Source organism: Halichoeres trimaculatus, unplaced genomic scaffold (assembly GCF_033239565.1).
Source record: "Halichoeres trimaculatus isolate MK-OKI-2021-1 unplaced genomic scaffold, fHalTri1.1 fHalTri1_scaffold_9, whole genome shotgun sequence".
Classification (NCBI taxonomy): Eukaryota; Metazoa; Chordata; class Actinopteri; order Labriformes; family Labridae; genus Halichoeres; species Halichoeres trimaculatus.
Genome location: NW_027437188.1, coordinates 3,844,108 through 3,905,055, shown reverse-complemented (window position 1 = coordinate 3,905,055; position 60,948 = coordinate 3,844,108). Strand labels below are relative to the sequence as shown.

Genomic DNA, 60,948 nt, shown 5'->3' with positions numbered 1-60,948 from the left:
TCCTTAGGTTCCATGTTGAAATTACTACAGATCCAAAAATGATAAGTACATGATGTCACTGAACCCTAAATTTGTTTTTTCTGTAACTGCGTTTGGTCAGTGTGTTGACAGAAGTGGATTTGTTCTGGACAAGCTCTACTGGCTCGCTGAGACATATTGTTTAATAATTTATACACTTTTCATTGCAAACATACCTTGTTTCTTCATGCATTCACCAGTCCTCTTTGCTATTAAATGCATGCCTGCGCTTTGTTTTATACCAATGCACAAAAGGCGCATGGTTGAACAGTTCTTTTATATTTTACTTGAACCAGAAAGCAAAGCACCTAAGGCAGTTCTGCACAACTACCCACAAATCAGTTTTCCTCATGTGTCATGTTTTCAGGAAACATCTCAACAGACACAAAAGCAGGGAAACTCTCAGACACCTGAGTTCCTCAACCGAGTCTTTGTAGTGAGATGTTTACTGTGGGTGGCCCCTGATTCCTTTCTCTTTATTTTTTTTTTCTCTGTGTCCCTGGTAACAATGCAGTTCATTGCTGTGCCATGAGCTCTGACAAGAAGATCAATCAGAGCTAATGAAGCCTGGGAGGAAGTAAGAGAGAGTGAGGAGGGATGGATCCAAAGGAAGAATGAATGAAGAGGAAGGGGTGGGGGGGTTGGAGGGGGCAGGCCATAGTAAAAAGGAACTGGAGCCAGGGGAGTAGAAGCAGGATTAAAAAAATGACACTTCCTTCTCACCTCCTCATTCCATTCAAGGCAGAACTAATTTCTCTCTCCTGTTATGACCTCTGAAATGATGAGTCTTTCCCCTGATGACGATGACCTGACACACACTATTGACTGGGGGCTTCAGGGGGGGTTGCTGATTTGGACCAATGTGTTCTCCCTTTAGGGCCTAATATAGCTCCTTATACACAGGCAGTTAAAGACAGGACTCTTATGCCTGTGTTATACCTCACCAAATGTGAAAAAGTAGAGGGATGGTGGGGAGAGTTTGTACCACTGTGGGTAGTTGAAGCAAAACTGAGGCAAAATCAGTGTTTCTGTAAATGGTAGGGCTAGCAGAGCAGAGCAGGGATGAGTGTGTGTGGGTGGAAAATTAGACACTGAGACAGCAGAAAGATGTTCAGAGTAAAACCAGAATGAATACCTACATTTTCAATAATCTATCACAATCCAACAACACTATTTGTGATATGTGCTACACTGCACCAAATTACTGTAAAAGAAAATTTCAACAATAAAATCTGGTTAGGTTTAAATACAGCCCTGTAAAAACAATTCCCTGTGAAATAATGAGTACTGGCTGCCCTGCCAACAGTATTTTACCGTTATTTCAAAGCATAGTAGCTTTGTAGTGATGGTTTTTATAACCGTGAGTGAGGAGGGAACACAGTGGATACAAGATGAAGCTTTACATGGAGATGTTACACTGGCAGGGGTACCGGCCGCTGTGTTCCACATGGCGCGGACAATGTACCCAATGAGTTTTACAGTGTGTTGGCCAATTTTAAAATGGAGAAAAAAAACTGAGTTGTTTGTTTTTGTTCCGTTAAGTTTGAAATATCACTGCTTAGGCAGTAGTTTAATTGCCTACTGCACAACATCTCAGTGTACAGCAGGTTCTCATATCCACTGTGTTCCCTCCTCACTCACCGTTACCAAACTCCATCACAACAAAAAATACTTTGCTATGAAAAAAAAATTATACTGGCAGCAGGGTTAACAGTTTTTTACTGTCATTTTGCACATATAAACTGCAATCAGATATACAGTATTATACCATAAAAACAGATTACAGTACATGCGCTGTAAAATAACTGGACATTACTCTCCATTTCTGTTGCTAGTATTTTACTGTTTTTTACAGTGAAATTTTTATAGTGCACTTACAAAGTGTGTATCAGTATTTCCGATGTAACCAGGGGTTAGTGTAAACAAACTTTCAGTCTAGTCTTCCTTCACCATGTCATCTCTTGGTCCATTTCACTCCCCAGAGTAGCAGCCGTCCATCTGTTGCCCAAGTAGATGTCAACATAAAACAGTTACACAAAAACTTCACTCTGGCTCACATCTGCTCAAAAGAAAAAATATATATATCTAATTTTCATATGGCATGCTGATAATTTACAAAATTGTCTTGAATTTGTAAAATTTCAACATCATGATAGAGTTGTGATAAAAGCAAAAGTGCAAGTTTTTGATAGAAAGCAACTTATGATAGTTGAACCAATGTTGGTTCCATCATTGATCCACTGATAAGTTTTTACAGCGCAGTGGTTTTGTTATTGTTTTTTTTTTTCAATCTATTTGCAACACTTTAATAAAGATACCTCTTTCCTCTGCCCAGACGTCCATTGATACAAATACCAAATACAACGCAGAAAGTTAATGTCCTTTCCTTTTTATAAGGAGATTTTAAGTTTAAAAATGGTCAAACTATGTTGATAGGGTAAATGCAACTCCAAATATAGGTGTCCTGAAAGTCTGGGTGATGGGGTGTATTTTTGACGCTTTCTTAAGACACATCTGAACAGAGAAAAGTATTTTTTATCTTTGGATAAAGTTGTGCAGTAGACCACAACATCAGCTCTGTGTGAATAAAATGAAGAAGGATGTCTCCATCTGCTCCAAGGTAAGCTGACATCGTATTTGAGGCAGCAGATTGTGACCTTGCTGTAAAAAAATTATGAAATAATGTTTAAAACTAGAACCACCACTGCAGTCTGTCAGACACCATGGGATTTTCTGTAACGTTAAGCTAAAGTTAGCCTAACATTAGCTTCTAGCTGTGTTGTTCATCATGTCTCTCTGTTTGTTGGGAGTTTATTGGCCTGTTTGGTTCCAGTTTTTGTTCTTTGGTGATCATACATCATTGTTAGCTGTTGTCCAAAGGCCTGTGGTTAAACTAATATTAGCTTCTGGAGCTTAGCTTCATTAGCTTATCTGTAATAGCTAAGATAACAAAGGTTGTTAAAAGTTATGCTGAATGATTCAGTGTAAACACTGTAGCTCCAAACTAACAGAGACACACTCTTGGTAAAGATGGTAAAAAGGAGGTTATATTTTTGTCCTGGCCAATGCTGATCATCTGTCTTGTTGTCTGAGATGCTAATGCTAACCAGATGCTGTATCAGCTTTGCTCTGTGACCTGTAAATTTAGTCCGTAACTGAAGTTGTCTATCGACCTTTTCAACAATAAAATAATTCACATATCCCTCCACTGTGGACTTTAGAGCCTTTTGGTGACTTCTACAAAATTTGTGATCTCCAAAAATCAGCGATAGCAGCCAGCAAAATGTCTCCTGTTCTGTGTTCTACAGTAACACCTGCCATAGCATCTGTCAGTGGCTACGTTTACATACAGTCAATATTCAGGCTAAGGTTAATATTCTGGTATCTGAAATATTAGGAATAACCCGTTTACATGTGCGAGCAAACAGGATCATTCCTGTTTAAATGGTATTCCAATGTATCCCACAATGAGCGTCATTTCCGCTTGCTTTTCATGTTAGGAACAGCAGCAGCACGGCGGACTTCCTGCACTCAAAAACCCAGAACACAATGGGGATAGGAGTGTACATAACCAAATATCCTGGTCAGAAGGAGTAACCCAGGGGTGATTTTCAGGTTTTTAAAACCGCAATATGAGCATTTACCGTTTTATAAAAAGGGTTATTGGTGTTTACACGGCCGTGTGCAACCGAGTTACAGCTAATATTCTGAATATGAAAGGATTAATGACTCGTTGTAAACAGAGTGACTGCTAGATAAAATGGAAGATCTGGAGTTTGATCAAATGCTAAAGCACAATGTTGATCTCATTACATAGCAGCCTCTACCACCAGGGTATGAAGGTGATGTTAATGGATGAATGTGGCATCTAATAGACTGGAGATAACAATTTATAAACAGTTAATTTATCATTTACAACCACACACCACTCCCAAACCACTTCCCCTGCTGAATTCCAGATTAATGGATGGTTTTATGACTACAGGGTTAACACCAAGGACAACACGTTCCCACCAAACATGCTTGATAAGGCGTGTTTTACAGTATGAACGCACATTGCATTCATGAGTATGAATCATACTCTGAATAAACAGGCGACTCCCCTTTCAGGCAGCGCTACGCTGCAGCTCACCTTGGCTGGTTTGTCACAGTCTGGTAACACTTATGGATCATCTTTTAGAGTACAAATGAAGAGCCTATTATGTTATGTTAGCCACAGCCTTTAGCGTTATGCTAATGAGTGCAAAGTATACACAAGTTTCCTCCAAGCACTTGTAATAATGAATGTGCCAAGGAGCTTTATTAATGTGTGATGGGTGATTAATGTGAGGAGGTACAGTTAACCAAATGGCCCTCTCCACAGGATGAACAGCAGAGGCAATAAGGTGGAAGGGGCTCAGCTTTGATCAATAACTGAGGAACCTCAGGAGGGGGAATAATTACACATGCTCTGATTCTGTGCAAGTGGGAACCACCAGGGGCTGATCCACACACACCATCCATGTGGCTCTGTCGCCCAAGGACCAAAATTTTTACAATTAAGAACCCCAACACTTCATGATCACTGCTGAGATTAGCACTGCTACCCTGGGAGTGAGAGTGAGAGCGCACGGCCCACATGTCGTATCCCTCTGCCAAATCCCAGGCTTCTCATTATTGCAGCCTCACTCCTTGATGCTCCATAATCCGCTGTCATTGGCTCCCCGACCGGCCGGCTGGGTAAAGAAGAAGTATCTCATAGCCATCTCTCTGTGCCCCTGCAACTCAGCAGGGAGAAGGTAAAGGGAGGGAGGGGGGGGCATGCAGTAACAAAGCGGGGCTGCAGAGTCATAAATCTCCTAAACTCAATGCAGGAAGTACATGAAGGGACTTTGTGGTGATAGCTGCTTCTGTCGCTCCTCCCCCACTTATCATCATCTCCCTATCGCTCTCCCTTGTTGCTCCTGGTCTCATTACTCCTCTTCTGTTATGGCCAGTCCACATTCAGATTTCTCTGTGCGTGATAAGAAGTCAATGCCGAGCATCAGCATCTGTGTGTGCTGCTCTCATGTACAGACACTGTTTCAGACACTGTGAAATGTGTTAAAAAGGGAATAAACGAATCAGGACACTCCATTCTGCTTCTAAGCTACGTGAATTGATTTAACATTTGAAGCGGCTTACCTTCACACAGCTCTTCATTAAAGTTGATTTGATGCTAATAAGGCCAAGCTGAGGTCAGTCCACTTTTAGATCGGCTTTTTTTCACCTCTTTCCTGAAGCATATCAGAATTTATTAGTGGGGTTTAGTAAATGCAGTCTAATTCTGAAATGATATTCATTACCTCTACCAAATTCCTTTGTGCTTGCGCTCTTTCACCTCACCCTTTCCTCTTTTCTCGCTGAAGCTCCTTCTTTGTCGTTCTTTTTTTTTTTTTTTCACTGAGATTCTTTTTCTCCGCTTCCACTTTATATCTCTTTCAAACCCTCAGGGCTTTTTTTCTCAACTGCAGTTTTAGAGCAATTGATTATACCACACTCCTCGTCACTATCGCTCTCTCCCTGTCTGCACCCCACATACACACACAAAACTCATCTTTCGTTTCCACTGCACTTGACTTTCTTTCACACACATTTGGCTTTGCCTTTGCAGTGCAAAAGCGGGAGCCCCTTCTGTGGATGTATACTCACACACGTACACATAAGGATGCTGAGGCTCAGTGTAAAGAGGCATAAACACACACTTTTATAAAAGACAAATCCTGTGAGACAATAGGTCCAATCCAATCACTGTGTGGAAGAAAGAGCGTTCAAGAGAGCACGCGCATATTTACATCCTCTCCATCTCTTCTCTCACCCACTCTGATTGTGCTTCTCTCTCCTCCTCCTCCTCCTCCTCCTCTCCCCTCAGACACACATGCACATACACACATGCACAGACAGACCCCCCTCTCACACAGGAGTAGATAGAGAGCGGTGAAGAGCAGAAGGAGCTGGGTGGCAGGAGAGAGGAAGGAGGGCTGTTGTTGATTTAACAAAGCCAGGGAAGGAGTGCGCAGTCCTGGGGAGCGGAGGAGCTGTGAAATGCCTGGAAGGGAGCCTGCCAGCTACTCCTGCAGAGACCTGAAGGTAAGGCTCGGAAACAGAAAGGGACAGAAAGAGCAAAGAGGGTGTTTAAAGCCGCTGATGCATGGTACGACTGTGGCTCCTCGTACGAGCAGCCTCCTCTCGATCTGTCTGTGGAAGGCATCGCATGCTGTGATTGCATTATGTGTTCAGTTACACATCCTCACATCCCACCTCAGGTGGGATGTGAGGATGTGTAACTGAACACATAATGCTGAATAAAAAGTGTGCATTACTGAAAGTGAAGATCAGATAGTGTGAAACAATGAGATGAGGAGAATACCAGAAGATGTGAGACGATGCAAGAGGAAGAGAACAGCAAAAGGGAAAGTGATGATGGGGAAAGTAGCAGGATTACCCCCTCCTCCTCCTCCTCCTCCTCCTCCAGTAACAGCCTTTATCACCACATCTCGCCCTCTTCGCCTTCTGTCACCGCAGAGATACATAGATCATCACCATGCATCTCCTCATCCTCACGGCGGGGGCAGGGTAATCAAAAAGGCTTCTGATTCCTCTGACGCAAGCAGAGAAAAACCTGTCAACACTCCCGCTGCTCGATACCCATGTGCAGAGCCGTAGTTCTCTTAGTGCAATGCAGGAGTTTTACGAGTGCAGCAGGAGCAACACTGGCGTCAATGTGCATCTGTGCGTGTGGAGGAGGGGGATCTTGTAGCGTTGACACACGGTGCACAGTGCTTCAGCTCCTCGGTGTTCTTCTGTGTTCAATAAAAGCAGGAGATAAAGCAGAGGACATGGGGCAGTGATAGCTGTTTGCAGTCGTTTCATGAATATTGTAGGTTACATCAAAAGCACTGAGAGGAAATCATTTATATTGATTCTCGTGCAGCTCCCGCTCTGAGCTGAGGATTAGGGCTGCTTGCTTTAATGTGTGATGAACATCGCTGTTTTCTCTCTTCTACTGTAGCTCCAGTTCAGTGCACTCTGCTGGACACGCATTTCAAGAGTTGTTGCTGTAAAACTTTGATGACAATGCAGTGGACTAAGCTGCCACATTAATCGAGCCCCGGCTCCCCAGAGCCCCTGCCCTTCATGATACGGCCTCATCAGGGAGAAGAGAGACAGCAAGTGCACTCAGTTATCATTTTTTAATATCTTTTCTCTGGCACACTGGAGGAATAATTAGTGTCAGCCATATCTGCTCTCATTAGAAGCCTTTAAAAGAAAAAAAAAACGTATGGCACATTCTTGGCTTGAAAGAAAGTGAAGTGAAACAAACTCAAACCCTGACACTGATGAACCCATAATACCTGTTATTTAAAAAGCCACCCATTTCAACACTATCATCCATTACGTACCTGCTAATAGCTGGTTGAGCCATCACTGGCTATCTCAGGAGTGAAGGGGGCAGTGCAAACCGCAGAGACTCAATGCGTTTTGATGGATGGCCTTTTGACCTTATTATCTGCGCTATCGTTGTAGATGCAACTCAGCGCTGTGTACCTTGGTTATTATCCATGTCCTCATCTCCCAGACAGGTGGACTAAAGAGGGCAGAGGGCAGATGTAGTTCTCAGCAGGATCCCAGGAGAGTCTCCAAAGAGAAGCCACTGTGAATAATTAATTGGATCTGTTTATTTAGTCAAGACAGCGTGTCTCAGGGGGATGTATGGAAAGCTCTGTTTTTCTAGCAGATCCAAATTCTCTATTACCGCAGAGGCGCATTTATGTCAAGAGCTTAGTCAGGCGTGGAGATCTTTTTTGTATTTAGAGCCCTGGAAAACTGGAAAATGTATAAGCATGTCAAGCACTGCATGAAAATCACTTTTTTTCAAGGGCTGGGGACAGATTTACATGAAGAGGCTGGACTGCTGAAATAATATGTACCTTCATTATACATACAGGTTTTGTTTGTGGTTCTCACTTTTTATCTGGATTTCAATATAGACTGTATAAAACATGAATGTAGTCTCTGCTATGTCACCTATCTGTTTCTGATGCAGAGTAGTGAAGCTGATTGTTGGCGGGGGCCATGTTGGATATGACACTCTGAGGGCGTATTCAGACCTGGACTGTTTGGTCCACTTTAAACGGACTAGGGCTTTAGTTTCCCACGCTGGTGCGGACTTTTCATGCAGGTGTGAAAAGACACAAATGAACCCTGGTGCGGACCAAACAACCAGACTGAGACCCACTTTTTGAGGTGGTCTCGGTCCGCTGCCAAACGAACTCTGGTGCAGTTTGTGGTTTTCTGGTGCAGGTCTGAATACAGACCAAGGTCCATCTGAACTAACTACAGGATACATGCGCCTTTTGGGCCTATAAAGCCACTGTAACCTAACCATCTTTGGTTCATACCTGATCCTCCGTCTTCTGTTTAGCCACGCTGTTGCTAGCATGTTGTGGGTCAGGACACGCAGAGCATAGCGTCTCCTTGCTGCGCGTATTCGTCTTTGCTGTTCCAAAATTGTAAACGGTGTTGTTGAGCCTGCTTTGAAGGAGCTGCTCTTGAAACTGAAAATGATTTTGCAGCTCTAATAAGAGCACAAACACATGTTTACCTCCATTTCCGGGTCTGTATTCTGTGTGCCGCCCTTTGTCAGTGCTGTCCAATGAGAGCACTGATCGTCACACACATGGATGTGTTTACAGAATATAGTCCACTTGCAAAAAGTACAATCTAAATACAAACCGCACCAAATGAAAAAAAATAAAGTCCGCTTTTGGTCCGGACCAAACAAGTGGACCAAAGGACTTTTCTGGTATGACTTCAGCCTGAGCTTTCTTCCAATCGCCTTCCAAGTGCTGTCAGTCACGTGAGCTGACTCATGATCCCAAAATCTTCTTAATGGAGTTGGGGAAAAAATAGTGTGTGCCGATGGCAACATTGGCATTTTAGACCTAGGTTGTAAAAGATTTTTTTTTTTTTGGCTTTGTGTGTGCATGGTTTCACCCAGCTTCGAGTGGATTACCAATGAATTGCAACTTTTAGCACTTCCACATAATCTTAATTTTGAAAAAAAAAAACAGATTTCACCCCTTGGGTGCACCTGAAATATTCAAATGTTTCCTCTTTACACATGTTCCTCACAGAGCTAACTTTTGCTAGGTGGCAAGAGAGGGGTCAGGCATGGGGTCATGGCAGCATCTACCAGCCTGTAATGTTAACAAGATATCCCAGACAGCAAACAAATCGGACTGCAATGCAATGTTGACCAATTTTCCTTTATATTAAAACATAAAACAGTGATTTTGAAATGGATCAACAAATTAATTCAGTTGTTAAATCCAGTTTTTATCACCTTCGGCTTTTATCCAAGATTAAATCGGTTTTATCTTTTAAAGACTTTGAGCAGATAATTAATGCTTTTATTTCTACGCCACTAGACTACTGTAATACTCTCTACGTTGGTGTAAATCAGGCTTCTCTCGCACGCTTACAGCTAGTCCAGAATGCAGCTGCTCATCTTTTAACAGGAGCACGAAAGCATGAACACCGCACCCCGATCCTGGAGTCCCTCCATTGGCTTCCCGTTAATTTTAGGATTAATTTTAAAATTTTATTATTTGTTTTTAAATCTTTTCAAGGATCAGCACCTCAGTACATCTCCGATCTTTTAAATATTTACACCCCCTCGCGGTCTCTGAGGTCTGCTGATCACTTTCACCTCGTGGTCCCAAAAACTCATTTAAATACCTGAGGTCATCGAGCCTTTTCGGTGGTGGCTCCCAAACTGTGGAATGATCTGCCACTCAAAATAAAACATCCCCCACTCTAACGACTTTTAAATCGCGTCTTGAAACTCACTTTAATTCTTTGGCTTTTAACTCAGCATGAGAGTTGTGTGATCCATGTCCTTTTATGTCTTTTATGGTCTTAACCCCTTTTTTATGACTCTTATTTGTTTCTATGTGTTATTTAAATTGATTTTATTTCTTTTATTGATATTCTCATATGTGATTTTAACTGTGCACCACTTTGGTGAACATAAATGTTTTTTTAAAATGTGCTATATAAATAAAGTGGATTGGATTGGATTGGATAAAACTGGACAAAGCAGAGAAGAATTTCAAGCAGATTTGCACTGTGTTAATTATGATTAACTCCCTGAGACCCAGCTTCCACATCTGTGGGCATTACATTCCTGCCTCTCATACCCATAATACTTCATTAAAAAAAAAAAAGAAAAAACTTTGACCCTTTGGCCACATTTAGGGCCATGCCCATGTCATATTTTGGTGATACCCCAACATAACACCCACTCCAGTGGGAGAAAAAGAGTGTGTTTAAGTAGATAACACCAATAAAAAATAACCAACAGCAAACTCTGAATAAAGATAACCAAACTTTATGTACAAAGACCAAGTTTAGTTTTATACTTATTTGGGCTTACTTAAGCCAAATAGCAAGATGAAATAAAAAATGAATACTAGGCAAAACACTAGGTCTCAGGAGATTAAAGCAGTCACACAGTGGTTGCATGATACAAACTTCACCAAGTTGTAATTTGACCACATTAATAATTCACACAAAATAGGATCTATGATTGCACAAAAGGTGAGAAGTTGCATTCTAAGGGGGGTCTTCAGAAAATGTTTAATGCCAGCCCAAATGACTTTAAATCATATATACATATATATATATATATATATATATATATATATATATATATATATATATATATATATATATATATATATATATATATATATATATATATATATATATATACATAAAGCCTAGCATTTTGTATGCCATGTTTGAATTTAATCCAATCTTAAAATTTGAAAGGATCAGACGAGCAGCATAAAATTTCTCTCTCCCGTTCTTGTCATCCTCAGGCACATCACTCTTTTGTAAATCTATAAATCCTCCCTCAGAAATCTCCAACCTATGCAAATTCAAGTCCCCGTATTTACTGTGTTTCAGAGCATCAACAAAGATGGTTATGCACTAGATTTATGCTGAGACCCACTCACTGATTCAGAAATGACTTCACAATGCATGTATTTGTACAACAGTCATGTCACACATTATGCTGCTACAGTGCATACAGTGCCTTTGCCTCAGCCTACGAGCAGCACAAACACACCTTCACCCTCTGTTTGGAAGGGAAACAACTGTTTCTGAGATTACTGATTTGTTCTGTGTTTGTTGTTTCACTCACTACCACTGTAGTGAGCTGTCATTAAAGAATATATATGACACACATCCAGAGTCCCTGGATACAACAGCAGAGAACACTAAAGTCTGAGTAAATCCACTTGGTGTGTGATTAATTAGTAGGAATGTCTACATTTGTACGGTTTATACCTCTAGGGGAGTTAGGAAAAAATACAATTTGTGTTGAAAAGTAACTGTAACCAAAAAGACAGCCCCATGAACCCTCTCACACATTTCAGTCTATGCACTGTGAAAATGCATTCCAGCATTCGTCCCGTGTCCACGTTAAGTAGATCTCAAGAATCTTCATAATGGCTCATGGTCTTATCTGTCGGCAGCAGGTTATGTAGAATGAAATGGGTTTTTAGAGTCTCCAGCTTCTGGCTTAGCCACTGGGGCTAAAGGAGCCTTTATCTGGGGTTATTTGAACAAAAGAGTCTCAGCTGTATTCATGAGGATTCCTTTGTCTGACATATGGTGACAGATGTGTTGATGCCTCACATGCAACTGATAAGCATTCAGGTCGGGCAAGTTTCACTTAATTACATCCAGGTTTATGTGACTGTTGCAGGATTCCTGCATTCATGGAGAATATCAACTATGCAGCTTCATATCTTATATACTTTAAAATAACAGCTCTACAACTACTTTTACCTAAACTGCAAATGTTCCTTCACTGATGTATACACATAGTAGCACAGTAAAAGTTATATTGCATACAGACTGATGTGATGGCAAACCAAATTAGCTTAGCTTTGTTGTGCAAAAAGAAGAGATCTGAAACATGCATTTGTTATATTCAAAGATGTTGCTTATCATTGAGTGTGGATACGATGTTGAAAACACATTTAATTTATCCACAGCTTGGCCTAGGCAATGTATTGATTTTATCAATTAATTCAAGTTTTTGTTTCAAGACAAAAAAAGACAAAATTAAAAAAATAAATTAAAGAAAGAAACTGCTGCTATTGCCCACCTTTTGTGCTATAGCAAGCCCCTGTAACCACCTCTTTTTCTTTACAGAGATGTTCACACAGCAACACGTGGCTACCACTAACAAGAGGGAGAAGTTTGGTTGCACATTGCTACCCATATATACAGTCAAAAAAATAGGTTTATCTACATCCTGATAACTATAGACCCCAGGAATGTGCTAGCTAGCAACAAGTAATTAACTAAGCTGCCTCTCCCAATTCAAATCAGGTCTCGTGAAAAAAGATCAGCAAAGAGCTGGAGGGGGTGTCATTTTGTGTAAAGACAGGCCTGATCCAATTGACCTATGGCTAAGCCCCGCCCCCTCCACTCACTTAGACAAACAATGAACATCCAGTGTCCGGTGCTATGGCAGGTAACATGGTAGGAGACATTTCCCAGGATGCTGTTGATGAATTTTGGAGACAGAAAGATCACAGATCATCTAGAAGTCACCAATAGGGTCGGAACTCCACATTTGAGTGAAATATTAATCATATTGTTCACAGGGTCAATAAAAAAGCTTCAGTTCCAAGCCAAAATTTACAGATCCTGACTTAAAGGAGACATATCATGCTTGTTTCTCCTTTTCACTATGCCAGACTGGGTTGCCTGTAAACCATTTCTGCCTTCAGTACAAGTCATTTAGTTCCTTCATTGTCCCACAATAGCGTTCTCAATATCCTCATTTTAGGCCATTCTGAAGATCTTGTTGAAACGCTCCGTTTTAAGAATGACCTCCAGTAACCTCGCAACGTCACAGTCCTTTGATTGGTCAGTTCTATCAGAGGGGCGGAGGGGGTAGAGCCAGGGGGCGGTTTTTGCAGCATGGCAGTATTTACAAAATCGCCGCATTGAATGGAGCAGACCGAGCGAGTTTGCTGTTTGCCAAAACTTCACCGTAAGGCATTGATAGCACTAATAAAATGGCAGAGTGTAGGATGCGTCCTTTTGTACTGGACCCCGAGTCAGACCCGGACGGTCCTGCAGCTCAGGAGGAAGAAAATCCACCTCGACACAGATCATCTCAGGACACTTCAGTGTGGTGAGTCAGACCGGTACTGTAACATGTATAGTTCATACGTTAATAGTCGGCTCTTGGTGGGTGTATCCCTCGGTGGCGGTTGTGTGACTAACTAACATCACAGAGGAGGAGCTGCTTCATCAGATTACTCCAATAAAAAGAAAGGATCCTCGTGTCGTCACAACGGTCGAAATCTTGCGGCCAACTGGCAATGACCTACTTTCAGAGGCATCACATCTCATTCTAGGATATAAGAAAAAAAACAATATCTCATTTTTTGAAAATTCAGGGGGTGTCAGGTCTTGTTTTCAAATTTATTATACTATATGTAAGTATTAAATCAGGGATCAGCATGATATGTCCCCTTTAAACATATGTGATAAACATCATCTCGTTGCTATCACTATCTTAGTTAAAGATTGAGGATCAGCATTGGTCTTTTTTACCACCTTTACCAAGAGTGTGTCTCTGTCAGTTTGGAGCTGGATTTACACTGACTCCTTTAGCACGATGTTTGCCAACCTTTGTTATCTCAGCTTTTACAGATTAGCTCATGAAGCTAAGCTCCAGAAGCTAACGTTAGCTTAACTAGAGCCCTTTGGACAACAGCTAACAATGATGCACAATCACCACTGAACAAAAACTAGAACAAAACAGTCCAATGAACTCCCAACAAACAAAGAGACATGATGAACAACACAGCTATAAGCTAACACTCGGCTAACTTAAGCTACTGTTAGAGAAAATCCCAAAGCGTCAGTCAGACTACAGTGGTGGTTCTAGTGTTTAAGATAACTTTATATTTCTTTACAGTAAAGTCACAACCTGCTGCCTCTAATATGATGTCAGCTTACCTTAGAACAGATGGAGACATCCCTCTTCATTTTATTCACTCAGAGTTGATGTTGTGGTCTACTGCACAGACGTGCTTGTGTGTATGTATTAAAAATACGCCCCATCATCCAGCCCCTCAGGAAACCTTGTTTTGGAGTTACGGTTACCCCTTGATCACTGTCAGACCATTTTTGAACTCGAGATTTTAGAAAACCATATAAGACCGAACAAAAACTGACCCTCTGCATTGTACTTAATTTGGCGTACAGGAAGAGAATGTCTGCGTCTATTTGAAGAGGCTATACGCACTGTGATTGGCTCCTCACGTTCGTGGGTGGGACCTAGCCATAGGTAAATTGAACCATGAAGCTAGAGACAGTGAAAATGTCACTGTTGTGTATCTTTCTTTAGATTCCGTAATGAGTTAATCTTTTGTTAATGTTTTTTGGAAATGGTGCATCTTTCAGTGTGAATGCAATCAAGTCTGTCTTCTTTAAAACTTGAAAGTGCAGTTGGTAAAACAAAAGGACAGCTGAAACTTCAATTTCAGGAGTAAAATCAGGATTATTTTTGTTTTAGATAGGGTCAGCAGGAATTTCCATTACTTGCTAGTAGAATTAGTTGGACTTAATAGACACACGCACTAGCCCAGCAATCACCTGTGTCATTGCATCTAACTTGGCATGTTAGCACAAGTTAACGTGTATTTGACACATACCCACTATTAGCTCCCCCTCATCCCTTGCCGCTCTCCAAGTGCCCAAAAGCAAGTAAAAAGTTGAGTCAAGAATCACCCTTATTTAGTAAAAAGCTTTATCTTGGTTTGGTGTTTTGTTTCATTTTGTTTTTCTTTCTCTGTGTTACCTTCACCATGGTGAACACTCAGGGTAGCATCCTCCACTTGCTAATCAACATGCAAAGCCACCTGTGCGCTGAGTATGCTGTGATTGGCTGGTGTAACCACGCCCACTCTACACCCAGACACGTCCCGATACATCCAAAATATCAACATCCAGAGAGAGGCAGAGGAGGGGGTTGAGGCAGACACATCACAGCATCTTAAGGGGGATGTTTTTGTTGGTCATACAGGTTTTGCATAAGCATGTTCAAAAGTGTAAAAATCTATTTCCCAAGTGGAACTCATCTCCATGAATGTGCAGCTAGAAATGGAAAAGAAGCATGATTAACAAAGTCTGCACTGATTTTATATTCAACATGCCTCTTCAGCTCTGGTTTTAAGAGTAAATGATCAGGGCGACATGTTTCAGCATCATCTTGCTTCACATTTACTCGGCTCACACTCACTCACGCTGGCATCTGTCATCAACAGAAGTTAAGCTCATCACCAAAGGACACCTTGTCAGGAAGTGCACTTGAGCAAAGGGTGCATTACTCAGCTGCTTTGCCCAACAAGCTGCTCTGAGGATTGTTAATATGGAACTGTTGGGCTGTAATCTCATTTCGCCCTGATTTGGCATGTGATGACTACAGAGAAGGAGGCTCCTCAAAGGGACAAGCACGGGGACACAGTGAAGCATGTCAGGAATTCCAATCAAGACCATTTGACCTTTGGCTCCTCCAGTATTCGCCATGCGCCGCCTGGCTCTGCAGCCCCGCCCCGCCCCTGCTCACGGCCTCCATCCTGCCTCGTCCCATCCTCCCCTGCTCATCTGTCCTCTACAGTGAGGTGAAGCAGAAGATTAATGAACCACAGGCTGTGTAGTATGATTAAGTGTGATGCAGATGAAGAGCAGAGGTGGCTCTGATTTACACACTTTGTTTGCAATACATAGTAATTACTGTGAAACCACAATACATTTACTGTTGAACATAGATCACTCTACTCCATGCATGCTTCCCCCTCATTACCATTCACTGCTTTACTTAGCAATGTTTGCCCTCTGAGACGCTGCTGTGAAAAGACATTCTTGGATCCAAAGCCACAAATCACAGCGAGGGCCTGACAGAAATGCCTCGTACAAAAAATGGAATGGTGTCAGGGAGCGTGTTTTGACACTCAACCTTACACTTCATCCTTCTGTCACGTTTCTCATGCTCCAGCTCGCTCTGGTTGAAGTGGGTATCTGGGTACAGGAGGTGCTTGGTTTCAAACCCATCCAGGCTCCTCTTCAAAGCACGATGGAAATTTTCTTTGCTCTCTCTTTTTATCTCATGGAGGAGTAAGATTGGAACTAAAAAACAAGCTTCTGCTATATCATGATTGTAAAAACATAAACTGAAAGACTGTACTGTCAACCCTCAGAGGTAATCAGGACATTTTTTTCCTTTCAGCTCATTTTTGGCTCAATTTTTTCCGTGATTTTGATAGTGTTCCTCCAAATGAAATGAAATTCAAAAGTACTTTTTTTCATGAAAAATCTTGAAAATAAATATCTATTTTTTCCTTAGGTAAACAATACACTCGGGGCCCATTTAAGAGCCTTTCACATATACAGAGGGAAAAGAAAAATGTCCTCTGCCAAAAAACTGCTACAAAAACAAAAGATATTTTACTACTTTTTTTTTTTTTTTCCTGAAATCATTTAATCAACTTCATTCTTAATTCAATTTACCAAAGTCATTACCAAATATTGTCGTTAATATTTTAATACTTTGAATGCCAATTCAATGACACAGTGTCACTGTTTTTATGGGGGAAAAAAAAAAATCAACAAACAAACATAAAATTGGTCCATTTTCATACAAAAAATGCTAGAGGGCTTGTTTTTAATAATAATAATAATAATAATTCAGCCTCAATACACATATGATTAGTAAATTAAGTAAATTTGATGCGCTATATATATATATATATATATATATATATATATATATATATATATATATATATATATATATATATATATATATATATATATAAGGTAAACTGAGGGCAAACATGCCCACTACAAAAACCTGCTTCATGTACAAAACAGATTTTTTTTTTTTCCTCTTTTTTTTCCTTAGATCTAGAATTAATTTCAGTCCTAATCAAGCATACCAAATATTATTATTTTATTATTATTATTATTTTTACCTTTTAAATGTCTATTTAATTGCATGATGTCAGTGTTTTTATTAAAAATTAAATAAACAAAAATAAAAAAAAATTTCATATGATAAATGTTGGAGGCTGTGGATTTTTCTTTGCGATGAGGCCTAAACATAAATAAGATAATTACTGAATTTGATTCATTGTAGGTTTTTTTTTTTTTCAGTGTCAGATTCTTCTTTTACCAGCCGTTCGTGTAACAGAGGACAAAAATTTCCGATGATAACCACAGTTTTTGATGGCACAGTCATGACACTGTCAAATCATGAATTCTCTAATTTCAGGGTTTCATTTTAGAGAAAGAAAGCACAGTTTTCATCTTTACTATTTACCTTGAGATGGGACCATTTTCCCATTGTACTTCTAAACACAACACACTCGCATTTAACAACCGAAAAAAAAACACAACAAAAAAAACAAATGGACATCTTAAGGGTTAAAATAATAGAAAAAAAAAACCCAATATTTGCTGTTTTGGGTTAGGTCGGTTTTTATCACAGCTTTTTTTCCTCTGTTTACCTTCTAAATGTAAGCAACCCATGAGGGTTAAAGGAAAACTGATGAGTTACATAAGAAGAGAGGGATATCTGTGTGTGTGTGTGTGTGTGTGTGTGTGTGTGTGTGTGTGTGTGTGTGTGTGTGTGTGTGTGTGTGTGTGTGTGTGTGGGCATGAGAAATAAAAGGCAAAGAGTTGGATGTATCATTAGGGAAATTGTTTCTCCAATGTGAGTCAAACGTCTCCGTGCAGCAGTGTCACTCCAGAGAAGGTCATCCATGAGAAGGACACAACTGGATACACTCAGCTCACTATCGGCATAATGGGTAAATGGAGGGAGGGATGGTATGAAGTGTGTGTGTGTGTTTGTGCGCGCGTGTGTGCGTTTGCTGGGCCTGGAGCCAAACGAGCTGGGGATGTTTTTAGTCATTTGACCTGCCCGACCTCAAAGTGTCATAAGTGAGCAGAGATAGGGATGAAGCCATGTTATTTTATGGGCCAATCTTAGCCTGAGACACAACCACGACAGACCGGGTAACCATGACTCTTTGCTCTTCGCTCAAGGGGAAAAGAGAAGGAGGATGGGGAATCGGGGAAAGGCGAAGTTCTGGAGCTTCCACGGCCGAGAAACATAGACTGCAGATAAGCTGAAACAACTCCACCAGTGTAGATATCTATCTGACACCGAGATATAAAAAAAATAGCTGCTGTTGTAATCTTGATGAGCTCGTCTCTGGTGCTGTCCATGTCTTCTTTTTTTTTCTTATTCTGGACGATTTGTTTCTCTGATGTCAGCAAAGTATTTGATGAACGAACAAAAATCTGCAAGCTATGACCTCAAAACTTATGGATGAGAGCCCACTTGTGCAGGATCTGTATTGTAAACGACAGAATAGTGCTGAGTTTGCAACATCCGGCTGCCATTTGTAACCATGTCATGCTCAGCAGAATAAGCAGTATTGCGAGGTCAAAAGCTGGACGGGTTATGGAAATACATAAATGTTATATAAATATATATACATATTCAGGGAAAACTGCTGATTGGATTCCCCGAAAAGTAAACAATTTCATTTTAGGGAGACTCGTACCTTGGTGCAGGAACAGCATTCTCAGCGTCTGCAAAACCAGCACGTCTGTGCAAATTTTAAGGAAATAGTTTATCTCCACAGAGCAGAAAAACTGAATTGATTACCTCCAGATAATGGGAAGTGAAAAGAAACTGAGAATAAAACAGTTTACAATTTGGTTGATCAAGTGAGAATTCAAATTCAGGTCATTATCCGCCGGGGTGGGCTTTTTAAACCTTGATTAGTATCGATAAACCTCATTTTATGGCTCTGCTGCAAGCCAGCCCTTACCTTTCAGTTCCACTTTATCCTAAAACCCCCAAAATGTAGAAATTAAATCATGAAGCAAGTGCTGTTCAGTACACTACACACCCTGGGGGAGAATTATGGAGCTTGCCACAGGTTAGAAAGGAAAAGGCCACGTTTTGCTGTGCTCTGTGCACATTATTGTTCACAACATGCAGCGTCAGCAAACGAGGAAATATACCAGGAGATATCCCTTAGGAAGCAAGTTCCTGGCTTTACTAGTACCCTTTTGCCTCAGGCACAACAGATGAGTGGTCTTGTTATCAGGACACAAACACAATTCAGCCAAAGCATCCTGTCACTCCGCTGGTAACAAGATAAATGCTTGTTACCCTCTTAAAGCGCCAAGATAAAACAGCCCAGCTGATATCTATGTTCGAACACCTCTCCTTCTGAGTCTGCTGCTGTGTACAGACAACACAATCACAGCCTCGCTGAAAATACACACACACAGGTCTGGAGTTCACAAATCTCCAGAGAGCCATGTTTAATTCATGAGAGAACCTAAAATGAGTCAGAAAGCGAGACCTTGCAACCCCTTTAATGTATTCAGCGAGTTTTTTTCTGGAGCTTTGTGTGTGCCGCGCCTCTGCTGTCCGTCTGTCTGTCTTCTCCCTCCTCAGATGCCTGTCACGTCACTCTGCCCTTTGCTTTGGACCATCAATGTCAACACCACATTCCTGTGTGGATCTGACTTGTGACGTGGTCCTCTCACTCCTCCAAGCTTGCCTTTCATTCCCTCTCCTCACTCGTCAGCGATCAAATAGAGTAGCATCAAGGACAGATGACAAAGAAATGTCAGATGTAGTTAAGGTCAGGAACGGCGGCAAAAGTAATTTACCCTTGTTCTTCTGCTTGGTTCATCACAAGGCCTTGTTTATCCATTGTTGTTCTGGTAAAATTCAAAGTAGCTGATTTTCAAACAACACCCGGGGGCTCCATAACTTCATTGCCTCTCATGGAGCTCTGAAGGTGTTGGAAGATTGCGGCTAAAAGTAGGGCTTTATCACAGGTCCTACCCCTCCACACACACTCCCTGTTAGAAGTATTTTAGCAGCTGTTTTTTATATCCCGCATTTTTAGGAGACCTTGAAAGCATCTCTTCTCCACTCCTCCTGTCACTTTGTACCCAAGATAACAGGTGTTAAAAATACCAGTTCCAGCATACACCCAAGCAGAGGATGAATCTCTTTAAAATCACATCACACTAAGTGTAAACTGTCAGCATGTCACCTACGAGGCTCCAGAGGAGCTAAAAACAGCCGCAGAGATAATGCATACACTTGTTTTATATCAGATTGAATTCAAAGGAGAAGAAGCAACTGGATTTCCTCTGACAGCAAGTATTTATTTTTCTGTCTCCAGCCGATTAAGAAAGCAATCACTGCAACTGATCTGAAACTGAGCTGTGTGAGATGAGTGCGTTTGTACAGAGAGAGTTGTGTGTCTGTGACTGTTTATGAGTGTATGTGGGCACATGCAGTGGAAGCAACTGGCCATGCCGGCAATAATGAGTCTGCTCTTTTGAGAAAACAAGGCTGGAAAATCATTGCAGCTGAGCCTGCTCCTGATCCAGGCGTACAGTGGACACTGCACCAGCTCCAAGTCTGACACTTTACCCTGCATGAGCCTAATACAATGAAAATACCATCTTTAATAGTGTAGAGGAGGTAGAAAGGGGAATTCAGTGTGTTTATGTGAGTGTCTGATTTTTCAAAGCAGTTTTCAAAGCAAAACATGTTTTTGTTTGTTTTTTTGCGTACTTATTTATTTCTTCATTTATTTTCAGGGCAAGCTAGGGATGCATTTACAAGTCACCACGTTCTCTAAAGGGCAAAATGAAGTCTTGCTCTTTTGTTAAACATACAAGTCTCAATAAAACCACAGTAATGTCCTACCTGAGTTTTCAATCTGCTTCTTACATTGTTTGATTTGATTTGATTTGTTCGTATCCCTTTATATTAAGGTCCTGTAATAAGCATTAATAAGACCTTTGTAAGTACTTATGAGATGCTTATTCATATCATTATTTGTTGATAAGACTATATAACTGCTTAATAAGTGTTTAATAAGGTCATTGCAAGGGTTAGGCGTGAGGCCCGACAGGTAATGTTTAGGCATGGGGCCCTGAATGGTTAGGTTTAGGCATGGGGCCCTGAATGGTTAGGTCTAAGGGAAGGGCTGGAGTAGGGCTCATGAGAAATAAAAACAGGAGACAAAAAACAAAGAGGGTTAGGGTTAGGTTCCATATAGCTTATAGATTAAGTTGTCTTGTAGTAAATATTATGTTGACCTTATTAAACACTTATTAAGCAGTTATATAGTCTTATAAACAAATAATGTTAATAAGCATCTTATAAGTACTTACAAAGGTCTTATTAATGCTTATTACAGGACCTTCATATAAAGCTTTACCGTTTTTTTTATTTTTTTGTCTTTTTTTTTAGATAGTAAAGATTTAAAGACTAAAACAACCTTTATGCAAACAGTGCCAGTTTTTCTTTAACATAGTGAATTAAATGCTAACTTCTACATGCTAACATGCACACATTTACTGTGCTAATGTGTTGATGATTAAAGCACATTGTTTTCCTAGAATGCCATTTTTGCTGGCTATAGTTTCTAATGTGACTAATGGCAGAGCCCTTTTTGTCTTTTGATAATCACAAGGGCAGAGGATTTGGCCACATTAAAGAAAAAAAATACATTTACAAGATAAGAGAAGAATAAGTTTGTAGCTCTCAGTCTACCTTGCTGTGATTGCAGAGAGGCGTGGATTTGTCAAAGCAATGTTCCTCTGATGAGTTATTGATCGAGGAAAGACAAATCTTTGAAAATCATTCCAACTTTACCAAAGTTCTTAACAAAGCCCCAGTTTCTCAGCTATCTTTACAGGGTCCTTATATATACTGGTGTCATACTGAGATGGAGGATGAAATAATTTCTTATTTATGAAACCTATACTAAGTAGTACTTCACAAGATGCTCCAAATTACTCATTTTTGTTCAGGCAGCTGCTGCTCTCCTGATAGCCGAGCTATAGAGGACTTATAATAAACAACTTTATCCTCAGTCATGAGTTAGAACTTTGATTGTTTGGGTGAAAATTCATGATTATTATGTAGCATGAGTCACTATATACAGGTTTTTTTTTGCTTCTCTACTAACCAACATTAGCATTCAAACAGCTGCTAGCGTAGCTATACTAATAGGCTGATCTCCTCATGGAAATATTGATCAGTGAAACCCTCATTACTTACAAAAGGAACACAGAAAACAGTTTAGCTGATGGCAAAATCATGAAAAGAGGCTTGATGACTTTTTGACCGACCTCTACTACAGTGATGAAGAAGAGCTGAATACTGTTGTTTTTATCTTGTGTTTATCCATTCATTCTCTTCATTTTGGGGTGATAATGAGGGCGCATATTTATGACCTCATCCAGTCACTTCTTTTATAAAGTTTAATTTGCCAGAATTGTTGCTTAAGCCACTGGCAGCCTGACGCTGGAATCTAGTTTAGTTAAAAGGTATTAGCAAAGCACTACTACAAGTACCCTCCAATGCTCCGCTCTGAGATTACAAGTGACATGAGTGACAACAGTGACTGCAACTCTTACAACCAAAGGAACAGAGGTTGCTCTGGCAGAGCTGGTCAACTTTCATTTGGAGGGTTGGTGGTTCAATCACAGTTCCTCTGTGGCATGTAAACAGTCATGTGCTCAGTGTTTTGCTTGTCCTTAGATTTAACAGTGAACTCTAAACAGGGGTGTATTTAGTTGTTTGGGGACCCAAGGCAAACCCAGTCAATAGGGCCCTCCCTGTCCTTGTAACTCATCTTCCCCAGAGCTAGACTGGCCTTCCCTGGGTCCACTGTCTCTTTCCCAGAATCAAGGCATGAGACGGTGCTAATCTTGTACATGGTAACTTAACGCAACTAAATGCATTTCCTCAGGTTTTGTACTTTAGTTTGATTTTGAAAAAAGTGATTACATAATTTAGTCCACTTTGCCCTGGATTTGAAATCTTTTATGGTCAATTGACAGCTTATTTGTCCCACAGTGGGGAATTTACAGAGTAACAGTAACAAACAAGAAAGTATGAAGTGAAAAACATTACAATAGGTAAATATTGGAAAAAATAATTTAGTAAAGAAAAAATATGGAAATATCAAACACAACATAAAACTGGAAAAAAAAAATCTACTGAAAGAGGTGATATTTACAGTTAGCATACTTTTTGGTTCTATTATTTTAAAGTTCATGTATTTTTATTTGACCCCCTGTCCAGTGAATTATGTTTCCAAAAACTAGATTTTGTACAATGTTTATCACCAACTCAAAAAGTTTGATTTTGAGAAAATGATCCTGTTTCCTGGGCTAGATAAAGTCCTTAAATCCTAAAAGTCTTATATGTTTATCTCAGATCTCAGAGCAACATTGTTTTTATCTCAAACTTGGTTGAAAATAAGAAAAAAATGGGAAAAAAGGTTTTTTTTACCACTTTCTTCCTGAAGCAAATTTTCAGATGTGTTGTGGAATAGCCCATTGAATAAGAAGGGAGGGGGAGTACCCACGATCATTAAAGATTAAGCCTTTTGATGTATTTTGAAGCATGTGAAGTAAGATTTAGAAAAAAGAAATGCTTTCATTTGAAGAGAACTTCATAAATCAGTTTTTAAGAGATGCTTTGGGGGCCCCTGGGAATCTTGGGGTCCCAGGCAACTGCCTGTGTTAGCCTAATTGTAGCTACACCCCTGACCCTAAATTGTTCATTGTGACAGAGTCAACATCTGTGATCACACTGGAGTGGAATTAGCCAGGACTGACTTTTCCCTTTAGTTTACCTCAGTGTATAAATCTGTACTGTGCTGAGCCAGCATGAACATGTACATGTACAATATGAGTCGAGGCCCCATTGGGAGCTATTGTTATTCAATACATGAAGGATTGCAGGAGTAAGGCGATGATGGGGTTCAGGGGACTGGTGCTTCATGGGATCACATTGTTTTAAACCAAACATCATGTACAGTAGTGTTGTTCTGGTAATGGTGTGGTTTAATACAAATCTGATAACTTAAGTAAAACACATGCGCACAGTCATAGGTCAAACATTGCCACAGATGTCTGATTTAATAAAAGCCAAAATGGAGCTTTGAAGAGCTGTTTGAGATCCAAAAGAGCCAGCTATCACTGAGGGGCTGAGCCAAACGATCTACTTACAACTCTGCTTATAAAGAGAGGTGGAATTTTCCATCACTTGTATGATTGTGGTATGAAATTTTGAAAAGACCAGAAAATAGGTACTGGCTTATTGCAGCAAAAAAAAATCTCACTTTTATTAAGCACTAACGTTCCTGAGTATAAAGCTCAGGAAGCCTTCATGGCTTTGAGCTGTATACTAAATGGGTAGCATTGACTTATTGACCATTTAAACTAATTTGAATGTAAGGTGGAAAGTGGTGTCTCCCGTGGGGTTGCACTATACACCAACAGCAGATTGTTGGTTGAGATGTGATGAATGCAGCGCTCAATGAGGATGTGTAATTTACATGTCCAGGAATGAAAAGGAGGAATGAAAAGAGCTTGTTTGGCTCTGAGAGTTGTGGAATAATGAGCCAGGAATAGTGGATGCTGGATAGTAGGGGTGGGAGAAAAAAAAATATTATACACATAAGTATCTGGATTGTTTTTTTGTGTTACGATTTTTGAAATTGATGGGATTTTATTTTGATCTGGAACATATTTTTTTCTTCCCTCTAATCTGAATCCTTTATTCTAGTCTTTGTTTATAACTTAGGTTAGAAAAAAAAGTTACCACTTTTCTCCAGCAGAGGGCAAAATGTTTTTGTTTGTTGTTTTTGCTTGTTTGTTTTGTTTTGTTTTTGTTTTGTATTTGTTTGGTTGTTTTGGACTATCCAGTAACTTGATGTCAGATTCCTTGAAAACATCCTAAAAACTGACTCGCATGTCATTTGCAACTTTGGTGGGAACAATGGCTCCTTAAATAGTCTGTATGCATCATCATTCAACCTTTTTACATGGTCTGGCGTAAAAAAAATAAAAATAAGAAGAAGAAGAAGAAGAAGAAGAAGAAATAAAATAAAATGAAATAAAATAAAATGAAATGAATGAATGAATAATTAAATAAATAAATAAATAAATAAATAAAAAATTGCAATTTAAATCAAAAAGGCACTCCAAAATTCATAAAGGAATCAAACTGTGGGAAAAGCATATCGTCCCAGGCCTAGTAGATAGGGCAGGAAACTGTGAGAGAGAGTGGGAGATTGTGATGTGGGAAAGGGGCCTCATGCAGGTGAACCAGGATGCCAGATATATGGGAACACTACTTAACTTTTGGCCAAGTCTGCACCCAAATATTTCAAATCACAAACTGACCTCTGTCATGTATTTCTTTTGTTTCTCACAGGTGTTGAGCTTCAGCTGAGGATGGCAGGAGATTCTCGAGTCCTCATGGACCACAACATGGAGATAGGAGTCACACCTGCGCAGGTACAAAGCCACTACTAAGGATAAAGGATTTAAAATGCATGGAGAATGTTAAAGAAAAATGAGTCAAGAGGTCAGGGGTAGAAAATGATGTGGGAGGTGCGGAGGGATGTGATGATTATAGTGAATCGTGCTTTGTGAGCAGACATAAAGAAGGTCTGCTGTTATAAAGGTGTAAATAAGTACAGCACAGTTAATGTAAAACACTCCACAGTACACATCAATACCCGGTTCCCTGGCTCTGATAAATAGATATAGATTGTTTCCCTTGGCGTTGGTTTACTTTACAAGAAAAAGACGAGCCAATCAAGAATGCTTGGCTTGTTATCTGTCCCCATTCCCAAGCTGATTAAAACTTGTACCGTCCACCCAAGTGTGTCCATAAAAGCTCAATGAGAGAAAACATCCAGGGCCCGTACTGTCACGCAGAGAGAACTAATGAATTTATTTATCGACCATCACCCCCATAGACCACTTTGACTGAAAAGGCCAAAGATTTTGAGGCGCCGCATTGACAGCTTCATCTATCATTCAATTAGCCTTCGTTTTGAAATAAAAGGGCCTAATCTGGATGTCTTGACTGATTAATACTACTAAAAATAATCTTGTTTGTATCGCCTGGTGTTGTCAAAAGGGGGGAATCAGTTTAGAAATGCTGGCCTGGCTTTGTCCGGAATATATTTGGGTCCATTATCCCTGAGCACAGCTGGTAATAAGGGAGCCCACTGACATTTAGTGAATGCACTGTCATCTAACCACTAATTGCAATGCTGATCAATAAGCATTGTCTTTCAATTCCTCTCTGTTGAAATGTTCCTTACACAGGGATCACTCGAATCAATATGGGAAAACTCAATACCGCACATGCAGGCCTGACCCAATAGGCATGTACGCAGGTCGGCGATGATACAGCAGCTGACATCTCAAGGCAGCCTCTTTGACAGATTTTATTATCACATCTCAACAATTGTAGGCACCGCAACAATATTATAGCACCTTAATTTATTTCCTTTCCATGCTGAGCCGTGAGAGTGATCGTTTTTCTGATAGAAGGGAAGAGCAGTCGTCGTGGCTACAATGGGACGCCAGATGTGAGCAAAACTCCAGAGAGAGATAGATCACAGGTGTCCGATTAGCAGCAAGATTTATAGGGCACAAGAGGTGTTTTCTTACCTCTACACAATACATTTTCGATTATCAGCTGAGATTGGAAGGTGTCAGTGTGCTGCCGATGTGTCCTTTGTCTGTCTGAAAGGTGCCTGACAGCTCTGTCCTCCTTCATGTTTGTCCCTTCCTCTATCAAAGCATGTATCTGTTTCAAAAAATGGGTAACTATCTGCAGCACCTGCAGGAATACATTCCCAGGCTTTGCAGTGGGCGTTGCTTTCATAAACGTAAATGTTTGAAACATTCAACATTAGAACCTTGCTTGTTTTATGCCTGAGAGTGGTTTTTACATAATACAACACGTGTGCCCAGGCATATGCCACTCTTTTGAAGGATGCCATAAGAGTCCACTGGGAAAAGATGGAGGATCTGTTCCTATCCAGGCCTGCCAAAGTCCCAGAGGGTGAGGGGGGAGGGAACACAGGGGACGGTAAGGTAGGCAGGGCACAGCTGTGGGGACAGATCGCTGCGCTGGAGCCGGGCCAACATAGACAAGGACCTGGGCGCCCTCGTGTCCTTATTGTGTCCTTACTTCCTCCTCTCTCCCGTATATAAAAGTGTGTTCACTGACACCTACAAAGTCACAGTGGAGAAGCTCAGACCAGAGGCTTTATAACAGCTCTTAATTTTATTTCCCTCCCTGCCAGCAGCACAGAGCAGTGCGGTTTTGGGAAGAGTGAAAGAAAATCTCATTTAAAAGGTTAACACCTACACCCTCCAATACAAACTCGATACAGCTTTAGTGAAAGTATCTTTGAAACGAAATCACCCATATTGAGAAGCACTTAAAGTGGTTCTGATCTCTCTCTTTCATCTCTTGATTTTTGCTCCCTGTCTGTTTTTCTTCTCCTCATCACAGGTGAAGAAACTTCCGAAACACTTGAGGGAGGCTCAGATCTCAACAGAGCGAACCCACTTGATTTCCGACCCAGCAAAGAAGCCACGCCAGCGATATGTGCAGAAGGACGGCAAATGCAACGTTCATCATGGAAACGTACAAGAGACATACCGTTACCTCAGTGACTTGTTCACCACACTAGTGGACCTTCGATGGCGTCTTAGTCTCTTCATATTCACCTTGGTGTACGTGGTGAACTGGCTTTTCTTTGGCTTCCTGTGGTGGCTGATTGCACTCATCCGTGGGGATCTTGTGCATGCAGGTGAGGAGGGCTGGACCCCCTGTGTGGAGAATCTCAACAGTTTTGTCTCGGCCTTCCTCTTCTCCATTGAAACAGAGACCACCATTGGGTACGGTTATCGAGTGATCACAGAGAAGTGCCCCGAAGGTATCATACTACTTTTGGTGCAGGCCATCTTGGGTTCCATCGTGAATGCAATGATGGTCGGATGCATGTTTGTCAAGATCTCACAGCCAAAGAACCGCGCCGAGACCCTGATGTTCTCGCACAAAGCTGTCATATCAGTGCGAGACAACAAGATGTGCCTGATGTTTAGGGTAGGAGACCTGAGGAACTCTCACATCGTGGAGGCATCGATCAGAGCAAAGCTGATCCGCTCGCAGCAGACCAAGGAGGGGGAGTTCATCCCACTCAACCAGACTGACATAAACATCGGCTTTGACACGGGAGACGACCGTCTGTTCCTGGTGTCGCCGCTTATCATCTCTCATGAGATCAATGAGAAGAGCCCTTTCTGGGAGATGTCTCTGGCTCAAATGGAGAAGGAGGAGTTTGAGATTGTGGTGATCCTTGAAGGCATGGTGGAGGCAACAGGTATGAACTGCGGGGAGATCAAGGGATGCAATAATGAGAGGGAGAAAGGTGGAAAGGGAGGTCATAAAAGCAATAGATAGAGAGATCAACCGAGACAGACGCTGATGAAATGTTTGAGGCAGGAAGTGAGCTGAGTGGGAGGGATGGGAAGATGTAAATGGATGGAAAGAGAGAGGAGGCTGACATGGAGATACATTGCTTCAAAAGGAGAGACAGAATGGAGTACCTGTAAGTGCTGCTGATTGCAAAGATAATGGTGTAATGGATGGAAAGACAGAGAGGCTAACATTACCAGACAATCAACTCCCTAAGTGAGGCATAAATAATATTAATGCATCTTATTCCTGATTTAGTGCAGGTTTTAATGAGGATTTTATTGTTTTGTGGAAGCTAACAAATGGTATTTTGAGGGAGGTGAAAAGTGTGCTTTCATCAGGTCTCCAACAAAAAACACGTCTTAATCAAGAAATCATTTCTGCAGAGTGAGAAATCATTATTTCTTTTTTTAAATTTGGCTGACATTAAGAGGAATATAATGTCGTTACAGACCTACAAATGTTCTCTGCCCCTCATTTCCACTGTTGCTACTCCAAGGTTATGTCTTTGATATTGTTTATTTCAAAATGAATGAAGTGTAGCTACCCTCACTGCTGGTCTGTGTTTTGGGTTAAGGCCAAGTGGCCCTGAAAAGTGCCCCAGGCTGGTTACATTTAGCAGAAAGACGTGACCAGGTGTTTCTGTAAAGTTCCACAAAGCTTCTGTTTAGGAACACAAGACTGTACTTAAGGCTGAACGAGTGGTAAGAAGAATTACCGCTGACCAGACAATTCCAATGCTTGGATTATAATCAGCAAGTTTAAAGAACACTGAAATTTTGAGATTCAAAGATGCCTATGTGCTAGCCTTGTTCTAGTACATTTTGTGTAAGATACTGGCTAAATCAGGGTTATTTATATCCAGAAGCAGCACTGTTTATTAACCTCAAAATGAATTTCAATCCACTCATTTTTAAACGCAGGGATAGGCGGTATGTACAGGCAGGCATGACACATTTCTGGTGAATGGACTGAAAATGAATCTTTTGTTAGATGGTGATGTACATTTCTTTATGTGTTGAGTGATGAAAGTTGGGAAACGCTTTATATGAAGGTCCTGTAATAAGCATTAATAAGACCTTTGTAAGTACTTATACGATGCTTATTAACATTATTTGTTTATAAGACTATATAACTGCTTAATAAGTGTTTAATAAGGTCATTGTAATAGTTACTACAAGACAACTTAATCTATAAGCTATATGGAACCTAACCCTAACCCTCTTTGTTTTTTGTCTTCTGCTTTTGTCTCTCATGAGCCCTACTCCAGCCCTTCCCTTAACCTAACCATTCAGGGCCCCATGCCTAAACCTAACCTGTGGGGCCTAACCCTTACAATGACCTTATTAAACACTTATTAAGCAGTTATATAGTCTTATAAACAAATAATAATGTGAATAAGCATCTTATAAGTACTTACAAAGGTCCTATTAATGCTTATTACAGGACCTTATTATAAAGCGATTACGAAAGTTGAAATTCTGAAAAAAAAAAAAAAAACATGGTATTTTCAACGTATGCTAACCACGAGCATATCAATGCAATTTCCTATGTAAGCTAGCATCAAGCTACCGCTGAATGCTTGGTTAAGTCTTAAGTACTTTACGAGCTATATACCATGTTGAATGGATTGAAAATGAATCTCTTGATTTATGCTAACTGCCAGTATATTAATGCAGTTTCCCTTTGTACATTAGCATGAAGCTAACACTAGCTTTTGGATCGTTTTTGGTTCTTTAGGAGCTCCTAATGTACCAAAACAATATGAAACCTACACCTACAGGCATTACTTGTTGAGTGTATTAGATAAGAATCTCTTGTGAGATAATTATGTATCAGTGGACTCTTAGAAGATCCCTTGTAGCTTCGTTTTTACCTGATACTTTAATAAAAGTGCAAACGTGACGTGAAAGGGAAATACACATGATTAAACTTACTTAAAGATTAACATGAAGCAGGACAGAGTCTTAACTTTAAACTCTAAAGCAAGGCTTCTAGCTCAAAATAGCAAGTGTTGGTAAATTACCTTGAAAGCTGCAATGAAATGAGGACAGATACATTTTAAAGCCTTTATACTATTTCCTACGTAGTGTTGTTCCAGATGCCTGGATGATTCTCTGTAGGAAACTCCAGCAAACACCTTATTTGTTTAATCTCTGCCATCATAACACCGTCTACTGGCGCTTTCTAATGTTTCTTTTGGTAACTGGAAACAGCAAAGCATCATCACGACGATGCCGATGTGATCTGTGCATAATGCCTATTGAGACCTTTATTGATAAAACTGCATCAGTTAATGGCACATGGTGATGGAACATTAAATCATGTGCACGTTTTTTTCATTCCCACTAATGCGATCAGGCAAAGCTCTTGTGCATTACAGTATTCTTTTCTATTTCGTATAGATTTTTTTTTCCCCTGGAGCTTTATAAGTCAACAAGCCTCCTACTCACACCTGACCCAGGCATTAAATCACCTTGTACCTTTACAACAGGCTGTGGAGTCATACAAGGGTTATGCTGACACGGTCCTTGACCTCAGACCCTTCTGGCCATCTAAGAGCCCTCACTCAGCTCCTTTCCCTGTTGACGTTAGTGAGACCTGTTTGAAGGGGGCGGAAACGCAAGTCCATGTAGCATTTGCCAAAGTATTACACAGAATTCATCTTCAAAAAAACAGGGGAACAAAGTACTTTGAAAGATAATAGCTCTGCCTCTCTATTCAAGCTGAATCAGCACCTTTGCTTGACCGTCAGATAAAAATAAACCTGCTGTCAGTGTTGTTATCTGGGATTGACTTTAATACCTGCCAACCTGTCCAGTGCAGGTGAATTTCAGCAGCGGTGGGTAACACTGCCACTCCCACTAGCCTTTTAGGCAAGTTGAATTGTTTTGTTATAGTTTTCTAAATCATATGACGGCGTATTAGGGCCACTAAATAAATAAATACATTTTCGAGAAAAATTCAAGTTGCAAATTTATGACTTTAGACACTCAAAAATTTGCAAGTTCATTAAGTGGAAAATTTTCGACTTAATAAAGTAGTAATAGTAGTAGCAGCCCTAATACACCATCGTAGTTATGTACTTCACTGCAAGATGGACCTAATTGTAAGCCTCATAAGATTGTACTTTGGAGTTGATCTCAGCAATAAGGAGATACTACTGGTTTTAGCGCAGAGTCATCACATTCTTACGGGCTCTGAAAAGACGTTGTTGAGCCATGGGGCTGTTCAGAAGAAAGCAGCACACTGGACTTGAGGAGGTGTTTGCGTTTATCCTACAAGAAGTTTAACGCAGCGGGCAGATATAGAATAGAACTTTATTGGTCATTGCAACAAGTACAACAAAATTGCAAACATAAAGATGGTTCTACGAGCTATACAGATGGGGTGTGTGGTTCAACAGGACACGAACAAAAGAGCGAGTCGTTGAACTTTCCTCCTCAGTAGCATTTTATTAAAGGTATGAAAAAAAAGGACACAGCCGATCTTGCGCTTCTGCAGTGGAGACCAAAGCAATCGATTACAGTTTACAGTCCACTCTGACTTCTCAGTAGATCACAGATAAACAAATAGATTGTGCAAAGACACGTGAAAACATCTGACATCTCCCGTATCTGTCACAAAACAACCTTCAATTTTACAATTTTTTCAACTTAGCTTTTTTCAGCTTATCTGCATCTCTCTAGCGTGGCATCCCCTGTGCCTGTGCATCAACTAACACCTGGGACTCGTCATAAACCAGTAAATGTACGACTTTACAAGGTCGTAACTTTGTGACTTTTTTAACTTGCAAATTTACTAGTTTATTGAGTCATGAATTTCCCACTTAATTAACTTGCAAATTTTTGAGTTTCTAAAGTCGTAAATTTGCAACTTCAGAAACTCGAAAACTTTGAGTTTTTTTTCTCAAAAATGTATTTATTTTATTTCTTTAGTGGCCCTTATACGCCCTTTGTAAAAACGGCATCTGAAAAACTAAACCAATTGCAATATAAGACCACGACACTACAACTCCCATGAACACTGCCTGCAAACAGTGTGTCCTCATGGATTTATTAGTGAAGTCTTTTGCTGATGTAACTGCTGACAGGAGCTTAGACTCCACCTTCGGCTTGGACAGCCTGACAGTTCCCTTTGTTTGGCATCTGATAACGTGATTTAGAGAAATTAAAGTTCACTCACGTCTTCTTTGCTCTCCATTGGAGACAGATTTTCAAGATTTGAGTAACAAACTAGAGTCAAAAATCCTGGAGTTTTTTAAAAAGTGAGGATGTTTATCCGATGGAGTTTATTCAAGCCCACACTGCAGTGGTCTAACCAACAACACTCACAGGAGAGCAGGGGAAGAGGGGTAAAAGCACAGGTAGAGAAGAGAAAACGAAACTTAACTGTGGCCACAGATATGAGGTGCTGTAGGAACATTTTCATCTTAAAGTATACAAACACAGCTGTAGACAAATATTTAAGCAGACAGCATTTTTTTTAGTTCAGTTTTTACCTATTTAACTAATCTTCTATACCTCTTCACCACTATTATTGTTTGCACTAATAAAGTGCTCCTTTTATAACTTTGTCTTGATAGACTGCACATTTTCATATACAAGGAGCAAAACCTTTTAAGAGCTGACTATCTTATAATGACCAGTGGTGTTAAGCATTGATCTGAAGTGTGCACAGGGTATTTTATGTTTAAAAAGGCTGTAAATTTAGTTCAGGTAAACTTCAGCATGTTATTGTCAGCTTTAATCATATTGAACATAATCATCCAACAACAAAATTGTAAAATGCTGAGTGGCTAGTGACTCTGGGGAAACAACTAGCCACAGAAGGCAGTGAGCAAAAGAGTTAATGTCTAGCCCTGGTAATTGTGTTGCATTTTATAGATTGCCAGTAATGTGTTATACACGGACATATTTTTGTTTTCTGATCCAGTACATCATTTATTATTCATCCATCTTTTCTGACAGAGGAAATATTTGTGGTTCATTCCAACAAAACACTGATCTCGCAAACTCAGTCAAATGGAAGTAGATTTACATCAACGGCTGATGATGCATATGATTGCTAAGGCAAACAATGTGGTAGAACACTCATCATTAAACAAATTCAAGTCCTGGTGGCACATCAAAGTGACAGAAAAGAGGTGGTTATATTTCCCCCCTCTAAAGCCAGACATCACAAGATATCAGCGCCAGCTTGGTTTGAGGGATAATTGTGAATTAGTCTCCTAAAATCACTCACTTATGTTTCTCAGGCCCTCCTACAGCATTTGGCAGAAAAAGCCCAACACTCTAGCACTCACACTTGATGAAGCAGCACAGTCACACCATTAATAATGCATTAAATAGACACAACACACTCAATTACATTCCATCAGCTAATAAATTCAGAACAGTTATTGCATCAAAACACAATAAAGCTTGAAATTTAGACTGATTTTTGCAAAGCTTTAACATAATGTGAAAAAAAATCTTCAACAAGGGGAAACATGATGACATTTTTTGAACACAGGCGTGACATACAGTGCATCTGGAAAGTATTCACAACGCTTCGCTTTTCCACATTTTATATGTAAAAGCCTCATTCCAATATGGAGGAAATTATTATTTTTTCCCCTCAAAATTCAACAGGCAACACCCATCACAACGTGAAAAGATTTCATCTATGAGATGTTCCTACAGCTTGGAGTCCACTTGTGGTAAATTCAGTTGATTTGACATGATTTGGAAAGACACACACCTGTCTGTATAAGGTCCCACAGGTGACAGACCAAAAACCAAGTATGGAATAAAAAAAATGTCCAGAGACCTCCAAGACAGGATTATATCGAGGCACATAACTGTGGAAGGGTACAATCACATTTCTGCTGCCCCCTGTCTGAACTGAGTGATTGGGGGAGAAGTCTGGAAGGTCACCCTGTCAGAGCTCCAGAGGTCCTCTGTAGAGAGAGGAGAACCTTCCAGAAAGACAACCAATCAGGCCTTTATGATCGAGTGGCCAGAAGAAGCTACTTCTTGGTAAAAGGCTCATGGCAGCCCACCTGGAGTTTTCCAAAGGGTCCCTGAAGGATTCTCAGACCAGGAGAAAGAAAACCCTCTGCTCTGATGAGAAGTCTTTGGCGTGAATGCAAAGAGTCATGCTTTGAGGAAACCAGGCACCGCACATTACCTGGACAACACCATCCCTATGGTGAAGCATGGTGGTGTAAGCATCATGCTGTTGGGATGTTTATTCAGCAGAATGAACAGGGAGACTGGTCAGAACTGAGGGAAAGATTAATGCAGCAATGTACAGAGACATCCTGGATGAAAACCTGCTCCAGAGAACTTTGGACCTCAGACTGGGGCCACAGTTCATCATTCAGCAGGACAGCAAGCCTAAGACCACAGCCTAGATATCAAAGGCTTCAGGATAACTCTGCGAAGGTCCTTGAGGGGTTGAATCTGAACAAACATCTCTGGAGAAATCTGAAAATGGTTGCGCACCGACACACCCCATTCAACCTGATGGAGCTTGAGAGGTGTTACAATAAGGAATGAACCAAAATGTCCAAAGATAGGTGCGCCGAGCCTGTGGTGTCATATTCAGAAAGACCTGAGGCTGTAACTGCTGCCAAAGGTGCATCAACAAAGTGCTGAGCAAAGGCTGTGAATGCTGATGGACATGTGATTTCTAAGTTTTCTTTTTTTCATAAATTTGCAAAATTTTCCAAAGGAAAAAAAATCACCCTGTAATTATGGGATGTTGTGTATAGAATTGTTAGGAAAGTTGAACTGATAGGCTTTAACAACAAAATGTGGGAAAAGTGAAGTATGGTGAATACTTCTCAGATGCACGCTACAAATCTAAAAACTTTGATCAAACCTAGTCACTTTTTTGTTAACATGTGTTAACATGTTAACACTTGTTGGTGAAACCCATGTTTGAATGTATAAAAGCAGTGGGGTGTTAAGAGCAAAGAAATGTATGTGTCTGACCTACTTTAACAGGGGATGAGTCCACCTTTTGGTCCAGCTGTCTATAAGTAGAGTAATCACACAAAATGATCGGGTTTATCTGTTTATTTTACATCTCGGATGTAATAACTAGCTAATAAGCTACTCTTTGCAGTAAAGTTTTGAAATGTTAGTGCCTGAGGCTTGGTCATGTGCGACAGTGTTGCCAAACAAACGTTTTTTATTGCTGGAGTGTCTCTGGGGACAGCAGGTCCAGGATTGATCTTTTTTTGTTTGTTTGCTTTCTAAGTTATTGACATTAAAAATAAGCTGGCTTTACGCTGTTTCTCAGAACTAAGATGATCTTGAGGTGACGCAATAATGCTGCTGTGTAAACAAGTCTGTCTTTGATATTTTAACTTCTAGGAAGTCTTGGAAAATAAGGGCAGTTCATTTTCCTAAGGAAAAAAGGGTTCCAAGTTTTACTGCATCTGGAAACAAGATATTGAGGTTAGAATGGAAGAAGTGACAAATAGATATAACCCACATTTACGGGCATCAATAAAAATAAAATAAAATAAAAAAAAAACAACAACAACAAAAAAAACATATAATTTGGTTAAGATAGGGAAGTTAAAACTTTTTCATAAACTGATCCAGATCAAAATGGTCCCATGTACACAGTGTTTCTGTCTCTGGTTGTGCTCTTGCCCAGCCTCTCTACTTACTATACATACACAGTGACATTTGCTTTTTCATCCCAAACTTTCTCATCTTGACTGGAAACAGCTACGGCAAGCCAATTTAACATTTAGAAGCTAATTTTGACCAGGGGAAATGTGAATAAGAGATATCTGCAAGTCAGTTTGGATTAGGTGAAATTACGTCAGTTTTGCTATCCGTGTGTATGAGGTTTCTCATTACAGGTATCTACAATGTCATTTCAGATATCCAAAATGTGAGTTATGGTTATCTTCAAATGAATTAATGATATCCATAATTCCAAGTCATGACATCTATAATTCAATTTCACCCAACCAAAATGAAATTACAGTTATCTTCATTTACCTGAACTCAAGCTGTCTAGTTTTGATATTTTGAACTCAATTTTCACAAGGTGAAATTCAATTGTAGATATCTGTATATCAAATTTTGACAAGTCAAAATGGAATTAGGGAAAGTCATAACTCATTCCTAGATATTTAAAATAGATTTATAGATATCTTGAAATTAATTTGGATGACAGCTATTTGAAATTAAAGATATCTGTTAATCTAGTTCTGCCTCATAGTTTGTGCAGTAGTTTTTTTTTACAGAACTTTCTACTGAGGAACGTTTTTTTTTATTCCCTTGCAGATCAGACAAGCAATGAAAGAGCTGAATCTTAAATCCTACTTTTATCTGTTTAGACACAACAAACATCATGACTGTTTCCTGGCTTCTTTCTCCGGTCTTAGAAATGAGAAAATAAACTTTCTTCTTCTTTGATTATAGTGGGGAGGGAGAATTGCGTATTTCACAATATCCAAAAAAAAACATCAATGTCATTTATGACATTTGAGATATCTTTACTTTGAATTCTGACTTGGCTAAACTGAAATAAAGACATCTTGAATTGAAACTACTGATGCGTTAAATGACTTAAAATTGAGCTGTTGCTTGTTTAAGATCTAACCTTGCAGAGCAGATGGATCTGCCTGATTCAGTTTCTGAAATCCTGCATGTCCATCTTACCAGACTCCATTGACCAACGAATTCACTCGGCTAAATTCTAACCGGCCCAATCAGGGAAGAGAGGCGGGAGCTGTGGGAGCAGACGTGACGTCAGCAGACTTTCGTACTTGTCAGCGTTCCTTTGATTCTTAAGTTAAATTTATAAAAACGGAAGCTGTCGTCTAACGCCTTTTTCACAGCTGTTTCTCGTGATTCAGTAGTTGTTTATCTATTGTTTCTCAAAAGCATAAGCTATGTCATACCGTGGCTTGATGTGGATTGGTCTGTGGTGAGTGTGTCAATCAGAACTGATGTCCAATCACCAGCTGCTGATTTTTTTTCAAGTCCCGCCTCTGAAAACGAACCCGAAGAGCTGCTACTCAGATGGAATAGTGAAATATTTCCGTGGCGGGTAAATGAAACTGTTTGTCTGGCGTGTCAGGTTAGATAAGATCAGCAAGGTGGCAACAACTTCTCCCTTAACTAGATGGTAGATATTGCTCTAATGCACCATTAGTAAAACAAACTTTAGTCTATTTGTGCTTGAACTAATAAAGCAAGTGGTGCAAGTTGAAAAAACATCTTTTTTTCGCTTGTTATTTGAGTGCAAGACCTGATTCAAAAATATACCATGTTAAAACGTGATTTCAGTGGGAATACAGAAATATTCTCTATGTAAATGTGAATACAAATGTGATTGAGTAATCAAACACAAAGCCATGCCAACAGCGACAGCCATCCTTTGGTTACAAGCCCATGTTCTGATCTCCACTCCCACCTATTGGCAAAGAAAACGAAAGTGGTGGATTTGACCTTTTCAATATACAGGCAATTTAAATTTTAAAGACTAGAAAAGCCATTCACAGACAAAGCATAAAAATACTTTTAGATCAGTTACATATATGAGTCAAACATGAGTTTCTGTTGTTCTGCCTACATGCCAATACAGCGCTTAGTCAGCACAACACATCGCAACTTCTACTGAAGGTCTTGAGGGCAAAACAAAAAGTCACAATAACAGATTCAAACTCTGACTCAGATGGAAAACACAAGAACATGACCCTGTCAAACAGCATACTGTTTTAGATTATTGTCTGGTGAAGACACATTATGGTCCCTGAAATAAATGCAGGTTGAGTATGACCCAATTCAAAATTATAATTTAAAATAGAAAAGAAAAGAAAAGAAAAGAAAAGAAAAGAAAAGAAAAGAAAAGAAAAGGGGATATTTTCCAAGACAGAGGAAGCAGTGCTGCAGTTGACTTACTTAAAGTGGTAAATTTGACTGCCAACTGAACTTACTCGGATGTAGTATTTCACAAATGAAACATAAAACAGAGGAAATTGATTTGACAGATAAGCTCTGCCATAGTCACTGCGAGTGTGGATAAATCAACTTAAGCACATCAGAGACTGGAGAGAGGCGGGAAACACTTTCCCCTCAGGCAGATCTGGAGTCAGAGTCTACAGGTAGACGCTGGGGTTGGAGGTAATAACCCTTATGAAGTGCTCCCTGAGACACAGCAGCAGCAGCATGTGACTGCAGCACTTAAACCCGCAATGTCATCATGACATTTTGACGTATAAACACCTGGAAAACAAAGGTGTAACCATCATTATTTATGGCCTTTCCATTTTGCAAAGCAGTAAATCACAATGTTTAACGCACACATGACCTTGACGCTGACACTCAGTGATGGAAAGCTGCCGTAAGGTGTTTGTATTGACCACACACTGTAAAAATGGACGTCATCTTGCTCGGTTTGAAGTGAGGTCGCCACAAAAACTGCTCCCCCTGGTGACTGGCTGCAGTATAGGTCACAAACGCTGTCTCCCCACTCATTCCAGATGGGCTGTGGTCAAACTTAAAAAAATAAAAACACCTGGTAGAAATGTTTTTCACATCCGTATGCTGTGGTGATACAGAGATATTATTGGGCTGCGTTGTGTTCCAGTCCTCTTTTTTTCTGGAAAGTTTCTTTTTCATTAGCTATTAGAGGTTAAAAAAAAACAGCATTACATCATGCTTAAAGGTCCCATATTCTGCTCCTTTTCTGCAGTTTAATATGATCATTGATGTCTTCATAAAATAGTAGTAACATGTTTTGGTCCAAAAAGCCAATAAATCGAGCACAGCAGCATTGTTTCCAGGCTCTCATAGCCCCTCTGTTCAGAACGCTCTGATTTAGTGGGTGTGGCCTTCATATGTAAATGAGCCACCGCTGATACCGCCCTGCTCTTCAGCTTCACTGAGAGCGGCGCCACAAGCTCTGAGTGCTCTATGTTTAGAAAACAGTGAAGCTCGTTTCACATAACATTACAGGCTAAAACAACAGGCTAACCACAGCTAAAGTTAGCATCCTGAAGCTAACACAGAGACAGGGGGGACACTGAGGAAAAGCTCTTCCACCTGCTCCACAGCACACAGCATTTATAATACTCACATTTCCAGGGTTCGAGGTTTGTTGGCGGATGGTTGGTAATGCGCCTGGATTCAGGACCAGTCTATTCGCTAGCCCTCTGTTGTATTGTCCAAAGTTGGAAAAAAAAAGCAGTCGGCAGTCAAGTGACAAGCACACACATTCAGAGTTTTACTGAGTGTAGTTGGTACATTTCCCTCATAAATGAACGCCCCAACATTCGGCCAAGATTATCATCTAGTGTGAGCAGTTGACAGATGAATCTTTAGCCCCACGGTCGTCTCAAAGACTCGTCAGAGCCGCTACCATAACTTTCAAACATGTTTGATATTTACCTGGATGATTACAATATTCATTCTCACTGAGGATGACAACAGCCAAGAGAGAGCCCCCTTACAAGAGACAGGACAACAAACGCAGGCTCAAAGTGCAACTGAAAGGCTCCGGGTCAGCTGACTGCGCGCTCCACTGGCCCACTCGAGCTAGTTCAATAATGCCTTTAAAAATCACACATAACCACGCCATTTTCATACAGTAGCATACTGATGTTTTATCAGTGATCGGTGTGAGATCATGCCATTATTGGCTGATGCAACAACAGTTTCACCTCTGTCCCTCTGCGTGTGCGTGTAATGGATGAAAGGCACCGCTGCAGACAGCTCCGCTTTTTTCTCTCCTCCTGTCTCACCAGTGTGCTAAAAACCTCAGATCAAACAACTGAGCTCATGTGGTGCATCACTCTCTCTGGTAAAATAATCTTGGTGAAATCCTGTAGTGTGTGCTGGTCGGTATTTTCAAATCTTGTAGTTAGTGCGTGCTTAAGATTTAGGTGAAGATGATCTGTGAGGATTCTCCTTATGTGTGAGATACAACCCAATTTCAGAATCTTTTAAGATTTTTAAAATCTTGTTGTGTGAACCAGGCTTTAGTCTTGTCTTCTTCTGAGGTGGGAAGATTGTGCATGGAATTATGTGGTTGTTTACAGCCAAAAACAGCCACACTCCTCTCCCTGTTGCTGGAGAGATTTCTCTCCAGATGCAGGGAGAGGAGTGGGTGGGGATGGGGTTCGGGGGTATCTGCCTCGGTGGACCAATCAGGTCAGACTTGCTCCTGAATGTTCAAAAAAGGGAATCGCTGACGTGGGCAAACCCCTGAAATTCCAAATAGCTCGTTTTAGGTCAGGATTTTATATTCACAAGCACTACTAAATGCAGGTTTTGTCATTAAATATCACATTTTGTTGGCTGGAAGGAAAGCTAAAGACCCACAAATTTAACTAAAAGACTTAATAAAGTTATTTTTGCGTAATATGGGACCTTTAACGATGATTGACAGCTGCTGTTCATGTGTAATTTTTTCAGCAACAGGAAAATACATCGGGAAGGGGAGCAAAGAAGAGATTAGACTCTCAAAAGAGACTTTCATAGTCTCTACTGCACAGACTCTGGCTGCACAATGGTGCCGCCCGTGACTGGGGTAGTTTGGTTTCAAAATCATACAATGGTAAATGGCAGAGCCATGCTGTCCACTCTATATACAGTCTATGGCGTCGACAGGTCAAAATTTTTCATGTGAGAAGGGTTTGTCTGTTACAGAGAGGGAGCTCTTGGCTCCTTCTTTACTTGTGCATATTTCATGTTTGAAGATCACACTGGTGTTCAGTAAGCTTGATCCTGTCTTGTGTGTTTGAGTGGAAATGTTCTTGCTGCTCTGCTCTTTAGGTGACACTAAGCTGGTACATGCTGTGAAAATCCCCAGCAACACATTTTGTAATGTAAGAAGCTACCAAATTCTAATCATCCCTTTCAAGGCGCCGTTGTTTGCTCATTGTTCATGTTTGTTGTTTTGTTCCTGTTTGTCTGAGGGAACAACAATGATATTACGGATGTCAACAATTACTATGATTAATGTTCCATGAGTTTAGTTTTATCTTAAGTAGAAAGAAAATAAAAGCAGTACAGGAGAAAACAGAGAGTTTATTCCATGTGTGGCAGATTAATTTGTTAGAGGAATGGAGTGGATATTTATAAACCTAAATTATGAGTAACAACTTCCAAGGATCTGTTTTGTTTACAGTAAATGAAACCCAAAAATCAGACACACAAACACAGCTAAATAAAGTAGCCTCTTTTATTTCAATGGCTGCTGCCAGCTGTCAAGTCTTGGAGCTCGTGACCACATGATAGCGCAAGTGTTTCTGCACACACATCATGCTGCAGTCATTCTCAACCAAGTATGGAACACATTTAAAAAAAATCCCTTTGTCATTTATTTTCTCTGCTAATTTGACTGTGATTGTGATTTTACTTAAAGGTGAAGCATACAGAAGGGACTTCGAGCATACAGATTTTTCAGAAGTGACTCAGCCTTTGTAGATCAAAGAGGATGAAGATGGCTTCATTTATATTCTGATCATCATGTTGATGAGCGTTGATGCTGCAGGACATGTCGCATATCTGGAGAAACAACAGGCAGAAAGCTCCATGACAGCCACATAACCCTCTGATAGCTCATGTTCTGTTTGACCGAGCTAGCCTTCAACAGTAGCCACGTATACATGGACCCAAATACTACACTTGCATTCAGTCTCAGTTGCCCAAACGGAAATGATTTAACCTTTGTACACACCTCATTCCAAAAGAAAAGTGCCAATCCGAATGGACATTTAATCGGTTTCACAGAGGTGGAATATTCCTTTCTCCAAACCGATTGAGGTATCATGTATCTGCTCAAACGGAAAGTTGTCAGGGTGCGCTCTTTCAGCGCATGCTAAGATATGATGTAAAAGGCAACTAGAAACATTCCTCAGTTTTAAAAATGGCGGCGAGCCGTCAGCACTGGACGGCTGCGGAAAATTTGTTTTTGATCCCAAAGTAGCGCATGGGTTTCAAGTCGCTGCTTTCAAAAAAGCGTAGCAACTGTCCTAACAACCGTGATAAACAAACTGTCGTCCTCCATCTTTGATAAATCACATTCAAATCCCATTTTTCTACGCATGCTCCATTGACTATTCTGTTTGATTATAGCAGCTCGTGTAACCGTGGCTAATGAAGCACAAATCCACCTCTGAATGTCAGAGAGAAAAGAAAACTCAAACAGAGAAACGGCTACCTTTGTTAGACCACACAATAGACAATAAATAATGCAGTTTAAAAAGAATCAACATTGTTACAGAAATGTTATATAATGGTGCCCTTTGGTGTTTCCTCTGGTGCTGGATTAGCACAGCTAGCTCGTCCATCCTATTGAGTCAATGGGCAAAAAATCTCAGACACAAAAAGTAATGAGCAGATCCAAATACAAAGAGAACCAAAAAGGACAAAAAAAGCAAAAAGAAAACACAACTGAGAAAGAGAGAGCTGCTGCAATTGGGTGATGACTAGAAAAGAATAGAATAGAACTTTATTGTCATTGTAACAAGCACAACAAAATTGAAGTCACAGCAGCAATCAAGAAAACAAAAGTAAGAAAGTGTATAGAAAGTGCAAAAAAGTCCATTAGAAAATCGATGATGACAGCTTGTCCATCATTCTACGATTCAGCCAGTCTCCACCTCCACAGGGTCCAGGACTGAGCTTCTTCAGTCATGCTCCATCTCTGTCTCCTGGATCCTGTCTGCTCACAGCAGGTGAAGTTCTCCCAACATGGCATTGGTGTCTGATGTTAGCTCTGTTAGCCATGTCTGTGAATAGCATGATGTAATTGTGCCCACTGGCATTCCCTTTGCTGCTGGGTTAGCACAGCTAGCTTCTTATTGGAGATAGATCTTAGGTCCCCAATAACGACGGATGGAAGGACAGGTCGATGCCATCATTTCTTAGTTCACACCTGGGCTAGCACGCCTTCCTCACCTCCTTCTCCTCACCTTATGGGGAGACATCAGGCCTTACCCCAGTTAGCATTGACATGCTACAGGCTGCTAACATCTAATTTCACATGTAAACAATGCAGCCATGGTTACATGTAGGATCTCCAGACAAACACAGGAGAAAAAGTAGTAAAAATATCACTGAAGCCACAAAAAGTTTGGTGTCCATGACCAGCAAATGAGCCACACAAAGTAATGATCCACTCCAAATACAAAAATTACGAATGAGAGACAACAAAAATTACAAGAAACGGACAAAAAAGAGAGAGCTGCTGCAAAATGCATTCATAGCCAATAGGGCGGCGCCTAGCAGCTGTGAACTTGCTGTTCTTCTTCTGCAAAGGCAGAAGAAGGAGGCTTCAGTTTAGGAAGTCAACATGTCAGCTAACTCAAAATCACTAGAGTGTGTATGGTTGGAGAACACAGACAGCTACCCACTCTGATATCTTTGCATTTATCACCAGGGATTATATCTCTAGATTTTTCTCTGTCCATTTTCTATTTTTGTTATTTCCAGCAAGTGTCCACCAACACCCTGTCATTTTTAGGGAAGGGGGAAAAATGCAAAGAAAAAAAAAAAAACAGAAGGCAGCAACCAGTATAAAGACTCATCCTGTACTATGACACAGTTAGATACATGTTATCACTGTACCTCAGTGGTATCAACAGTGAGCGCCAAGTGAGACTCAACATTAGGGTGGTACTCTTTGGATATTCTGGAGAACTGGCAGGTGTAGCAGGTCAATGGGGGACACTTTTGCCCATCGACATAATCAACAGTCTGTCCTTGAGTTCTTGATGGAGTTGGTTAAACTGATGGTGAACCACTGTTGCATCCTCTTTATCAATGAATGAATGTGGTGGTAATGGGTTTGGTGACCTGTGGTGTGAAAGCACATTTAGTGCTTAGAAAAGACTGGAAAACCTACATGTTGGGCATTTCAAAAATGAAGTCAGGGAAGAGTAAGCATGAAATCAAATCATACAGTCATTTAATTTAATTTAATAATAATAGTTCATGTTTTATCTTTAAAATGCTAAGGGGACAATAGCTCTTCATTGCATAACCAGTGTGTTGGTACATTATATACAGTGGTATTTGGAAACCAGTATGTTAAAGGGTATATCAACATTCCAGACGCTGCAGAAAGTCTTTCTCACAGGGTCTGAAGATTTTGTGATTTCTTTGCTGATCTGGTCTCAGACATAAAAAAAGAAAACATTTCACAGATTAAATATGGAAACTAGGCCACTCACATCCAGAGGGAAAGCTGAAGGAAAGGTACAGATGCTTTCCTTCACTGTGACACTTTATCAGTTTGCCATCTCTGTATATCTTTAAGTTACAGGATGGTGTTACTGGGGGCACGTTTTAAGGCAGATTAAAATGTATCTCACTGCCTTCTGAGAATCAGCAATCACCTCCTGTGAACCTGAAATGTAAATGAAAAGCAGGAACTTTGGTTGTTTCTGGCAATTTCAGATTCACAAGTCTTGTCAGGCAAAACCAGTTTGCCTTTGTGAGTTTGTGGTAGAAAAATATCAGGCAGTTAAAAGTAATGAAAAGTGCACCTGGTGTAACCAAGTCTTTGATGAGTATTTAGATAGTTGTGATTGCTGTAACAACATAACTTATGACTGTTTTATTTATCCACATGGTTCAACAGCACCACAACTGTTGACTTTTCCAAGTTCTGTCAATGTCTTCATGCTAATAAGCAGTAAGCTAAGACCTGATTGGTCCTTTAAAAATCATGTGTAGTAGAACAGCTCCATTTAGTCAGTGCCCAGCATATCCATCCATAAAGAAGAGAGGAGGTTCAGTAGTTTTAATTCTTGTGAGGTTTTGCACGGCAATCCAACAGAGAACGACTGATCAAGGTTGGCTCATATTTTCTCTGGAGTAAAATCTCTTTTTGTTTCCAACTTCCTGTGAGAGCTTTATCACCTCAGCAACCGGCACGACTGACTCATAACTGTGGTTCACACAGTGGTCATGGAGGGGCAGTAATGAGCTCAGTTGCCAACAGTTCAGTTAAAACAATCCAAGAAGAAGAAGGACTTTGGGTGCGTCTCAATGCGTTAACTTTGTGTCTCCTCTGTCCTATCTCCTCAGCGGCAGCGGAAGTACATTCTTAGTTGCCATTTTGAAGACTGTCCCAAAGCGATAACTGTGCTCGGAGGAGAGAGGAGAGAGGATGGAGGAGACTGATCGGAGGAGCTATAATCGAGCAAAAACAAAATCTTAAAGTGATATTCCGGGATGGAACAAGTTGGGTCCTATCACAAGGTTTAGGGCAGAAATTACCCCTACAGCAGTGTTTTTGTGCAGCAGAAGCCCAGAGCGCTCACACCAAACACCCCCTCCCTGCTCCTCTGCTGGTTTCCTCTGCACTCAGACGGGGCCATATTTTACTTGACCAAAAACACAAATAAATGGACTCCCACCGAAAAAATCTGAAATCAGTCTGCATTCACGCTTTATTTAGAGAATTTTCAGTGTGTTACTTTCACACAAAAACACGCTAAATAAGGCTGTAGTTCTCATCGTGTCGTAAAACGGTGCTACCTCCGCTGCAGAGCCACAGCTGGCTACGAGGCCCTCACCGCTTATAAACAAACGCAGGTAGTCTGCCAGGATGAAGAGACACGAGTCTTTTCACTGACAGGCACGCCCCCATATGGAATATCACTCTCTGATTGGACGACAACGGCTCAGACTTCTCTACATGAAACTTCACAAACACAACAGAGTTTAATAAGAGTAAAGACAAGCTGAAAACAGGCACTGTTCAGAAACTAGTCCTAAAGCTAGTAATAAAGTGTTTGTTGTGAGTTTAAAGCACAAAACGCTGAACACAACCATCATGAAATCAATATAACGGAGGATTAATACTGACAACTGAAATCAAATTAAAAATATCTTCTTGAAACACAATAAACTAGATTATATTGATAAGTTTCAGAGTTCAAGATCAGATGCACTCTAGATAAAGGCTAAATAGTTCATAAATAATCTCACAATAATGCATTTTACGGGTAAAGTGATCCGTGTGCTTCTAAACAGCACACAGAATAAACAGAGAGCAGGTTTTCTTCATGGAGACGTGGTTGACAGACAGGCTAAAGGAACAGACAAAGCTCTGTAACTATTTATGTTTGATCAGAGTTATTACAGCCCACATGTGCAGACACACAAACAGCTGTTAGAGCTGACTGACAGATGATCCATAGGTGATCAGCTGATGCCGTCATCAATGAAACACGTCGCGTCATGTGACGCTCAGGAGGAGAGGATGTTCCATTGCTCTAAAAACCAATCTCCTCCATCCTCTCTCCTCTCTTCATTTCCTCGCGTCTCTCCCATGCATCTCTGGTGCGAGGGACTAAGACGCAAGTGAACGACGCAAGTGGAGGAAGAAAGGGAATTTATCTCTTTGAGACGCACCCTTTGTCTACATGTCCTCACTTTAACAGGAGCATTAGCACATTGTTTTCCAGATGCAGTCTGGACTCTAAAAAAGGGGGTATGTTAAAAATTTACTGACACACTATTTTAGATACAGTACACTGTTGATCCTTTTATCTTTTTTTGTATATATACTAGACATTCACACATCATACCCACACTGTTGTGGTGCTGAGCTCTAAACAAAATATTTTGTCCCTTATGTGGTACAGAAAAAGTTGATACCCCTAGTCCATATGCAGTAAAATTCCTGTACCACCAGGTTACTTGAGTTCTCTCCTGCCCCTCTGTTTACAAGAAAGCTTCTCACTCTGGTCAGGCATGGGTATATAGTGGTATGGACATGTCTTTGGCTGTGCTACCTGCCATCATTGGGGTTGCTAATTCAAGAAAGACTCCTGTAGGTGTATGTTGTATGATCAACCTGTGTGGTTTTACAGGTTTGGGGACTTGTTGGGATAAATCCATTCCAAATGTGTGTTTTGTGAATGCTGTGTGCTAAAAATGGCTTCTTGGGGCATTTAATGGAGCAGAGCTTCCACTGATGTTGTTAGTTACACCGTGAATATTTCTGTTATCACTCAAAGCAATTCTATAAATAGACCTGCAGAATGTGTCAAAATTCATCTCTCACTCCACCAACACTCCAGCCTTTCTTTCTCTTTATTCCAGTTTCCAAAGAAGGTGTAGTTGCTACACTGGGATGCCAAATGTGCACATTTCCCCTACATGTTATTTTTTTTGTCCAAAAAGAACCCAAGATTATAAATATTGACTCTTTTATTGAGTAATCCTCTTATAGTGAATGAGGCTTTTATTCAGCTCAGGCTCTGGAGTAAGGCTGTATTTAGATCAGCTGTGTTTCCTACATTACTGCAAACATGATGTATAGGCTCAGAGGAAACACACACAAGGTCTTAGCCCTTTCTATGTGACCATGAATAATTTACTAATTCTTTCTTTCTCTTGTTCATTTTTCATCTGCGTGTGTTTGTGTGTGTTTGTGTGTGCTTGTGTGTGCATGATGTGTGTGTGTGCTCCCATACCTTTGGCAGGGATGACATGTCAGGCGCGGAGCTCCTACCTGGATACTGAGGTTCTGTGGGGCTACCGCTTCACACCAGTCCTCTCCCTGGAGAAAGGCTTCTATGAAGTTGACTACAACAACTTCCACGATGTCTATGAGACCAATACCCCTTCCTGCAGTGCCAAGGAGCTAGCTGCTAAGCTACGGGAGGGGCCACTGTTGCCTCAGCTTTCGCTCCTCAGCCCTGAGCCCAAAATGCATACTTTTGACCCCCTAGATGGCCTGTCCCAACCGGACCAGCTGAGTCCGGATGAGGACAAGGAGGAGAGAGATTCAGGGGGTGACAGAGGAGAGACCAATGGCTCGGCTGCAGCATTGGAGGAGCCGCCCCTTGTTGATGGACTGCCTGACTGATGTAACTGACGGCTGCGTCAGCTCAAAAAAAAAAACCTGGGAGATAATTGAGGAGAAGGCAGGACAATATAACGCTTCATTTAGCCAATGGCCAGCTTGTTCCATTGCAACGCCTGGAGATACAACTGTCTCCAGCCCCGACTCATGCAATACTCCTCTACTAGAGTGTCAATCTATAGTATAGATTGGTTTTGTAGACACGTAAGTACACATATACAGACACACACGTACAATATCTATATCTACACTTAAAAGTCGGTGGTTCAGATTGTCTTTTTATAATCGCGATGACCACTTACTGCTATAACAGCTCGAGTTGTATTATGTAAATTTGAGTTGAAACTGGTAGCCATAACAGAGTACCATTGGCTTTTTATGGATACTCCTATAATATCACTCTAGATTGTGTTGACTCACCTATCATTTGATAAGTCTCATAACTCAGCTTATGTGTCCGAAAGCAGCTTCTTCATTCTGATGAACCCTTGATATTGATTATTTTTTCAAATGTGGGGGGGGTTATTTACTTTCCCTGTCAGTGTTGTTGATATTCTGCGTCAGAAATCTTTCTCATCTATAGTTTGCATAGATTAAACATAAAGAAGGAATCTGCAAAAAAGCACTGTGTACTCAAAAATCACTATCCTGTTGAGCTGTCTTTGTTCCCACTCCTTCTGCTGCTGGTCTCATCGTCTCGGACTGGTTGTCCCCCAAACGGCTTGGATTCTTGACCCAAAAGTAACCAATTAGTACCTCATTTTATACTCAAATTCAGGGCTGGAAATCAAGAATCACAACGACACAAATGTTAGAAGCTGTAATTGCGACTGACTCGCAAGTAAAAAGTTGTCTTTATAAGTTGAAGATTGTTTTTTTTTCCTATCTGCAACAACTTAAACATTAATTCCAGGCCCTGTTCTGGGTACATAAAGCACAATCTCCCAGGAGGTGTCTCCACACTGACCCTGCCACCCACCCAAGCCACTGCTCCCGACTGCTGCATGTCAGTCCTGGTTAAAGAGACATTCAAATGGTAAACTGAACTATTCATATTAAATATTTACGCTTGGCTCTTTGAAATGTTCTTGATTTTTTCACATAACATACATATAAATATTTCAGATGCTCCACAAGCAAAATGAAATATGTATTCATTTATGTTTGTTTTGTTTTGGTTTAAATATTTCAAAGATATCCAACCTTTCTCAGCTACATTAATGTTGAGTCAACGTATGAAAGAAGGGTTCTCTGTCCAATGACAGCGCAATGTTGACCGTCTCTTTGAAACTTCAAATCAAGCCTTGACCTAATCATTTAATGTCTTTTTTGTCCACACAAATATCAATATGCACTTTTGCCCTTTTCCACTCCTTACCTTTGGGTCTTTTCCTTTAAAAATAGTTCTTTGACCTGGTTCTTACTCTTTGAGAAGCCGACACGTGTCCTGGAACTCACAGAGCTGACAGTATTTTTAAAGAAAACTTATCTTTGAAGGGACACATTTCAGAGCTAGCATGCATGAATCAACCCCTATGCGTCTCATCGCTGGGTAGGTTTATTACAGTAAGAAATACAGGGTATTTTCTAGGCATGCAAATTATGAGATTTATACTATATATTATCAGATTATGTATTAATATTGAATTATCTTTTGTTGAAGAAAATGAGATACCTAAATCTTTCAAATTTCCCACTCCATTTTTTAAATGCTTGTCGATTCAATGTATTTATTTTCACTATGACATTTTAGCATCTTACTGTGTAGCCCATTTGCTAAACAATATGTTTATCATTAGAGAGAGTTCATCTTTCATAGCTGGAATGTCATCTGTTTTCTGTGTGTTCTCATGGGAATAAACATATTATGGCCAAAAGAAAAACATTTCCTGGTTAGATAATACGTGTGTGTACTCAGTGTGTGTGTGAGTGTATACATGTGTCGGAGGGATGTATTTTTTCTGTGTGCTTATTTTTGGGCTATCAAAAGTAGGGATGTTCGATACCACTTTTTTCAGACTGATACTACTAGTACTTTTGATCAGTGTTGCCATGGTTACCTTGAAAAAAAATCCAATTACTGATTACGGATTACTCCTTTAAAAAGTAACTGAGTTAGATGACAAGTTACTTGAGTTATATTCAGCAGCTGCTGGCAACACCTGCAGCTAAACAATTTGGTAAATTTTTGCGAATGCAATTAAAATGAAGCATACAGAGATTGGTAGTTGTAAATGTGCGCTTTACAATTAAAAAACAAAATATCTATTTTATGCATTTTGAATTTTAAAATACAACTAAAGAAAGCTTTTACAGTGCTATTTTTGGTACACTACAGCAACGTTCAGTTCAATCTTTAGTTTTAAATTATTTTTTAAAGGCTTTGTTTTAGTCCAGTTTGGTTTTTATCAGTTTCATTTTTTTTTTTGTTAAAGCTGTAACCTGTTGATCCTGTATTTGTAACACAAGGAGCAAAAATATATTGAATACAGTGTGGGCTCATATAAACCTTAGGACCCTGCTCAGGGCACCAAAGTCTAAAAAGTCTGGGCACACCCCTGCTGGCCACTGGGTGCCCCGTTGCATGTAGCCTACGTTATGTTGCTCTGCTCATGAACAGATGGATTCATGCTAAAGAGAGGGTTCAGCTCATGGAATAGAGGGAGTTAAAGTTAAAGACCGGACTCACCTTTCCCACCTTTCACAGGTAAAAGTCAAACAACCTCTGAAGCGTTTATGTCCACAGTGCACCGATCTCTGGTTCATCTTGGTAAAGCGCGCATTTTGTGGCGTTTCCACTGACTTATCCGGGGACAGATCCCTAAATAACCGAGATGAGCTGTCCCACTTGTGACCCTTTCGTATGGGTGCCAGACTGAACCAATCCGCTCTCAGAGGGTGGAGCAACACACTGCAGACCGTCGAATGGTCAAAAAAATCGTCATTTCCCCCTACAGCGGCTGCATTTATCCTGGCGGCACACAGACTTCTCTGAAACCAAGCTTGATTGCACTTTTTATCAAAGAGCTACATACCAATCACAGAGAGGACGAAATGCTGCATGTCTTCCATCTATGCTCTTTGTTTACTGTGTCACGTTTTTCTTCTTTGTTGGATTTATTAGCGGGGTAAACTGTGTCACGCTGCTACAGCATTACGCTATTGCTTAACAGCTGCGGCTTCAGCATCCGGCTTACACGCTGCCTACCACAAGAGGGCACAGTTCTGCTGTGGAAACGCAAACGGGATCAGGCTTAACTGTACCAAACCATGATAAACTGTACTGAACCAAATCAGACTGCTTGGTGGAAACGCGGCTTAATAGATTCCTAAATGTTTCAGTCAACTATCTTAAGCAAACTGCCAGCACAAAGTTAACAACAAACTGTATTGTCATCTTTAGCTGAAAAACTCAAAACAGTAGCCACGTATACATGGACCCAACTATTCTGCTTGCATTTGGTTAATTTGTTCAAATGGAAAGAATTTAACCTTTGTATACACCTCATTCTGAAAGAAAAATGCCAATCCAAATGGACATTTAATCGGTTTCACAGGGGTGGAATATTCCTTTCCCCAAACAGATTGAGGTATCATGTATCCACTCAAACGGAAAGTTGTCAGAGTACGTTCTTTCAGCACATGCTCAGATATGACGTAAGACGCAACTAGAGACGTTCCTCAACTTTAAAAATGACGGCGAGCCGTCAGCACTGGACTGCTGCAGAAAGTTTGTTTTTGATCCAAACTTTGAAAGAAATGAACATAATTTCAAGACTGGACGGACGACAAACTCTCAATACGGAGTATTGCAACACCGTGATAAACAAACTGTCATCCTCCAGCTTTGATAAATCTTGTGATGTTTACGTTTTCTGCACATGCCCCATTGGCTATTCTGTTTGATTACAGCGGGGCATGTAGACCAGAGATTGGAATATTCCTTTCCATGTATACTATTGTTTTCGGAAAAGTCATTCGGAAAGATTCTATTCGGAAAGACGAAAAACTCCTCATGTATCAGTGGCTATTGACTGTGTTTCCAGGCAGAAAACAAGCATCGCTCCTCTCCCCCCTCTGTTTTTTATGTCTGTGTCACTGGCTGCTGTTACGTCTGAGTTCTCCACATGCTAAAAAAAATGGATGAATATGTTGATCTTGATACTGGTTTGGAAATAGAAACGCGTTAGATTAGTCATTACTGAAAAAAACGGCTTCACTGCTTTTGGTACAAAAAATCTAAATTAGCAGTGACAGGTCATGTTGAACAAAGGGAGCACAGTTGCTCTGCCATAAAGTACAAAATAAAACACAACTGTCAGAGTTTGAGTATTTCTTAAAAAAACAAAGTGCAAAATAAAACAGTTTAGCTGTTTACTCTCCCTGGTTAATTTGTGTTGTCTGAACAATACATAATGCATATTTGCCGAGGTGTTAAACCGCAGCAAGTAGCGCCAACTACTGGAGTGGAGGACTTACTCAACAATAATTTTTGTTTTGCCTTGAGTATCGGCTGCTGGTATCAGCAGCCTTCACAAGTACTTGTGCCTTGAAAAAAGGCTGGTATCATCCAAGTACTGGGTACAGATACCAGTACTCACTAGGGCTGAACAACTAATCAAATTTAAACCAACAGTGCAATGTAATAGCATGAAATTTTCAAATCGCAAAGGCTGCAAATTAAAAAAAAACTCCTCATGTTGACATACTTCAGGGGTTGAGCCAGAGATTTGGTCATATTTACATGTCTGCAGTTTATTTTTTGTAAGATTCATATTTATTTTTCAGATTATTGGTGATACCAGGCCTGTTGTTTTGCAGTGCTATGTTTTTTTTCTTTGATTTTATTCAAGGATATAATGATAATATTATTACAAGTCTACAAAGTCTGAAGTTAATTCAATCAGTCAATATTCTTTTGTGATCATAATAGTTAAATAAAGATACATTATTTGTATCAATTCAAGCATCAATTCATCTCATTTCATCATAGCATGTAGGCCTGGCCTACAGGAAAGAATTGGTTATATGTCGACAGTATCCTTTGTTGTGTTGGTCATACCATAGAACGTTTTTTTTGCTTGTGTTAAGTGAATAATGTAGAAGATGAACATCACCCCCAAAAGTCGAATACTACATCACAATCGCAATACTGGTCCAAAAAAATCGCAGTTAGATTATTTTCCAGAATCATTCAGCCCTAGTACTCGCTCTGCCCTAATCAAAAGTATTATTTGGTCTTTCGGAAGATTGAATATATTATAAAGAAGTGTGACAAAATGACGAATTCAACCCTAAGCTCAGTCAGAAACCCTATATCCTACACAACAAGCTTTCTTAAAGTGAATTAGTTCCGTGTTGAATCATGAAAAGGAAACTTCAGCAACCTTTAATTATCAGCAGACAGGAATCTTGTCTTGCTCTGACGCCCCAGGCACAAATTTCATCTTGCATGGTGTGAAAACAAGAACAAGTAAATGGATGGATAACATTATCTCCTCCCCCTTCTTCTTCCTTAATATGAAATAATCAATTCAAACTGTGAAATGGAATGTATGGCTACATCACTGTCCCAACCCTTCCCTGGGATTAACTCTAATCTATCAGTAGTTGTCCAAACCTAAAAAGGCCAATAAACAGTAGTTTCTCGTGGATTATCATGATTAGGGCTCCTGGAGTCCTGAGGACTTAAACTGCCTCCCTGAGTCAGCTTTGTGTGTCAGGAAACTGCAATTACACAGACCCCTGCACACACGCAGAAGACACAATCACAGAAAACAGTTGGCAGACTGATTAAGGCCCCCACAGCTATTAACTAGCCACAGAGAAAAACACAGCAAAGAAGTCACAGGGGTAATCGCGTTTATCCAGCATCCACTGAGCACCAGCAGTCACAGGATGAAACCTGATGTTACACTGAGTGGCCGGCATGTCAGAGAATCTCTGAATCACAGCAATATGCTGTCAAGGCTATTCTTGTCCGAGCTATTAAATTTGGAAGCTGGATCGTCAGCAAGCTGACAGCCCCTGATTCAAATCTGAATAATGTACGATGATGAATATAATGCATCCTTTGAAGGGTGCATTGAAATAGGTATAAAGCAGGTGCATGTGGGAGAGCATGGGTGTGAGTGAGTGTGTGTGAGGGAGTGAGGAAGAGAAATGATCAGTCATCGTTACCTCAAGCCAAAAGCACACAAACGCACCCACAAACACACAACAAAACACAGAATTATCTGTTAAAGCTTCGGCCAGGTAAGACGTGCCCTTTGACAGTGAGGAAACTATGAAGGGGACAAGGGAAGGAGAATCAACCTGCAGGAGCTGATGAACGGCACAACACCAACAAAATAACTTGCTATTGTGCTTCCTCCTCCATGCTGGTTAATACCCTTTTCTTCCCTTTAAATAATGCATGCATGTGACGAGGAAGGAAGCACATAGGCCATTAACAACTGTGTAGACAGAATAAAACATCCTGCTCAAGAAGGAGATTTACAGTCTCAGGGAAAAAAGCCAAGTGGGAGGAATATCACTGGTACAGCACATCAGAAAGTTCTTGCCCATATTCTGTTGTCGTTGGCTCTTGGAAACAAGCTGACCTCGTCAAACATCTCCCACACAGAGGTTGAAAATCACAGACGCAGTAAGAGTTAAACAAAACTCTTCACTCGTCTCTATGAATTGCCTGTTGTTGCTTTGTTTTTCAGCATCAGTAGCAACATACAGAGAGAAAAACAGCAGCACATGAATCCCTTTGTTTCCTTTTTGGCAACTGTGTCTCCCTCCTGCAATTCTCTCTTATTAGCCATTCAAATATCCTATTACATGCTACTGTAATTGTTCCCTTGTCCTCTTTTCCTTAAAGCCCCCACTGGAAAAAAGCAGCTTTATGTATATGTTGTGTATTTTACCTCTTTTTTTTTTTAAGCACAAGTCGCAGTGCATATCTCGGAACCTCTTTTGCACATATATAGTTTATTTGGCTCCATGTTTCATTTATTAAAAGACCTCATTTGTTTCCTGAGAATCTTCCTCTGCACTGCTTGTCTGATGAGCAAAAGCTGTAAGCCTCCAGAATCCAGCTGTGAAGATGTAACAAAAACCTTATGTAATACGGCTTCACAGAGAGCAATGAACCAATCACAAGAGACTGTGAGGTGACGTGTGCTCAGCCTGCTGTTTGTTCATGGTGAAAATCTGTCTGATGCAGTTTAGTTAAACAGTTTGAGGGAGATAATATGGGCAGAACAAATCTTTCCAAAATGTCAGAGATTTGGTCACCCCCAGCTCTCCTGTTCACCAACACGGCTCAGATAATTCACAGTCTGTGGTCAGAGCTATGAAAAGAGAAAGCCACCAGCACTCGCACAGCTCTGTTTGGTTCTGTTTGAAAGGAGAATAACAAAGGATGCTTTTCTGGACTTTTGAATGGAGCAGACAGACAGACTGACAGATGCCCAGACAGAGACAGAAACCTTTGCCTTTTCCCAGCCAGGAGACAGAGGTCCGCCCTTTGATGTGTTTGGATGATGGCAGCCTTTGATGAGGATTTGTATTGCAGCAGAGAGGCTGGAGCTACAAATGGAACTTGCTGAGCTTCACCTGCTGAGGCGCACAGGCAGGCAACACTGACAACAGACGAGGGTACAGGGATGAAATGTAGCCACCGCTGGGTTCAAAACACCAAATCATACTGTTTTATGTGTGTGACAAAATCTGTCTACAGGAACTTATACACCTCACTCATTTGGACATTTTCCTGTATAGGTTTTGGTTGTGATTGTTGATAAGTTCAAAGAAGTCTGATGTTGCTTAATAGCAGACCATTGCTGTGGGAGCAACACTGCTGATCACAAACTATGAAGGTCAAACTGATCACATCAAAATAAAGAAATTCAGTTCATCTGACATTACTTAGTTCATAGTAAACCATATACACTAAACCAGGGGTCTTCCGCATTTTTCAGAACAAGGAACCCTAACTGATGGAGAGATGGAGCAGGGACCCCATTATTACCACCGCTGAGGAGGCTATGTTTTGGGGAGTTTGTCTGTCTTTTTGTTTATCTGTAAACAACATAACTCAAAAACTAACAAACAGCTCTTGATGAAGTTTTCAGGAAATGTTCAAAATGGGATAAGGAAGAGGTGGTTAAATTTTGGAGGTGATCCAGATCACCGTCTGGATCCAGGACTTTTAAAAGATTCTTTATCATTGTCAGATAGGGCCGTTTTCACCATATGTGTATATAACTCCACGATAAATGGTCAGATTGCTTTGCATAACAATTCAAGGCAAGGTCACCATAATTTCTGACAGATGTAAAAGTACGATCCAGATCCTGGCAATATTCTGGACACTAAGATTAGGAATATGAAATATGTACTGGCTCATCATAATTTTCAACAATGTCAGGTAACAAATTATTGTACAAACCTGCAACTAACACCAAATTGTAGCAGACAGTCTGCTGAAAGGGAGTATAACATTAAAGTAGGACTAAGGTGTTGCATGACAATCACAATATGCTTGGTGGATGCACTGCACTCTTGAGTGCTCTTCTAGTCTATATTACACACACTTGTATATATATGTGTGAGTGTGTGTGTGTGTGTGTGTGTGTGTGTGTGTGTGTGTGTGTGTGTGTCTACATATATATACATATATATATGTATATATATATATATATATATATATATATATATATATATATATATATATATATATATATATATATATATATATATATATATATATATATATATATATATATGAATCAAGTGTCTATCTAACCATGTATGTGTTAGTGTGCATTCAGTATTAAGCTGTTCTTGGGAACCTGACACAGCCGGTATGAAACAATTGGCGTGTGTTTGGCAGAGCAGCTATAGAGGCGATAGAGGTTCTTCCTCTGTCTTGAGGAGCTAGAGGTGAATCCTGAGTGAACCTGTGTGCAGTTTAAGAGAGCAGCTGAGTTGCTGAATGTGTTTATTCCTGACTGAAAGATAACAACTTTGGCCTCTGTGTGTCCATTGAAGCATGGTCAAAGAGGAGCAATTTAAATATGTGGGAATTATTTATTATTTATTGGGACGTATAAACAATTTGCCCTATCGATGAAAAATGTCATGGACCTCCTGCATCATCTCCCTGGACCCCTTGTTGAAGACCTCAGCACTTAACAAATCCAGAGACTGCTGACTCTAAACTACACACTTAACATTTTAGGTAACGTTTCTATGAGCATGAGATCTCACAAAAGCCTGTGTGACCAAATAGATAGTAGACAAAAGTAGATATATATGGAAGCATTTTTAAGACAAAATTTAAATGAAAATGCAAAAATGAAAATGAAAATGCAAAACGGGAAATAAATTTTTATTTCAAGAATATAGGCCTATTATTTGAGTAAAAATAAAAACTAAGTGTGAGATATTCAATTATCATTTTCATCTTCAAGACTGCACTTTATGTGACAATTTAAATTAAAATAAAAAAGAATGTTTGCATTTTCAATTAAAATTTTGTCTTAAATATGCTTCCATAGCAGACACTTTATTGTCATTGTTTAAGATACAAAACAAAAATTTTTAGAGCAATCCTGGACTGCATTGCAAAATACGTTTTCTTACAATATATACAAAATATATTGAAGTTATGAACATTTGAGTGAGTGAACATTGAGTAGAGTAGCCCGTTGATTCCATTCCAGTCTGTTTCTCTCTGTGGTTATTGTGGGTATTTAGTCAGGGGCGAACTAACCAGGGTCCTGAATATTAAACAGGTTCAACATTTACATCACAATTCTTAGAAGTGAAATCTCCCTATAGACACCGTCCTATTGTCCAAATAATCCCTACATATTGTCTAAAGTGTGGCATAAACTGTTAGCTTAACTGGATTTGCACACACTTAGTTTCACCTTGGGGACCTCTGGTAATTTGTTAATTACTCCCTGATGCCAGTTTTTCTTGTGATATGTTCACACTGAGGTCAGTGAACTGCACACGTCTCTGAGGGGCAGCAAAGAGCACGGTGTAAAGCTTCCAAGATGACGTCCACATCTGGTTAACTTCCACAAAATAATATGCCTTAAAAACTTTAGGACATGTGGTGTAAATTTTATGACCTTATGTCAAATAGGATTTATAAGTTTCCACAAAGTGCAGCAGTTTGTATTGAGCCTGACCCGTGGCTTTTTCCTCTTCAATTTTCAGCAGTCGGAGATATTGATTTGAAAATGCCTGAACGAGTGATTTAGTGGTCAGTTCTATACAAAAAAGCAACATGCTGCACCTCGTATATTTGCAGGCGAGGACACATACATATACCAGAAGATGACAGTGACCCTTACAGAGGCAGAGGACTTTACCAGGTACAGCAATGATGCATGGAGTCCTGCTCAGTTTTGTTTTACTTTATTGTTTTAACAAAGCCTTAACTGTAATTGGTTGTGCTTAAAATACCGGCACATCCAGTGTCATTTCATTAGCATTGATTGTATTTCTTTACACTTAGAAGTGCTCTGTTTTTAGTTTTGAAGTACTTTAAAAAGTGAAATTGGGAAAATATTTTTATGCCTCAGGAGAATAAAGCTTGGAAGGTTGGTTTTAAGTTTAAAGAAGACACATTTATACTCTTCAGCCCTCATTGAAAACAAAACAAAACAGAAAAAAAACTTTTTAACTGCTTTTGAACATGCTTCACTTGCACATTCTGAATTACATACATGCACCAGCTGGGTCTAATGGATTATGCAACAACGGAGAGATGTGGGTTAGCACATGCAAGAGTGCAACAAGCATTTGGGGTTTGTGTCTTTTGCTCAAGGTCAACCATTACTAAACAGGCGATTCTCCAGCTACCAGCCCATAGTGCAAACTTGGTTCACACCATAGACTGGAATCAGCCACTCTCTGGTCTTTGGACTGAGATATTTGTTACTACCTTTTTGTGTTATCAGCTGTTTAAGTAGGTTTGTTCTATTCCAAAAAAAAAAAAAAAAAAGTACAAATACACTGATTTCATTTTGAAGTGCGCACAAAGTGGTTCATGCTGCCCCTGCACAGTTCAGCGCTCTGGTTGGGCTGCTCCTGTCAAGAAGTAAGACACAACCCTGGGTAAAGGCTGTACTACGCTCTCTGTACGAACGCACCGCACAGAAATGAAACGCATGGAATCAGCACGAGGCAACCCATGTGTCTTTAATACTTTTTAACATTCCATGCGGCATCCGTTCCCAAACTGCAGGAGGTAGCATGTCTACCACAGTAATAAACTAGAAGAGTTGTTTACACTGCTTCAAACATATTTTTCTCCAATTCTTCTAATCTGGCCCCAACCAAGATCCTCGTTGATGATGGTAGAGTCTGACCGCTGAGCAAAGCCTTCCCCAGCACAATCAAAAGATTCTCAATGGGGTTAAGGCCTCCACTCTGTTGTGGCCAATCCATGTGTGAAAATGATGTCTCATACTCCCTAAGCCACGCTTTCACAATTTGAGCCTGATGAATCCTGGCATTGTCACCTTGAAATATGGCCGTGCCATCAGGGAAGAAAAAGTTCATTGATGAAATAACCTGGTCATTCAGTACATTCAGGTAGTCAGCTGACCTCATTCTTTGAGCATAGACCTCAAAGAACTCCATGAATCATTGCCTAACCTAGACCTCACCAACTGCAGCAATCCCAGATCAGAGCACTGCTCCCACAGGCTTGGACAGTAGGTACCAGGCATGACGGATGATCACTTCATCTGCTTCTCTTCTTACCCTGATGGTCCATTACTCTGGAACACACACTCAATCTGAGTCCAATCTTTATGCTCCCTAGCAAACTGCACCCGTTTTTTCCGGTTAGCCTCACTGATTATTTTTTTATTTAAGGCTAGCTGTTAAGTCCCAATCCCTTGAGTTCCCTTCTCGTTGTGCACGTGGAAATGCTTTTACTTTTTCTAAAAAAACATAGCGCTGAGTTCTACTGTTGGCTTTCATCCATTTGACTTCACCAAACCTTTAAGTGATCGGCGATCACCATCATTCAGGATTTGTTTCCAGCCACATTTCTTCCTCAAAGACGATGGTTCCCCACTATCCCTACAGTTTTTAATGATGCATTGGACAGTTTTAAACCCAGCTTTAGTAGTGTCTGCAGTCTCTTTAAATGTTTCCTCTGCTTGATGCATGCCACTGATTTGACTCTTTTCAAACAGACTAATGTCTTTTCCACCACCAGGCGTTGGGCCTCTCCACATGGTTGTAGAAGAAACGAGATCCTAACTCATTCCACCAGCTGGGGTTAATTAACTTGTTGCCAGCTGAAAGATAATCGCCCATACAGTAATTATCCAATAGGAGGCTCTTACCTATTTGCTTGGCTTAAACCAGGTGGCGACTTTTTTTGGCCAGGCGGAGTACTCTCACCGGCCACTTTATAAGATACACCTTGCTAGTAGGTTGGGCCCCCTTTTGCCTTCAGAACTGCCTTAATCCTTCATGGCATAGATTCATCAAGGTACTGGAAACATTCCTCAGAGAGTTTGCTTCATATTGACATGATAACATCACACAGTTGCTGCAGATTTGTCGGCTGAACATCC

The 60,948-nt window shown here is 40.3% G+C and overlaps 1 protein-coding gene across 1 annotated transcript; it reads left to right on the top strand.

The window, feature by feature from the left end:
* Nucleotides 1–5,795: 5,795 nt before the first annotated feature.
* On the top strand, nt 5,796–50,199 carry kcnj5 (potassium inwardly rectifying channel subfamily J member 5). Its single transcript, XM_074679917.1, has 4 exons — nt 5,796–6,126; nt 25,427–25,509; nt 27,533–28,406; nt 47,964–50,199. The coding sequence occupies exons 2-4, from the start codon at nt 25,447–25,449 to the stop codon at nt 48,347–48,349; spliced, it is 1,323 nt and encodes a 440-aa protein (XP_074536018.1). The 5' UTR covers nt 5,796–6,126; nt 25,427–25,446; the 3' UTR covers nt 48,350–50,199.
* The last annotated feature ends 10,749 nt before the right edge of the window (nt 50,200–60,948 follow it).

Excerpts from the sequence above, each read along its gene's own strand:
- kcnj5 (XM_074679917.1), top strand. The coding sequence starts at position 25,447 with ATGGCAGGAGATTCTCGAGTCCTCATGGACCACAACATGGAGATAGGA. Across the intron at positions 25,510-27,532 it reads TAGGAGTCACACCTGCGCAG|GTGAAGAAACTTCCGAAACA; the intron begins GTACAAAGCCAC and ends TCCTCATCACAG. Across the intron at positions 28,407-47,963 it reads AGGCATGGTGGAGGCAACAG|GGATGACATGTCAGGCGCGG; the intron begins GTATGAACTGCG and ends TACCTTTGGCAG.